The sequence below is a fragment of the Rana temporaria genome, chromosome 8 (assembly GCF_905171775.1).
Source record: "Rana temporaria chromosome 8, aRanTem1.1, whole genome shotgun sequence".
Taxonomy (NCBI): domain Eukaryota; kingdom Metazoa; phylum Chordata; class Amphibia; order Anura; family Ranidae; genus Rana; species Rana temporaria.
Window position 1 is genome coordinate 17,410,976 of NC_053496.1, and position 61,119 is coordinate 17,472,094.

The window sequence follows — 61,119 nt, forward strand, 5'->3', positions numbered from 1 at the left end:
TGCGGATTTTACCGCAGCTAGAAGCACACAATGCTTTCCTATGACATCATTCACACACTACGGTTACCTGCAGTTTTGTGCGGATAGAAAAAATAGATCTCAATGCGTCCAGCTGCGAAATTCTGCAGCTATCGGCACATAACCCCAGTGCACTGTGTCAGCTGCGTTTAGTATGAATCTTGAGGGGGAACTCCACGCCAACTTTCAAATAAAAAAACGGCATGGGTTTCCCCTACAGGAGCATACAGGGTCAATTGCCCCCCCTTGCCCTATGGAGCGGATGCCCATGCTGGCAGGCCCTCGCCGTCCTTCTGTACAGTGCAGGAATACTGGTCCTGCATTGTATGGCAGGGGTCTCCAAACTGGCCCTCCAGTTGTTCCAAAACTACATTTTCCCGTCATGTCTGTAAATGTCAGAGTTTTATAATGCCTCATGGGACATGTGGCTCCGCAACAGCTGGAGGGCCGTAGTTTGGAGATCCCTGTTGTATGGGATAAAATCAGAGTGCAACCCCCTGCCGAAGTACCTTGGAGAAGAAACTTCTTGGGACAGGTCGCACAGTGTAAAGGAAGCCTTATAGAAAGAGGAATAAGATAAGTATTACATCTTATTCTTCTACCCCCAGACATGCCAAGCATTTAGAGTGGTTGTAAAGCCTTACAGGCCATTTTCATCCTGCAGGTAAGCCTAGATTACGGCTTACCTGCAGGTGTTTGAAATATCTCCTAAACCTACACGGTTTAGGAGATGTTTACAATTACCTCGTACGGCAATGTCTTCCGTGCATGCGCCAGTGTATTCGACGCATGCGCACTCTAGAAAGGGCATACTGTGCCGTTTCTAGATGGGGTCATGCTGTGACTGGTGGCGCCAGCCCACATGCGCAGGAGTGATGCCACGTGACGCCGGCCAGTCACAGAGCCTGAGTTCGCAGCACCGGAAGGAAGAGGGGTGAAGAATGGACGCTTCCAGCCAGCGAGGAAATCGGGGACATCGCAGGCTTCGGTTTTAGGTAAGTGACGCATAATAGCATAGTAGCCCGTTATACTTTACCTTTGCAGGGAAACAAAGAGGAAGTAAAAGCCATTTGGATTTACTTCCTCTTTAATCCTTGCAGTGCAAGAGCCCCCTGAGGACATGCTCGCCAATACCTGGGACCAGGCGAGGGACACAGTCATGTGAAAGTCAAACATTAACCCCTTCAACCTGACGTAACACACATATGCGGCCTCACAGAACTAGTTTTATTTTCATGGAGCTGCATACATGTGTTTCTCCCTTTGTGCTGGGAGCGTGCCGCACAGTGTATTCCCAGCACAGAGACCAGGGTCTCACCGAGAGCCCGGGCCCCAAACTAATGACCGGGACCTGGATTCTCCTGATTCCAGGTCATCTGATAGCTGTGTTAGCCTCTGATTGGTTACCACAGTGATGCGTAACTGCCATGCCCGCCCCTGTTTTTTTCTTTCTGTGAATGGAGAGTTGGATACATTGTATCTTTTGTCTTTCCATGCAGAAGAAAAAGTGTTGGTAAAAAAAAATGTAAATTAATAAAATAAAGGAAAAAAATACCTAGATCAAGGTTTTATCTAGGTCAGTGCCAGGGCTAATGTTTGGGTCAAAGGTCAGGGTCAGTATATTTTGAGCAGGATTTTATTTTTTTAAGTGTGTTTTTAGGTAGGACAAAAAAAAAGCAAAATGCCCAATATTGCTTCTGGGCCAGTGGCATCACTAGGGTTGGTGTCACCCCCCCCCCCGCCCCAATAAAAAATTTCAAATATTTTTTACCCTGCTGTTTGCTCTCTGTTCTCCTTTCTTCCCGTTTTCTCTCTCTCCCTATCCACCTTTCTTGTTCGTTCTATCCCTTCTTCTTTCTCTCCATTTTTCTTTGTCCCCTCCCCCCACCTCTCTTTCTCCAGAACCGGAAATTCACATCTCAGGAGCCTATAGGCCAGGGGCATACCTAGAGCATTTGGCACCCGGGGTGGATCCAATATCTGGCACCCCCCACGTTAAAATGTAAAAACACCCCACTGTGCCCCCTGCATACCTCTGCATCCTTCAATATCTTTTTGTTACTACTGTGTACCCCTCTCCACAACTGCACCTCTGGACCACTTTACATTGCACAGCACCCTGCATCACTGGACCCCTTTACATTACACAGCCCCCTGCATCACTGGACCCCTTTACATTACACAGCCCCCTGCATCTCTGGACCCTTTTACATTACACAGCACCCTGCATCACTGCACCCCTTTTACATTACACAGCCGCCTGCACCTCTGCACCCCTTCACATCACATAGCCCCCTGTATCTCTGGATCCTTTTACACTACACAGCCCTCTGCACCCCTTTACATTACACAGCACCCTGCATCACTGGACCCCTTTACATTACACAGCACCCTGCATCACTGGCCCCCTTTACATCTCATAGCCCCCTGCACCCTTTTACATTACACAGCACCCTGCATCACTGCACCCCTTTTACATTACACAGCCGTCTGCACACCTTTACATCACATAGCCCCCTGCACCTTTGGACCCTTTTACACTACACAGCCCTCTGCACCCCTTTACATTACACAGCACCCTGCATCACTGGCCCCCTTTACATCTCATAGCCCCCTGCACCCTTTTACATTACACAGCCCCCTGCACCACTGGACCCCTTTACATTACACAGCACCCTGCATCACTGCACCCCTTTTACATTACACAGCCACCTGCACCTCTGGACCCCTGCATGTTACACAGACCCCCTTCAGTGCAGACACCCCCCCCCCTTAGTGCAACCCCCCTCAGTGCAAACCCCCCCCCTCAGTGCAAACACCCCCTTAGTACAACCCCCCCTCAGTGCAAACACCCCCCCCTCCCCATTCAGTACCTCAGATCATCGCAGGCAGCGCCACGGCACATGGACAGAAGGTCCCCTCGGCCCCTCCCCCTCTGTACACACAAACAGAGAGGAGGGGGCTGTGCCTGTGTACCGACTTCCAAGCACCGCTAACAGCCCGTGGCTGTGAGAGGAGGGGATGGATGGTGCTGCGGTGTCACCCCGCAACCCCCCCTCCTCTTGTACCGCGGCGCTCGGTGCTCCGATTCCGCGGCGCTCATCACTGCAGTCGCAGGGGGGGAGCCGCCCCCCCCCCCCCCATCCCAGCTAAAAAATATTTTTTTTTTTTTTTTTTAATCGGGATGGTGTCACCCCTCTAGCGGGTGTCACCCGGTGCGGGCCGCACCCCCCTAGCAACGCCTCTGTTCTGGGCTGTACTATGGGTACAAACATAAAACAACATACATATATGTGGTATGGTTGCAATCGTCAGGAGCAGGAGATTTTATTTTGGGCTGTTCTTTGGTGGTAAGTTATGGTAGAAACTAAAAATATACAGCTACATTTAAAAATTTTTTTTTTTTTTTTTACTATTTTGGGACAGTTTTCCTTTTGATAATAAGAAAATATAGGCAATATCCATTACCATTTACCATCAAAGGAAAGCCCAATTTGTCCTGAAATACTGTGTTTCCCCGAAAATAAGACCTAGCGTTATTTTCAAGAAGGGCTGCAATATAAGCCCTACCCTGAAAATAAGCCCTAATTAAAATGCTTGTAAAATCCTATAACCCACTCTATTACAATAGTATATAATGTAGAATGTGTGTGTTTCTGTAATATAATTGCGGGGAAGAGAGCTCCGGTGGGTCACAGAAGCGCAGAGCGGCGCTGTAACGAGGTTGTTTGGCACAATTATATTACAGAAACACACACATTGTACATTTTATAATACTGTAATAGAGTGGATTATAGGATTTTACAAGCATTTTAACTCAGTTCACACTGGGGATTCCTGTCAGGCAGGGAGAGGAGAGGAGGAGAGAAGACGGCACATTACATAGTAAGACCTACCCTAAAAATGAGCCCTACTGTGTGTTTTGTTGCCAAAATGTATTTAAGACCTGGGATTATTTTCAGGGAAACACAGTAAACAAGATATAATCCGCCTGGATGCACAAAGTAGTTGTGATGATATGTACAGTTTTACTAAGACATGTCAAAGTTGCAAAATTGTGCTTCTGCTTTTAGATTTGTTTTACCCTTTAGGTGTGAAGGGGTTGAGGTAGTCCCCCAACTCAGAGAGGAGACACTAGTCTAGAGTAGTGTTGTATGTGGAGTTCTTCCAAAGATATTGGCCCAGATTCACAGAGTGTGGGCGCACATTACGCTGCCGTAGAGTAACCAATGTACGCTACGCCAACGCAGCGCAGAGAGGCAAGCAATGCATTCAGCAAGCCAGTGCTCCCAACGCTGCGCCAGCGTGGCGTAGGATTCGAAGGCGTACGCCGGCGTAGGTGGAAGTGGGCGTGACCCATTCAAATGAGGCGTGACCCCATGCAAATGATGGGCCGAGCGCCAGACAGATACGTATCACGAACTGCGCATGCCCTGTGACGTGGACGCATCCCCCTGCGCCTGCTCACAACCACGACGGAACAACTGCCTAAATTACGCCGGATCACTGCGTACGGCGTGAACGTAACCTACGCCCAGCCAGACACACGTCCAACGTAAAATACGCCGGCTTGTGTTCCCTGGTGCAGACCTTTGCATGTCTGATGCTGGGTTGCATCTCCTTTGTGGGGAATAACTTTACGCCGGACGTACAACTTACGCGCACCTCACGTAGCCTGCGTCGGGCGCACGCAGATTTGTGAATCGCCGTATTTCCCTCATTTGCATGTTTGAATGGCTAATCAATGGGAGCGGCACCATGCACCCAACCTAAATGTGCGCCCACCCTACGCCGGCGTAAGCAAGCTACATCGGCGGGGGGGAAGCCTGGTTTTAGGCGCATATCTGTTTGTGGGTCTGGCGCACATTTGCACTTACGTCAGCGTAACTTGTTATACGTCGGCATAAGTGCTTTGTGAATCTGGGCCATTGTCTCTTGTTCTACACACTTAAATAGGCTCATGTGTTGTATTAGCAGGGACATGTAGAGCCTATGCCCACTCCACCAGTTAGCGTACCTCTGTTGCCCCAATCCCAGTAACAGAATGGGGTCCCAATGAGCACATAACATGGACTTCATACGTGTTCATCTTAACTCTTGTCTCTCTGTAAGACAAAGAGAGGCTACAACACCGCTACAGGTGATACAATAGCTTGTCTCTAAGCCATAGACCTCAATAACGCCAATTCGCTCCTGGTTGCGATTTGTTTTTGCAGTTTGCTCATGATTACTCCCTTCTCTCCTTAGTGTGCAGCTTAAAGAGGAAGTAAATCCTCTTTAAAAAAAAAAAAAAAAAACACCCTGGAAGACAAAGGCATAATGAGCTAGTATGCATAGCATACTAGCTCATTATGAATTACTTACCTGAGATCGAAGCCCCCGCAGCAGTCCTCGTTCCCCTCCTCCATCGCCGCAATCTCTCCCGGAGTGACTTCCGGGTATCGCGGCCCCAGCGATGTGACTGGCCTGAACCGTGATGTACCCAGGAACCGTCAGTCACGGCACAATCGCCGTTGGAAATGACACGCTCAGTGCGCCTGCACCGTTGATATCTGTGCCTGTATTTTCGGCAAATATCTCCTAAACCTTTTAGGTTTGGGAGATATTTCTTGCACCTACAGGTAAGCTTTTATCTAGGCCAGTGGTCTCAAAGTACCGGCCCGCGGACCAGTTATAAATGGCCCCCAGGCAGGGTGGAAGTGAGGGGAGCAAAAAAAAAAAAAAAAAAAAAATTTTTTTTTTTTTTTTTTTGAGCTGGCCCCATCTGGTGGTGAGCCGTTGGTATTACAAGTTATTACCACCAGATGTGAGCTGGCGCCATCTGGTGGTGGCCGTTGGTATTACAAGTTAAGCATTACAAGTTAAACAGCAATTCTAATGTCATTTTACACTATTTTCACTGCCATATTCTTCCCTCTAATTAGAACCCCCAAACATTATATATATTTTTTATCCTAACACCCTAGAGAATAAAATAGCGATCGTTGCAATACTTTCTGTTTCGCCGTATTTGCACAGCGGTCTTACAAGCGCACTTTTTTGGGAAAAAAATACACTTTTTTAAATTAAAAAAATAAGACAACAGTAAAGTTATCCCCATTTTTTTTAACATTATGAAAGATAATGTTACGCCGAGTAAATTCATACCCAACATGTCACGCTTCAAAATTGTGTCCGCTTGTGGAATGCCGACAAACTTTTACCCTTTAAAATCTTCATAGGCGACGTTTAAAAAATTCTACAGGTTGCATGTTTTGAGTTACAGAGGAGGTCTAGGGCTAGAATTATTGCTCTCACTCTACCAATCTTTGCGATACCTCACATGTGTGGTTTGAACACCGTGTACATATGCGGGCGCTGCTCACGTATGTGTTCGCTTCTGCGCGCAAGCTCGTCGGGACAGGGTGCGTTTTCTAACTTTTTTAGCTGGCTCCGAGATTCCAAGCAAATTTGTCAAACCCTGACTTACACCAGTGCAGGTGGTAATAATGCGCTCGCTGACACCAGTTCTGGTGGTAATAATGCGCTCGCTGACACCAGTGCTGGGGGTTAATAATGTGTTCGCTGACACCAGTACTGTTGTTTTTGAAGTTTGAAAGTTTGCATGCGGCCCCCCATGGCATATGAAAACTTGTCTTGTGGCCCTCAGGTAATTTGAGTTTGAGACCCCTGATCTAGGCCTACATGTAGGTTAAAGTGGTTGTAATGGGGTTACAACCACTTTAACCCTGTGTTGTTCTAAAATTGCAAAACCCCTAGTGTGTTATCGTAGACTCAGACCCCTTAACCACTGCCCTACAGGGTACTTTCACTCCCTTCCTGCCCAGACCAGCTTTCAGCGCTGTCACAATTGGTGTCTGTACCCCAAAAAAATGTTTATATTGTTTTTATTGTTTTTTGAGACAGATAGAGCTTTATTTTGGTTGTTCTTGATCACAACAGTTTTTTTTGTTCTTTGCTATACAAACGAAAAAAGATCAAAAGTTTTGAAAAAAAAAAAAGTTTTTCTTTGTTTTTGTTTTAACATTTTGTAAATAAGTAATTTTTCTCCTTCGCTGATGAGCGACACTGATGTGCGCTAATGAGGCGGCACTGATGAGAAATCACTGATAGGCTAAGGTGACCAGATTTTTTAAATTAAATCCGGGGACATATTTTTTCTTTACTAGTAATGGCAACAATCAGCGACTCTCTGCCCGTCACCGCCCGCCACACAGCCTCTCAAGTCTTACTCTTCGGGTCCCCGGCTACTACTGGATGGGGAGCGGAGGAAGATCACTCTGCCAGGGAAGGCAAGGAGATAGGCAGGTGGCTGGCCAGGATTTGAGCCAAGGTAGAAGAACATGCGAGCGGAGCTGAATGGGCATGCGCCCGAAACTGAAGAAATATTCCCCCCCGCTCCAACCGGCACATGATCATCAGAAAAGGGCACAGATAATGGGGAAAATACAACCCCCCTATGCTAGTAGGCACGGCGGAGCGGGGGGGTGTAATTCATTTTTTTTTTAATTCTGCACTGATTGTCTTTGAAATTGCCCCTGCCCCCTATTTAATCCAATCTGGGGACAAAACCAGAGAGAGACTTGGTCCGGGGACAGTGTCCTCAATCAGGGGACTGTCCCCTGAAACTGGGGATGTCTGGTCACCCTATGATAGGCGGCACTGATGGGAAAGCACTGATAGGCGGCACTGATGAGGAGGCACTAATGTGCAGCACTGATACATGGCACTGATAGGCACTAACAGGTGGCTCTGATGGGCACTGATAGGCAGTGCTTTTGGGCACTAATAGATGGCACTTTTGGGCACTAATGAGGAGGCACTGACAGGCATCACTGATGGGCACTGGCAGGCATCACTGATTGGCAGTATTGATGGGCACTGATGAGGGCTGCACTGATGATCAGGGAACTGATTGTCAGTGAAGATGTTCCCATTGAAGAATGCTGCTTACTGGCTCTCCTCTCCTCGCGCTGTCAGCATGAGAGGAGGAATGGCGATAACCGGCATTTCCTGTTTAACCTGTGATCAGATGTGATTGGGCACAGTTGATCACATGATGGGCTCATCATAGGCTCTTTACCATGATCAGTGATGCTCCACGAGGGACACTACGAAACCACAGATCGCCACGCACCCCCACGGCAAGAATGGAAGGACGTTATAGGACGTCCTCAGAGAATGAGAGTGCTTCCCGCCCATCCATCATTTCACTATACGGTGGGCAGGAAGCAGTTAAGAAGTGCCAGGACCCCACATGCACCCCTTGACTAACTTTAGACCAGGCTTTGTGCTTACTGAAGGTAAAGCATGGCAAACAATACATCCTTAATACAACCTTTCGCTAACTAACTTCAGTAGCGTCTGCCCCAGAGTACCCGCATAGGTAAAGTCCATGACTGACACGTCTCGACTGGAGACGTCCAAAGCTCAGGTGTATCCTGAGAGTCCGGTGCTCCACAGATGAACTACAAGTCTCGGCAAGGTTCCTGTTCTTTAGCCCCCTATTTCTGCGTTCGCGCCCCCTTGGGACCCAAAGTGCTCCACTTTCTATATCACAGGACAGAAGGCCGGACCCCGTGCCACAGGCGGTCTGCTTTCAGATAAAAGTGGTCTCTGCAGTGAATTCGCCACAAGATCACTTTTATCAGCGGCGGGAAAGGTGCCCCCCTCCCGCCGCGCTCTGGTCATCTCCACCGCTTAATGGAGCCATTGGTAGCAGCGGAGACAATTCGATCCTTTCACCTCACTGGCCTGGGGCCCCCACTCGCCTCCATAACATTGGATGACGGAAGTGACATCAAATGTCACTTACGCCCAATGGGTCGTAAAGTGGTTGTAAACCCGCGATATATATATATTTTTTTTCACCTGAAAGGAAAAGCCATAATGAGCTAGTATGCACCGCATATTAGCTCATTATGAAATACTTACCTCAGAACGAGGAGAAGAGAACTTACCTGGTCCACGCAGAGCAAGATGTCATCTTGACTCGGCGTGTCTTCCGGGTATCGCCGCTCCAGCGCTGTGATTGGCTGGAGCGGCGATAACGTCACTCCCGAGACTTCAATTCGGCAAGGTCCAGCGGCTGCCGGTCCTTAAGCCGAGGATCCCTGCTGCGCATGCGCCGCTGCAATCAGCGGCGCATTGCGGGGGAAATATCTCCTAAACCGTACAGGTTTAGGAGATATTCTTTATACCTACAGGTAAGCCTTATTATAGGCTTACCTGTAGGTAAAAGTCATAAAGTGGGGTTTACAACCACTTTAAAGGGGATTTTTTTTTTTTTAAAGACATTTGTTTGTTTATTTTTTATTGCATTTTAGTGTAAATATTAGATCTGAGGTCTTTTTGACCCCAGATCTCACATTAAAGCGGTCCTGTCATGCTTTTTTTTCTATTGTTTACCTTCCTTGTTAGGCTTCATTTCCACTGGCGTTTTTACAGCCACTGTTGTTAGGCTTTTTTACAGCTTAAAAACGCCTGTCCATGTTTATTTTGTAAAAAAAAAAAAAAATTTTGTGAGCTGCAGCTTTAAAAATGCTGCGGTCGCGTTTTTGAGCGTTTTTGCGCGTTTTTGAGCGTTTTTTAATGTCTGGCGTTTTTACAGCTCTACTCTGGAGCTTCAGAACGCCCTGGTCCTGCGTTTTTTTTACAGCTCAAAAACGCCTATGCCATTTGCAGCTCAAAAACGTCTATGTGGGCATGATGCCATAGAATAACATGGACAGGCGTTTTTAAGCTGTAAAAAACGCTCAGAAAAGTGGCTGTAAAAATGCCAGTGGAAATGAAGCCTAATAGGAATAAAAGTGACCCATTTTTTTTAAATAAAGGACAACAATGTAAAAATAAAATATAAAAAGTAAAATACATAAGATTTTTTTTTTTAAAGCGCCCTGTCCCGCCAGGCTCGCGCGCAGAAGTGAACGCATATGTAAGACTTGCCCGCATATGTAAACGGTGTTCAAACCACACATGTGAGGTATCACCACAATCGTTCGAGCGAGAGAAATAATTCTAGCACTAGGCCTCCTGTGTGACTCAAAACTGGTAACCTATAGACATTTTTAAACATCCCCTACGGAGATTTTTAAGTGCCAAAGTTTGTTGCCATTTCACGAGCGGGCGTAATTTTAAAGCGTGGCATGTTGGGTATCAACTTACTCGGCTAACATTATCTTTCACAATCTATATAAAAAAATTGGGCTGACTTTACTGTAGAGAAAAATAAAGAAAAATAAATAAGGGTCTGATTTCACCAGAGTAGCAGGAGTAGTAGGTGCTGGATGCTGATCCCTTCTGGAGCAGTGGGACTGGAGACCACTGGAGCAGAGGAAGAGGGTCAGCGACCCTAGCTGGTGATGCAGGTACTGCGGCAGCAAGCTGGTGAAATAAGCTGGTTAGAGGGCAACAGGTAATAGCGGAGTCAGACAAGCCGGGTCACAACGGTTAATCAGGTAGCAGATACGGAAGACTGGAACGTAGTCACAGGTACAAGCAGGAGGGTCTGGCAACGGTTTAGCAATCAGAGGAGCAGGGTCAATAGTAAGCCAAGGATCAGAGGTCAGAGAGATTCGGATGGTCAGACAAGCCGGGTCGGTAAGGATAACGGGTATTCAGGTACAGGATACTACACAGAAGCTGCAGATCAGACAGCAATGTGTAGGTGGAGCCAGCAGGTTTTCAAAGGGGATTTGGCGCCAACCTGAATTAACGTGCACGCGCGCGCTCCCGTCGTGCACGCGCGCGTGCCGTTGGCACATGAGCGCGCGCATTAGACGCGCAACTGAGCGCAATTACAGGCAGACGCTGCTGTCTCTGCTGAGTGATGGTATGCGTGCGCATGCGCGCACGACGGGACCGAGGGGTAAGTCCCTGACATACAGTATATGTTTAATTCAAGTAAAAAGCAGTACATACATTGATGTCATGAACATAAGCCAATTCATATAGAAAACAGAAAATAGGTAAAATGATATTGCAAGTATCTGTCAAGTGTTACCGACGCGTTTCGCAAGGCTTAGCTCGCTCTTCAGGGGTAGATGCTTGTGGTGTACCTAAAATGAAAGGATATAGTATATGGTACGATATAAAGGGCACAGGGTAAGGGGGGTCCTTGATATGGAAAACCCCATACTCACCAATAGACATAGCCAAGACACCACGAGCATCTACCCCTGAAGAGTGAGCTAAGCCTCCCGAAACGCGTCGGCTACACTTGATGCTTGTGTGTTTTAATTAAGACAGATACTTGCAATATCATTTTACCTATTGTCTGTATTCTATATGAATTGGCTTATGTTCATGACATCAATGTATGTACTGCTTTTTACTTGAATTAAACATATACTGTAATTATTCCTGATATTTTATTGGCTCCATAGTGCTCACCTCACTCAAAGTCCCAAGGGCCAACTTTTATTTTTTGACGCTGACTGTACTGTAGTCTTATTTTTTAATTTAAATTTTTTTTATTTTTTCCCAAAATAATGCGCTTGTAAGATCGCTGCGGTGGCATATACGGTGTGACATAAAGTATTGCAACAACCGCCATTTTATTCCCTAGGGTGTCTGAATTCTCTTTTTTTTTATGTTCGGGGCTTCTAAGTAATTTTCTATCAAAGATAGATTTTAACTTGTAAACAACAAATTTGAAAAATAGGCTCGGTCCTTTAGCGGTTAAGAGAAATTTCCAAATCATGGCCTGTTGGGGGTACTTGAGGACAGGGTTGAGGGGCACTACAAAGCTCTGCTCCATGTGTATTGGCTGTATTTATATCTGTAATAAAAGTGCTGTGTGGGTCTGAATGTGGCATTTATAAAATGCCTATGTATAAGCCCTACATATATATATATATATATATATATATATATATATATATATATATATATATATATATACATATATACATATATATATATATATATATATATATACACACACACACTTTACTACAAAATGTATTTATTTATTAGGCTGATCTTTATTATTCACATATGTTAAAAAAAAAAAAAAAAAAACTGAATTGAAAGGATCTCCCTTTCTGTAGGCTGGCCAGTACCAGCTCCATGCTGGAGGGCTGACTTTAAACTACAACTCCCAGGAGGCTTAGCGCCAGAGTGCGCGTGACGTCATGACAGGGCGGCGGCGGCGGCGGCGCGCTGCGTTGTGGGAGGGAGCGGCTCCACCATCATGGCGGCTTCCATTTCGGGTTATACGTTCAGTTCCTTGTGTTACCACAGCGCCAACAGTAACTCGGATCACGTAAGTGCGGGGAGCCGGGTGGACGGGGCCCGGGGTGCGCGGTTTAGGGGGGGCTGCCAGCGGTGGGAGGGGGAAGAGGCCGGGGTGACTGCTGGGCTGTGACAGGGAGCAGGGGGTCAGGGTGTGGCTTGTCATCCTCCACTATGACACCTCTGTGAGCCGGGGAGACCAGCACTGCTGGAGGGGGGCACAGAGCTTGAGAGGGGAGGACTGTCGCTTCTCATTGGGGGGCAGGGAGCTGGGGGTGGGGCCATCCTGGGGGGCAGGAGGGAGACCTGTCAGTTATGTAGGAAGACAGTTGGGAGATCTGGTGGTCAGTTCCGTAGGAGGACACGGGAAGACAGTTGGGAGATCTGGGGGTCAGTTCCGTAGGAGGACACGGGAAGACAGTTGGGAGATCTGGGGTCAGGTCCGTAGGAGGACACGGGAAGACAGTTGGGAGATCTGGGGGTCAGTTCCGTAGGAGGACACGGGAAGACAGTTGGGAGATCTGGGGTCAGGTCAGTAGGAGGACACGGGAAGACAGTTGGGGGATCTGGGGGTCAGGTCCGTAGGAGGACAGGGGAAGACAGTTGGGAGATCTGGGGCTCAGTTCCGTAGGAGGACACGGGAAGACAGTTGGGAGATCTGGGGCTCAGTTCCGTAGGAGGACACGGGAAGACAGTTGGGAGATCCCCGAGTCAGTTCCGTAGGAGGACACGGGAAGACAGTTGGGAGATCTGGGGCTCAGTTCCGTTCCGTAGAAGGACACGGGAAGACAGTTGGGAGATCTGGGGCTCAGTTCCGTAGGAGGACACTGGAAGACAGTTGGGAGATCTGGGGCTCAGTTCCGTAGGAGGACACGGGAAGACAGTTGGGAGATCTGGGGGTCAGGTCCGTAGGAGGACACGGGAAGACAGTTGGGAGATCTGGGGTCAGGTCCGTAGGAGGACACGGGAAGACAGTTGGGAGATCTGGGGTCAGTTCCGTAGGAGGACACGGGAAGACAGTTGGGAGATCTGGGGTCAGTTCCGTAGGAGGACACGGGAAGACAGTTGGGAGATCCGGGGTCAGTTCCGTAGGAGGACACGGGAAGACAGTTGGGAGATCCGGGGTCAGTTCCGTAGGAGGACACGGGAAGACAGTTGGGAGATCTGGGACTCAGTTCCGTAGGAAGACACGGGAAGACAGTTGGGAGATCTGGGGCTCAGTTCCGTAGGAGGACACTGGAAGACAGTTGGGAGATCTGGGGCTCAGTTCCGTAGGAGGACACGGGAAGACAGTTGGGAGATCTGGGGGTCAGGTCCGTAGGAGGACACGGGAAGACAGTTGGGAGATCTGGGGTCAGGTCCGTAGGAGGACACGGGAAGACAGTTGGGAGATCTGGGGTCAGTTCCGTAGGAGGACACGGGAAGACAGTTGGGAGATCTGGGGTCAGTTCCGTAGGAGGACACGGGAAGACAGTTGGGAGATCCGGGGTCAGTTCCGTAGGAGGACACGGGAAGACAGTTGGGAGATCTGGAGGTCAGTTCCGTAGGAGGACACGGGAAGACAGTTGGGAGATCCCGGGTCAGTTCCGTAGGAGGACACGGGAAGACAGTTGGGAGATCTGGGGTCAGTTCCGTAGAAGGACACGGGAAGACAGTTGGGAGATCTGGGGCTCAGTTCCGTAGGAGGACACGGGAAGACAGTTGGGAGATCTGGGGTCAGTTCCGTAGGATGACACGGGAAGACAGTTGGGAGATCTGGGGGTCAGGTCCGTAGGAGGACACGGGAAGACAGTTGGGAGATCTGGGGTCAGTTCCGTAGGAGGACACGGGAAGACAGTTGGGAGATCTGGGGGTCAGTTCCGTTGGAGGACACGGGAAGACAGTTGGGAGATCTGGGGGTCAGTTCCGTAGGAGGACACGGGAAGACAGTTGGGAGATCTGGGGCTCAGTTCCGTAGGAGGACACGGGAAGACAGTTGGGAGATCTGGGGGTCAGTTCCGTAGAAGGACGCGGGAAGACAGTTGGGAGATCTGGGGTTCAGTTCCGTAGGAGGACACGGGAAGACAGTTGGGAGATCTGGGGTCAGTTCCGTAGGAGGACACGGGAAGACAGTTGGGAGATCTGGGGTCAGTTCCGTAGGAGGACACGGGAAGACAGTTGGGAGATCTGGGGTCAGTTCCGTAGGAGGACGCGGGAAGACAGTTGGGAGGTCTGGGGGTCAGTTCCGTAGGAGGACGCGGGAAGACAGTTGGGGGATCCCGGGTCAGTTCCGTAGGAGGACACGGGAAGACAGTTGGGAGATCTGGGGTCAGTTCCGTAGGAGGACACGGGAAGACAGTTGGGGGATCTGGGGGTCAGTTCCGTAGGAGGACACGGGAAGACAGTTGGAAGATCTGGGGGTCAGTTCCGTAGGAGGACACGGGAAGACAGTTGGGAGATCTGGGGGTCAGTTCCGTAGGAGGACACGGGAAGACAGTTGGGAGATCTGGGGCTCAGTTCCATAGGAGGACACGGGAAGACAGTTGGGAGATCCCGGGTCAGTTCCGTAGGAGGACACGGGAAGACAGTTGGGAGATCTGGGGTCAGGTCCGTAGGAGGACACGGGAAGACAGTTGGGAGATCTGGGGTCAGGTCCGTAGGAGGACACGGGAAGACAGTTGGGAGATCTGGGGGTCAGTACCGTAGGAGGACACGGGAAGACAGTTGGGAGATCTGGGGGTCAGTTCCGTAGGAGGACACGGGAAGACAGTTGGGAGATCTGGGGGTCAGTTCCGTAGGAGGACACGGGAAGACAGTTGGGGAGATCTGGGGTCAGTTCCGTAGGAGGACACGGGAAGACAGTTGGGGAGATCTGGGGTCAGTTCCGTAGGAGGACACGGGAAGACAGTTGGGAGATCTGGGGGTCAGTTCCGTAGGAGGACACGGGAAGACAGTTGGGAGATCTGGGGCTCAGTACCGTAGGAGGACACGGGAAGACAGTTGGGAGATCCTGGGTCATTTCTGTAGGAGGACACTGGAAGACAGTTGGGAGATCTGGGGTCAGTTCCGTAGGAGGACACGGGAAGACAGTTGGGAGATCTGGGGGTCAGTTCCGTAGGAGGACACGGGAAGACAGTTGGGAGATCTGGGGGTCAGTTCCGTAGGAGGACACGGGAAGACAGTTGGGAGATCTGGGGGTCACTTCCGTAGGAGGACACGGGAAGACAGTTGGGAGATCTGGGGCTCAGTTCCGTAGGAGGACACGGGAAGACAGTTGGGAGATCTGGGGGTCAGTTCCGTAGGAGGACACGGGAAGACAGTTGCGACATCCTGGGTCATTTCTGTAGGAGGACACGGGAAGACAGTTGGGAGATCTGGGGTCAGTTCCGTAGGAGGACACGGGAAGACAGTTGGGAGATCTGGGGGTCAGTTCCGTAGAAGGACACGGGAAGACAGTTGGGAGATCTGGGGGTCATTTCTGTAGGAGGACACGGGAAGACAGTTGGGAGATCTGGGGTCAGTTCCGTAGGAGGACACAGGAAGACAGTTGGGAGATCTGGGGCTCAGTTTCGTAGGAGGACACGGGAAGACAGTTGGGAGATCTGGGGCTCAGTTCCGTAGGAGGACACGGGAAGACAGTTGGGAGATCTGGGGCTCAGTTCCGTAGGAGGACACGGGAAGACAGTTGGGAGATCTGGGGCTCAGTTCCGTAGGAGGACACGGGAAGACAGTTGGGAGATCTGGGGCTCAGTTCCGTAGAAGGACACGGGAAGACAGTTGGGAGATCTGGGGTCAGTTCCGTAGGAGGACACGGGAAGACAGTTGGGAGATCTGGTGCTCAGTTCCGTAGGAGGACACGGGAAGACAGTTGGGAGATCTGGGGCTCAGTTCCGTAGGAGGACACGGGAAGACAGTTGGGAGATCTGGGGGTCAGTTCCGTTGGAGGACACGGGAAGACAGTTGGGAGATCTGGGGTCAGGTCCGTAGGAGGACACGGGAAGACAGTTGGGAGATCCCCGAGTCAGTTCCGTAGGAGGACACGGGAAGACAGTTGGGAGATCTGGGGTCAGTTCTGTAGGAGGACACGGGAAGACAGTTGGGAGATCTGGGGGTCAGTTCTGTAGGAGGACACGAGAAGACAGTTGGGAGATCTGGGGCTCAGTTCCGTAGGAGGACTCAGGAAGACAGTTGGGAGATCTGGGGCTCAGTTCCGTAGGAGGACTCGGGAAGACAGTAGGGAGATCTGGGGGTCAGTTCCGTAGGAGGACACGGGAAGACAGTTGGGAGATCTGGGGCTCAGTTCCGTAGGAGGACACGGGAAGACAGTTGGGAGATTTGGGGCTCAGTTTCGTAGGAGAACACGGGAAGACAGTTGGGAGATCTGGGGCTCAGTTCTGTAGGAGGACACGGGAAGACAGTTGGGAGATCTGGGGCTCAGTTCCGTAGGAGGACACGGGAAGACAGTTGGGAGATCTGGGGCTCAGTTCCGTAGGAGGACGCGGGAAGACAGTTGGGAGATCTGGGGGTCAGTTCTGTAGGAGCACACGGGAAGAGAGTTGGGAGATCTGGGGCTCAGTTCTGTAGGAGGACACGGGAAGACAGTTGGGAGATCTGGGGTCAGTACCGTAGAAGGACACGGGAAGACAGTTGGGAGATCTGGGGTCAGTACCGTAGAAGGACACGGGAAGACAGTTGGGAGATCTGGGGTCAGTTCCGTAGGAGGACACGGGAAGACAGTTGGGAGATCTGGGGCTCAGTTCCATAGGAGGACACAGGAAGACAGTTGGGAGATCCTGGGGTCAGTTCTGTAGGTGGGCACGGGGCGATTGTAGGTGGTTCTGTAGGAGGGCACGGGGCGATTGTAGGTGGTTCTGTAGGAGGGCACGGGGCGATTGTAGGTGGTTCTGTAGGAGGGCACGGGGCGATTGTAGGTGGTTCTGTAGGAGGGCACGGGGCGATTGTAGGTGGTTCTGTAGGAGGACACACGGGGCGATTGTAGGTGGTTCTGTAGGAGGCCACACGGGGCGATTGTAGGTGGTTCTGTAGGTGGGCACGGGGCGATTGTAGGTGGTTCTGTAGGAGGGCACAGGGCGATTGTAGGTGGTTCTGTAGGAGGGCACACGGGCGATTGTAGGAGGGCACACGGGGCGATTGTAGGTGGTTCTGGTGTCTGCCCCCATATCTCCATATTCTTATCACGCACGTTCTTGGAAAAGCTCTTACGGGATTGGGTGCTGCAGCAACAACCAGCTGGTAACTGGTTCAGAAGTTACAAGGAAAATGTTTGCCAGCACACCATGGATCAACAAGGAAGCGTCCAAGCGAATTGTTTGATCACATCAATAGAGTAGTGCAGCGTTTCGGAGTCACGGAGGACCCCTTTGTCAGGCATGTGCTGCAGTGACAGACAGGACTTGTAGTTTATTCACAGATTCCTGTGAATGAATGACACGGCTGTGGAGCCCCTCACAGCTGTACCGTTTTTAAAACGTGACAGCGGGTGCAGGGAGAAGATTCCCTGCCTGCTATCACATGTTAGATTCAGGAGGAGAGGTCGGCTTCGGCATAATAACACGTTGCACCCTTAATACAGGTGTAACCTGTTACAAAAGGTGAACTCGCCCTTTGAGTACATCTGGTATCTGTTCTGTATGAGATCACAAGGTGACAATTGGTAGATCTAGTGTCTGTCGGTTCTTTTGGTTGTACTGGGGTGACGGAAGGATGATCTGCTGTCACTTCTGTAGGGGAAACAACAGTTTAGGGTATATGGGGTGACAGTAGATATCTCATAATAAGGAAAGGGATGGTCGGCATTTAGGATGACATCCAAAAAATGGCTTTCCTTTATTGACCAATCCTATACAATGCTGTTAAAACAGCCAATGTATTTGGGACGTTGGTCCTTAGTCCTATTGTACGAAACATGTAGGCTCTTTTTACAGAATGTGTGAGAACGAGAGAGCCACCTTAGTTGATTTGATGGCTGACTGTCCATAAACTGGGGGGGGGGGATTTATTAAAACTGATACCACCAGAATGTGGTGCAGCTGTGCATAGTAACCAGTCAGATTCCAGGTTTTAGGCCAGGGTCACACAGACTTTGATCCGACTACACCAGACCCTTTAGATCTGGTATTAATCTTGAAGGGGAAACCCAACGCCATCATAAAAAAAAAAAATGGCCCCCCCAAAATCCATACCGGACCCTAATCCGAGCATGTAGTGCCCCTCCCCACTCCTGGACCTTACCAGGCCATATCCCCTCAAGATGGGAGGTGAATGCTTTGGGGGCAGGAGGGCCCACCCCAAAGCACTTTGTCCCCATGTTGATGGATACAAAGGCCTCTTCCCGACAACCCTAGGCAGGGGGCCTATCGGGATTAAATTTGATAGATTTGAAAGCCCCCTTTAATAAGGAGGCCCCTTCCCTATGCGAATGAATATGGGGTACATTGTACCTCTACCCATTCACCAAAAAGTGTCATGAATAAAAACGGTACACAGGTTTTTGACAAAGTCCTTTATTATAAAATGAAGAAGCTCCACCGAGACTTCTCCCCCTGGGGACGTCTTCTCCCTCCTCCTGCTGATGTCTTCTTCCTCCGCTTCTTCTCCCTCCTCCTGCTGATGTCTTCTTCCTCCGCTTCTTCTCCCTCCTCCTGCTGATGTCTTCTTCCTCCGCTTCTTCTCCCTCCTCCTGCTGATGTCTTCTTCCTCCGCTTCTTCTTCTCCCTCCTCCTGCTGATGTCTTCTTCCTCCGCTTCTTCTTCTCCCTCCTCCTGCTGATGTCTTCTTCCTCCGCTTCTTCTTCTCCCTCCTCCTGCTGATGTCTTCTTCCTCCGCTTCTTCTTCTCCCTCCTCCTGCTGATGTCTTCTTCCTCCGCTTCTTCTCCCTCCTCCTGCTGATGTCTTCTTCCTCCGCTTCTTCTTCTCCCTCCTCCTGCTGATGTCTTCTTCCTCCGCTTCTTCTTCTCCCTCCTCCTGCTGATGTCTTCTTCCTCCGCTTCTTCTTCTCCCTCCTCCTGCTGATGTCTTCTTCCTCCGCTTCTTCTTCTCCCTCCTCCTGCTGATGTCTTCTTCCTCCGCTTCTTCTTCTCCCTCCTCCTGCTGATGTCTTCTTCCTCCGCTTCTTCTTCTCCCTCCTCCTGCTGATGTCTTCTTCCTCCGCTTCTTCTTCTCCCTCCTCCTGCTGATGTCTTCTTCCTCCGCTTCTTCTTCTCCCTCCTCCTGCTGATGTCTTCTTCCTCCGCTTCTTCTTCTCCCTCCTCCTGCTGATGTCTTCTTCCTCCGCTTCTTCTTCTCCCTCCTCCTGCTGATGTCTTCTTCCTCCGCTTCTTCTTCTCCCTCCTCCTGCTGATGTCTTCTTCCTCCGCTTCTTCTTCTCCCTCCTCCTGCTGATGTCTTCTTCCTCCGCTTCTTCTTCTCCCTCCTCCTGCTGATGTCTTCTTCCTCCGCTTCTTCTTCTCCCTCCTCCTGCTGATGTCTTCTTCCTCCGCTTCTTCTTCTCCCTCCTCCTGCTGATGTCTTCTTCCTCCGCTTCTTCTTCTCCCTCCTCCTGCTGATGTCTTCTTCCTCCGCTTCTTCTTCTCCCTCCTCCTGCTGATGTCTTCTTCCTCCGCTTCTTCTTCTCCCTCCTCCTGCTGATGTCTTCTTCCTCCGCTTCTTCTTCTCCCTCCTCCTGCTGATGTCTTCTTCCTCCGCTTCTTCTTCTCCCTCCTCCTGCTGATGGCTTCTTCCTCCGCTTCTTCTTCTCCCTCCTCCTGCTGATGGCTTCTTCCTCCGCTTCTTCTTCTCCCTCCTCCTGCTGATGTCTTCTTCCTCCGCTTCTTCTTCTCCCTCCTCCTGCTGATGTCTTCTTCCTCCGCTTCTTCTTCTCCCTCCTCCTGCTGATGTCTTCTTCCTCCGCTTCTTCTCCCTCCTCCTGCTGATGGCTTCTTCCTCCGCTTCTTCTCCCTCCTCCTGCTGATGGCTTCTTCCTCCGCTTCTTCTTCTCCCTCCTCCTGCTGATGGGTTCTTCCTCCGCTTCTTCTTCTCCCTCCTCCTGCTGATGGCTTCTTCCTCCGCTTCTTCTTCTCCCTCCTCCTGCTGATGGCTTCTTCCTCCGCTTCTTCTTCTCCCTCCTCCTGCTGATGGCTTCTTCCTCCGCTTCTTCTTCTCCCTCCTCCTGCTGATGGCTTCTTCCTCCGCTTCTTCTTCTCCCTCCTCCTGCTGATGGCTTCTTCCTCCGCTTCTTCTTCTCCCTCCTCCTGCTGATGGCTTCTTCCTCCGCTTCTTCTTCTCCCTCCTCCTGCTGATGGCTTCTTCCTCCGCTTCTTCTTCTCCCTCCTCCTGCTGATGGCTTCTTCCTCCGCTTCTTCTTCTCCCTCCTCCTGCTGATGGCTTCTTCCTCCGCTTCTTCTTCTCCCTCCTCCTGCTGATGGCTTCTTCCTCCGCTTCTTCTTCTCCCTCCTCCTGCTGATGGCTTCTTCCTCCGCTTCTTCTTCTCCCTCCTCCTGCTGATGGCTTCTTCCTCCGCTTCTTCTTCTCCCTCCTCCTGCTGATGGCTTCTTCCTCCGCTTCTTCTTCTCCCTCCTCCTGCTGATGGCTTCTTCCTCCGCTTCTTCTTCTCCCTCCTCCTGCTGATGGCTTCTTCCTCCGCTTCTTCTTCTCCCTCCTCCTGCTGATGGCTTCTTCCTCCGCTTCTTCTTCTCCCTCCTCCTGCTGATGGCTTCTTCCTCCGCTTCTTCTTCTCCCTCCTCCTGCTGATGGCTTCTTCCTCCGCTTCTTCTTCTCCCTCCTCCTTCTGATGGCTTCTTCCTCCGCTTCTTCTTCTCCCTCCTCCTGCTGATGGCTTCTTCCTCCGCTTCTTCTTCTCCCTCCTCCTGCTGATGGCTTCTTCCTCCGCTTCTTCTTCTCCCTCCTCCTGCTGATGGCTTCTTCCTCCGCTTCTTCTTCTCCCTCCTCCTGCTGATGGCTTCTTCCTCCGCTTCTTCTTCTCCCTCCTCCTGCTGATGGCTTCTTCCTCCGCTTCTTCTTCTCCCTCCTCCTGCTGATGGCTTCTTCCTCTGCTTCTTCTCCCTCCTCCTGCTGATGTCTTCTTCCTCTGCTTCTTCTTCCTCCTCCTGCTGATGTCTTCTTCCTCTGCTTCTTCTCCCTCCTCCTGCTGATGTCTTCTTCCTCTGCTTCTTCTTCCTCCTCCTGCTGATGTCTTCTTCCTCCCGCTTCTTCTCCCTCCTCCTGCTGATGTCTTCTTCCTCCCGCTTCTTCTCCCTCCTCCTGCTGATGTCTTCTTCCTCCCGCTTCTTCTCCCTCCTCCTGCTGATGTCTTCTTCCTCCCGCTTCTTCTCCCTCCTCCTGCTGATGTCTTCTTCCTCCCGCTTCTTCTCCCTCCTCCTGCTGATGTCTTCTTCCTCCCGCTTCTTCTCCCTCCTCCTGCTGATGTCTTCTTCCTCCCGCTTCTTCTCCCTCCTCCTGCTGATGTCTTCTTCCTCCCGCTTCTTCTCCCTCCTCCTGCTGATGTCTTCTTCCTCCCGCTTCTTCTCCCTCCTCCTGCTGATGTCTTCTTCCTCCCGCTTCTTCTCCCTCCTCCTGCTGATGTCTTCTTCCTCCCGCTTCTTCTCCCTCCTCCTGCTGATGTCTTCTTCCTCCCGCTTCTTCTCCCTCCTCCTGCTGATGTCTTCTTCCTCCCGCTTCTTCTCCCTCCTCCTGCTGATGTCTTCTTCCTCCCGCTTCTTCTCCCTCCTCCTGCTGATGTCTTCTTCCTCCCGCTTCTTCTCCCTCCTCCTGCTGATGTCTTCTTCCTCCCGCTTCTTCTCCCTCCTCCTGCTGATGTCTTCTTCCTCCCGCTTCTTCTTCTCCCTCCTCCTGCCGATGTCTTCTTGCTCCGCTTCTTCTTCTCCCTCCTCCTGCCGATGTCTTCTTGCTCCGCTTCTTCTGCTGGTTCTTCTCCTAACTCTGGCTCCCACTGTTTCTTATATAGACATGGGGTGTGGCCATCCGTAGACCCCGTCCCGTCATGCCCCTGGTGGAGACATCATAAGGGGGCGGGGTCTCCGGGTGAGGTCACCGGATGGCTACACACGTATCTATATGAGAAATGACACAACTAGTGTCAGGAGAAGAACCGGAGGAAGAAGCCATCAGCAGCGGAGGGAGGAGACATGCTGGAGCTACGACGGAGGACATTCTTGATTTTAAATAAAGGACTTTGTCAAAAACCTGTGTACTGTTTTTTTTTTGACGCTTTTTTTGGTGAATGGATAGAGGTACAATGTACCCCATACTCGTTCACATAGGGAGGGGCCAGGTTCTGGGGGCTCTCTTATTAAAAGGGGCTTCCAGATTCCAATAAGCTCCCTGCCCACAGACCCCCATAACCACTGCCCAGGGTTTGCCGGGATCCGGGGGCTCTCTTGTTAAAAGGATCTTCCAGATTCCAATAAGCCCTCTGCCCACAGACCCCTATAACCACTGCCCAGGGTTGCCGGGAAGAGGCCCTTGTGCCCGGTATAGTAGGATCAAGTCAGATCCTGTCCATTGAAGTCGCAAAGTCGGATCGTATGCCGCACCGCCCTGTGCTTTCTTTTGGGTCAGTTATTTTTTTAGTCCTCAGTGTAGACCTGTATATGTCGTACTTTTCATCTGCCAGAAGTATTCTTTTCATACTTCCTCAAAATTATTGGGTTTGGTATTATGAAATTTTGTATAAAGTTGAAGTGAAAGAAGCAAAATAACTGGCTGTTGTGGCTGAATCTGTATGGTTTGTGGGGAGTGTATCCTTAACTGCTTGACTTCCGGAAGATTCCCCCCCCCCCCTTTATGACCAGGCCATTTTTTGCGATACAGCACTGAGTTACTTTAAGTGATAATTGCAACAATGTACCCAAATAAAATTGATGTGTTTTTTTTTCTTTTGGTGGTATTTGATCCCCTCTGCGGTTTTTATTTTATGCGCTATAAATTAAAAAGAGAGCGCCAATTTTGAAAAAAATATTCAATAAAATATTACTTTCTGCTGTAAAACTTATCCAATGAAAAATCTATTTAGGCCAATGTGTATTCTATTGACATATTGGCCTAAACTGATGAAGAAATCTTTATTTATTTTTTTGCAATTATTTATTATAGCAAAAAGTAGAAAATATTCTAAAAAGCATTTTAGCTTGCACTCTCTCTCGCTCTCTCTCATGCTCTCGCTCTCTCTCATGCTCTCGCTCTCTCTCATGCTCTCATGCTCTCGCTCTCTCTCATGCTCTCGCTCTCTCTCATGCTCTCGCTCTCTCTCTCATGCTCTCGCTCTCTCTCTCTCATGCTCTCGCTCTCTCTCTCTCATGCTCTCGCTCTCTCTCTCATGCTCTCGCTCTCTCTCTCATGCTCTCGCTCTCTCTCTCATGCTCTCGCTCTCTCTCATGCTCTCGCTCTCTCTCAAGCTCTCGCTCTCTCTCATGCTCTCGCTCTCTCTCATGCTCTCGCTCTCTCTCATGCTCTCGCTCTCTCTCATGCTCTCGCTCTCTCTCATGCTCTCGCTCTCTCTCATGCTCTCGCTCTCTCTCATGCTCTCGCTCTCTCTCATGCTCTCGCTCTCTCTCAAGCTCTCGCTCTCTCTCAAGCTCTCGCTCTCTCTCAAGCTCTCGCTCTCTCTCAAGCTCTCTCTCATGCTCTCGCTCTCTCTCATGCTCTCGCTCTCTCTCATGCTCTCGCTCTCTCTCATGCTCTCGCTCTCTCTCATGCTCTCGCTCTCTCTCATGCTCTCGCTCTCTCTCATGCTCTCGCTCTCTCTCATGCTCTCGCTCTCTCTCATGCTCTCGCTCTCTCTCATGCTCTCGCTCTCTCTCATGCTCTCGCTCTCTCTCATGCTCTCGCTCTCTCTCATGCTCTCGCTCTCTCTCATGCTCTCGCTCTCTCTCATGCTCTCGCTCTCTCTCATGCTCTCGCTCTCTCTCATGCTCTCGCTCTCTCTCATGCTCTCGCTCTCTCTCATGCTCTCGCTCTCTCTCATGCTCTCGCTCTCTCTCATGCTCTCGCTCTCTCTCATGCTCTCGCTCTCGCTCTCTCTCATGCTCTCGCTCTCTCTCATGCTCTCTCTCTCGCTCTCTCGCTCTCTCTCACGCTCTCTCTCTCGCTCTCTCTCTCGCTCTCTCTCACGCTCTCTCTCTCGCTCTCACGCTCTCTCTCTCTCGCTCTCACGCTCTCTCTCTCTCGCTCTCACGCTCTCTCTCTCGCTCTCACGCTCTCTCTCTCGCTCTCACGCTCTCTCTCTCGCTCTCACGCTCTCTCTCTCGCTCTCACGCTCTCTCTCTCGCTCTCACGCTCTCTCTCTCGCTCTCACGCTCTCTCTCTCGCTCTCACGCTCTCTCTCTCGCTCTCTCTCGCTCTCTCTCGCGCTCTCTCTCTCTCTCTCTCTCTCTCTGCCTCTCTCTCGCGCGCTCTCTCTCTCTCTCTCTCTCTCTGCCTCTCTCTCGCGCGCTCTCTCTCGCGCTCTCTCTCTCTGCCTCTCTCTCGCGCTCTCTCTCTCGCAAATGTTGTTTGGGTACAACATCGCACGACTGCGCAATTGTCAGTTAAAGCGACGCAGTGCCGTATCGCAAAAAAATGGTCTGGCCAGGAAGGGGGCAAATCCTTCCGGTTGCTAAGTATGTTTTCTTAACCACGTTAAGACCGGGCCTATTTTTCAAACTTGTTGTTTACAAGTTAAAATGTTTTATTTATTTTTTTGCTAGAAAATTACTTAGAATCCCCAAACATATTTTATATAATATATATATATATATATATATATATATATATAACACCCTAGAGAATAAAATGGCAGTCGTTGCAATACTTTCTGGGCTTATTCACATACAGCAGTATTGTCCAAATAGCTAGAGTTTCCTTTTTTTAATTCATACTGGAAAATAACACATTGGGGATTATTTACTAAAGGTAAATCCACTTTGCACTACAAGTGCACTTGAAATTGCACTGAAAGTGCACTTGGAAGTGCAGTCGCTGTAGATCTGAGGGGGACATGCAAGGAAAATAAAAAAAACAGCATTTTAGCTTGCACATGATTGGATAATAAAATCAGCAGAGCTTCCCCTCATTTCAGATCTTCCCCTTAGATTTACAGCGACTGCAATTTCAAGTGCACTTTGGACTTACAGGGCCAGATTCACAGAAGAAGTACGCCGGAGTATCTGCTGATACGCCGGCGTACTTTCAAATTTGCCGCGTCGTATCTTTAATTTGAATCCTCAAACCAAGATACGACGGCTTCTGGCTTCGACCCGACAGGCGTACGGCTTCGGATCGTAGGTGTAATACTTCGGCGCCCACTGGGTGGAGTTCGCGTCATTTTCCGCGTCGGGTATGCTAATTAGCGGTTTACGGCGATCCACGAAGGTACGCGCGGTCGTCGCATTCTCTTGCGTCGTCGCTAGTCGGCTTTTCCCGGCGTATAGTTACGGCTGCGATTTCTTGGCTTATATTTAGACTTGCCATGTTAAAGTATGGCCGTCATTCCCGCGTTGAGTTTAATTTTTTTTTTTTTTGCGTAAGTCGTCCGTGAATAGGAAAGGACGTAACGCACGTCGCCGTTCAAAAAATGACGTCGGTGCGATGTCATTTCGCGCAAAGCACGGCAGGAAATCTTAAAACGGAGCATGCGCAGTACGTTCGGCACGGGAACGCGCCTAATTTAAATGATACACTCCCCATTTGAATTAGGCGGGCTTGCGCTGGACGGATTTACGCTACGCCGCCGCAAGTTTACAGGCAAGTGCTTTGTGAATCAAGCACTTGCCCGTAAAACTTGCGGCGGTGTAACGTAAATGCAATACGTTACGCCGCCAGAATTCTACCTGAATCTGGCCCGTAGTTTGGTCTTGTAGTGCAAAGTGGATTTGCCTTTAGTAAATGACCCCCAATGACTCTTTGCCAGTGGCAACCGTCATCTGTATTATATAGTACCATCATATATTATACAAGATTCTGGTTTATTACAGAAGGAGTGGATGTTTTGCTCCAATTAGAATATAAATTGGAAAGTAAACGTATATAGCGGATGAGTTACTAACGGCAACGTCCATGCTTTGTATTGATTCCATTGTAAAGCAGCATCTGTATGTACTGTCATTTGTGTCCTGAGCGATTATAATGTTTTTCTTTTAATGCTCCTCTGTACTTCTTTTTCAGGAAGGTTTTCTGTTGGGAGAAGTGAGGCAAGAAGAGTCCTTCTCTATAAGTGATTCTCAGATAAGTAACACAGAACTACTGCAAGTTATAGGTGAATCTAAATCTATATATTATCTTTACTATACAGTCATGGCACCCAGTGGCAGCTAGTGCTTAATTTTCATTGGGGGGGGGGGGGGGGACAACCTGGCCAGCCAAACAACCACTTTTTTTGCAGCCAATGCGCCCCGCATGTATATTAGGGGCCATATGCACGGATTAGGGAGGCGGCTCCCCTGCATGTATATTAGGGGCCAGATGCACGGAATAGGGGGCGGCGCCCCTGCATGTATATTAGGGGCCAGATGCACGGATTAGGGGGCGGCGCCCCTGCATGTATATTAGGGGCCAGATGCACGGATTAGGGGGGTGGTGCCCCTGCATGTATATTGGGGGCCAGATGCACGGATTAGGGGGGCGGCTCCCCTGCATGTATATTAGGGGCCAGATGCACGGATTGGGGGGGGGCTCCCCTGCATGTATATTAGGGGCCAGATGCACGGAATAGGGGGCGGCGCCCCTGCATGTATATTGGGGGCCAGATGCACGGATTAGGGGGGTGGCGCCCCTGCATGTATATTGGGGGCCAGATGCACGGATTAGGGGGTGGTGCCCCTGCATGTATATTAGGGGCCAGATGCACGGATTAGGGGGGTGGCGCCCTGCATGTATATTAGGGGCCAGATGCACGGATTAGGGGGGCGGCGCCCTGCATGTATATTAGGGGCCAGATGCACGGATTAGGGGGGCGGCGCCCCTGCATGTATATTAGGGGCCGGATTCACGGATTAGGGGGTTGGCGCCCCTGCATGTATATTAGGGACCAGATGCACAGATTAGGGGGCTCCCCTGCATGTATATTAGGGGCCAGATGCACGGATTAGGGGGGCGGCGCCCCTGCATGTATATTAGGGGCCAAATGCACGGATTAGGGGGGCGGCTCCCCTGCATGTATATTAGGGGCCAGATGCACGAATTAGGGGGGCGGTGCCCCTGCATGTATATTTGGAGCCAGATTCACAGATTAGGGGGGCGGCGCCCTGCATGTATATTAGGGGCCAAATGCACGGATTAGGGGGGCGGCTCCCCTGCATGTATATTAGTGGCCAAATGCACGGATTAGGGGGGCGGCTCCCCTGCATGTATATTAGGGGCCAGATGCACGAATTAGGGGGGCGGTGCCCCTGCATGTATATTTGGAGCCAGATTCACAGATTAGGGGGGCGGCGCCCCTGCATGTATATTAGGGGCCAGATGCACGGATTAGGGGTGCGGCGCCCCTGCATGTATATTAGGGGCCAGATGCACGGATTAGGGGGGCGGCGCCCCTGCATGTATATTAGGGGCCAGATGCACGGATTAGGGGGGCGGCTTCCCTGCATGTATATTAGGGGCCAGATGCACGGATTAGGGGGGCGGCGCCCCTGCATGTATATTAGGGGCCAGATGCACGGATTAGGGGGGCGGCGCCCTGGCGCCCTGCATGAGCGACTGCCACTGTTGGCACCACTGCGTTTCTGTCTGATAATGCACCACTTCGCCCATAAAATTGTTGCAATTACAAATGTTTTAGGCATTCTGATGTTTGTTTTTCCTTGTTTGTATTGGTAGGACACAAAAAAGTGGAGAAACAAAAATCCAAATCTGACACATTCCACACAACTCGTAAATGGACTGTACAAAATTATTGGCACCTTCCCAATATTGTAAGAAATAATTGCGTTCCAAGTTTTCTGATGATCCTGTAATTTTGTAATTATAGCACTGATCGCTGTATTGGTGTCACTCGTCCCCAAAAAGTGTCAGAATGTCAGCTGCAGTATCGCAGTCCCGCTATAAGTTGCTGATCGCCGCCATTATTAGTCAAAAAAAAATCATAGCTTGCAGACGCTATAACTTTTGCGCAAACCATTCAATATACGCAGATTTTTTTTTTAATTGTCCTGTATTTTTTTGGTTTATAGAGCAAAAAATAAAGGCAGAGGTGATCAAATGCCACCAAAAGAAAGCTCTATTTGTGGGGGGAAAAAAAGGACATACCGTAGATACTTGAGTATAAGCCGATCTTTTTAGCACAATTGGTTGTGCTGAAAATGCCCTCCTCGGCTTATACTCGAGTCGCCTTTTTGCGCCTGATCTCCCAGACTTTGGGGACTTGGTGCCGGCCGTAGGTCCCTTGGACCTTGGCACACATATAGCCCCATTTATCCTCTATAAGTGTGCCAAATTTGTTGTCTGGGGGACCTACGGCTGGGGAGCACCAATTTATTTATTTCAAAGCTGGGCACCCCTTATATAGACTCCTATGATAAACGTCAGTCTAGTCATGGGCATGGTGAGGCATGGACACAGTGAGGCATGCACATGGACACCCTAGGCTTATACTCGAGTCAATACGTTTTCCCATTATTTTTTTTTGTGGTAAAATTAGGTGCCTCGGCTTATATTCGGGTCGCTTATACTCGAGTATATACGGTAACTTTTATTTGGGTACAGCGTTGCACGACCGCACAATTGTCAGTAAAACGCAGTGCTGTATCGCGAAACATGGAAGGGTATTGAAGGGAGGGGGTAAATCTTCCAGAGGTCAATTGGTTAAAGAAAAGAATACAGTCACACATGGTGGAGGTTCACTGATGCTTTGGGGTTGCTTTGCTACTTCAGGCCCTGGATGTCTTGACCGTGTGCAAGATATTCTGAAGAATACTAAAGAATTCTGGGGTGCACTGTAGGGCCCAGTGTCTGAAAGTTGGGTCTCCGTCAGAGGTCATGGGTCTTAAAATGGGGCAATAACCACAAGCGCGCTTTAAAAAGCACCCAGAAATGATTTAAAGGGGTTGTAAAGACAAAAATATTTTCCTCTTAAATTAAATTAAAGTCTGACAGTAGCTGATAAAGTAAAAAGTAATGTTTTGCATTATAACTAGTTTGATACCTGTTGAAATCGAGCTGTTTTATTCACCTCCGTCACTCCTGAATCGTTATTCTCACTGACTTCCTGGTTTGCGGTGCACATTCATTCTTGCTACATCACGGCCTAATGGGAACTACAGTTCCCATTAGGCTTAGCCTCCATGCCTGTGAGGGATAAGAGAGCATCTTCACGCAGGGCTGTAGTCATAGGGAGGGGGTGAGCACATTCTGCTTTCCACCATGCAAAACGGCTCAGATGCTGGTGGAAAGCAAGAAGAGGAGAGACAGGAAATGGCATTTTCAAACCTGGATTACTGTATTTTGGAGGTCAAAAGGAAAAACGAGGTAAGTGATATTTAAATGCTCTAGCTTACAGCAATCAATTGATCTAATAAAAAACAAACCTTTAGTGTTCCTTTAAGGCAAAGATCTGGAGATTACTGAACTGGACAACGAGTTCAGATCTAAATCCCATAGAGGACCTGTGGAGAGATCTCAAAACGGCAGTTGGGGGAAAAGGAGCCCTTCCAATCTAGGAGACCTGGAAAGAAAAGTGGTCCAATATTTCCATAGAGAGGTGTAAAACTCATTGATGGTTACAGCAAGCGATTGATTTGCTACCAAATATTAAATTGAGGGTGCCAATAATTTTGTCCAGTCCATTCTTGGAGTTTTTTGCATGGAATGTGTCAGATTTGGCTTTTTGTTCACTTTTTTTATTTTTTTTGGTGTCGCACCAATACAACCAAAAAAAATAAACATGAGAATTCCTAAACATTTGTAACGGCAACAATTTTCTGGGTGAAGTGGTGCAATATCTGACAGAGGTGCAGGGGGTGCCAATATTTTTGCCCATTAATGTCTATTTATCTTTGCTGTTGTGTCTATTTTATATAACTGTATTTCATTTTTAATTTTTTTTTTTTATCTTTTAGAGATCCATAGACATGAGCCATGTACAAAATTATTCAGGTTGGTGTTTCAATAAAGGAAAACTTGCTGCCAAGGGTACTTCGGGGGGGGGGTCGAACCTGAAGTCAGTGAAATTGTGGTTACCTGTCCTGGCAATCACATAATATAAACGGGTCATTTAATTTGCTAATAATAGTACCGTATTTATCTGCCTATAGCGCGCACCGGCGTATAGCGCGCACCCCTAATCTAGAGGGGAAATTCCTGGAAAAAAATGAATTACTTACAGTTTTGGTGTCTTGCCCGGCATCCATCGGCGGCCTTTTTCGGTCCGGCGGCCGTGCGCGGGGTCCGTCTGCGGCGTCCGTCCAGGTGTCCGTTTGCGGAGTCCGTCCAGTCCTCCATCCGCACGTTACCCGGGGTTGCGGCGGTGTTTGTTTTTGAATTAGGCGCCGAGCCGAGAGGAGCCAGATTTCCTGTTTGTTCGGCTTCTCTCGCGTGGCTGCGGGCGTAGCCGAGTGCGCAGTACGCTCGGCTCTAGGCTGCGGCGCTCGGCGCCTAATTAAATAAAAAAAACACTGCTGCAACAGTATAGGCGTATATCGCGCACCCACGATTTTCCCCTGATTTTAAGGGGAAAAAAGTGCGCGGTATACGCCGATAAATGCGGTAGTTGCGACAACTCAGTTGCTCAGAGTTACATTAGGCTCAGACTGAGCAATGGATGTGGCACTTCCCATCTGGACATGAAATGCTGCATGCAGTTTGTATTATACAAGGGTCCCAACAGTTATTCTATAGAGGTGATCGGCAAACCATCGACCACGGGGAACCGACAGGTGGATCATGACCATGGCCCCGCCTCCCCCCAGTCTCCGCCGCTCTCTCTTTCACTGGAGAGGGGGAGGCAGCTTAGTGCTGAATGGGGGGGCAGGAGCTGCTCAGTGATTGGTTGCTACCAACTAATCGCCACCCTATGAAATGTTGGCTCCAGCAGTTTCTGCTCCTGCTTTCCCCCCCCCAGCACTATGTCGTCTCCTGATCTCTGCTGTACACACGCTGGTAGGTAGGAAGTGCTACCTACACAAGCCTGTGTGTATATGCAGGGATTTTTGACACCCTAGGAGAAATCTCATTTTGCCGCTCCACCCCCTTTGCCCTGCCCATGTATATCCAACCTTTTTAATGTGCCCGTCAAATGCGGCCCCTCAATAAATGTTTGCTTACTTCCATTAATTCGGGAGTCGGAACACAGTCCTCCGCCTCCTGCTGTTGAGACTAAGTTACTTGCTGCAGAAAGTAGAGAGTAGGAACACCACTTTGCCTAGTGGTAGCATCAGCCCTGTGTATGTGGTGACGGGGGAATGGAGGAAACTATGGAGGGGGAGGGAGACACTGATGGAGGGGGGAATAGAGGAAACTTCAGTTTGGCAGGGCATTGAGGATACTGCTTTGGGAGATGGGGGGTGGGAGGCAGAGGATATTATGATGGGAAAGGGGGGGGGGGAGACTGTTTTGGGGGGTACAGGACACTACAGTGGGGAAGGGGGCAGTGGACACTGTTTTTGTTTGGGTACAGGGCTACAGTGGGGGGGCGATGTGCAGGGGGGCTGATGATACTGTTTTGGGGGTTATAGGACACTACAGTGGGGGGGGGTGATGTGAAAGGGGGGGGCAGAGGACCCTGCTTTGGGGGGGCACGCACTACTGTGGGGCAGAGAGCACTGTTATGGGTGGCAGAGTTTACTAAATTGGGGAGGTTGGGAAGATGTGGAGGGGGGGTTACAGGACTATAGTGTGGAGGGGCTGATGTGCAGGATGGCAGATGACACTGTTTTGGGGGTACATGACACCACAGTAGTGGGGGGGGGGTGATGTGAAGGGGAGTAGAGGACATTACTTTGGGGGGGGGAGGGTGGCAGAGAGCACTGCTATGGGAGGCAGAGAGCACTGCTATGGGAGGCAGAGGACACTACATTGGGGGGTGTTGGGGTGATGTGAAGGGGCAGAGGACACTGCGTTGGGGGAGGGGGGTACAGAACGCTATGTGTTTTTATTGGACCCCCCTTCTTTTTTTTTTATAGGGGTGTACCAACCCTGCCCCCCCCCAAAGGGTATCTTTTTGCTTATCTCCATGTTGTCCAGGTAGATCTAAACCTCTGAAAGGTTGTCTTCCCCTGTTCTATAGTATACGTTGTAATTATTATTATTTTTTTTTTATCAAATTTGTGATCATGTTTTATGTTTTCGGATAACGCTTCATCTGAGTGTGATTATAATTTTTTTGTTTTTAATTCCGGCAGTTTCTATGATTACGCTGGCACTGTCAACGAGGAAAGACTCGATCAGATTCTCAAAGACAGACGGAAAGTATGATCATTGTTCCAGTATGACGTTATTGAAATTATGTTTCTGATTATATCTCTGTAATTTAAAGGGGTTGTAAAGGAAAACAATTTTTTTCCCTAAATAGCTTCCTTTACCTTAGTGCAGTCCTCCTTCACTTACCTCATCCTTCCATTTTTGCTTTTAAATGTCCTTATTTCTTCTGAGAAATCCTCACTTCCTGTTTTTCTGACTGCAACTCCACACAGTAATGCAAGGCTTTCTCCCTGGTGTGAAGAAAGCCTCTTGAGGGGGGAGGGGGCGAGCAGACAAGTCAGGACACACTCTACTTTGCAGATAGAGAAAGCAGCTTTGTGTTAGTGGGCGTCCTGACCCTCCTGCTCGCCCCCTCCCCCTCAAGAGGCTTTCTCCACACCAGGGAGAAAGCCTTGCATTACTGTGTGGAGTTACAGACAGAAGAACAGGAAGGATCCTATGAAAATTCTGCACTTTGAATGGATTATGTAGGAAGATCTTTTTCATATCTGTGTATCACGTGAGGCCAGTCACTTCACTGGGTATATGGAAGGGTTTACATCCACTTTCATTTGATTGCGGCCTCAGTCTGTCATAACTGTGACTTGATTCTTTACCACCTTTCATGTTGTCCACTGAAAATACACCTTGATATATTGTGACACATTGTAAAGGGTCATTTGTCTTCATCTTGTGTTTTTGTGTAGAACGTGATTGGCTGGTACAAGTTTAGGAGAAACACTCAGCAGCAGATGTCCTACAGAGAACAGATTTTGCACAAACAGCTGACTCGCATCCTCGGAGTACCTGACCTCGTCTTCCTTCTCATTGGCTTTATCTCAACTGCCAACACTTCCACTCATGCCTTGGAATATGTGCTCTTCAGACCTAATCGCAGGTAGGCTCACTGAACTGTGAATTCAGAACCAAACCCATTGATATAATGCAGGGGTCTCCAAACTTTTCAACATGAGGGCCACATTGTAGATTTTACAAGTATTCGGGGGCCGCAAAAAAAAAATCGGTTATGAAAAATAAAATATCAGTGGTGTCTCCATCAGTGGTGTCCCCATGTCTCCATCAGTGGTGTCCCCATCAGCAGTGTCTCCATGAGCGGTGTCCCCATCATTGCTGATGGGGACATCATGGTGTGGACACCGGTGTCCCCATCAGCGGTGTCCCCATCAGCGGTGTCCCCATCAACAGCATCCCCATCAGCGGTGTCCCCATCAACAGCATCCCCATCGGAAGTGTTCCCATGTCCCCATCAGCAGTGTCCCCATCAGCAGTGACCCCATGTCTTCATCAGCGGTGTCCCCATCAGCAGCGTCCCCATCAGCAGTGACCCCATGTCTTCATCAGCGGTGTCCCCATCAGCAGTGACCCCATCAGCAGTGACCCGGTGTCCCCATCAGCAGTGACCCCATCAGCAGTGACCCCATGTCTTCATCAGCAGTGTCCCCATCAGCAGTGACCCCATGTCTTCATCAGCGGTGTCCCCATCAGCAGCGTCCCCATCAGCAGTGACCCCATGTCTTCATCAGCGGTGTCCCCATCAGCAGCGTCCCCATCAGCAGTGACCCCATGTCTTCATCAGCAGCGTCCCCATCAGCAGCGTCCCCATCAGCAGTGACCCCATGTCCCCATCAGCAGTGACCCCATGTCCCCATCAGCAGTGACCCCATGTCCCCATCAGCGGTGTCCCCATCAGCAGTGACCCCATGTCTTCATCAGCGGTGTCCCCATCAGCAGTGACCCCATGTCCCCATCAGCAGTGTCCCCATCAGCAGTGACCCCATGTCTTCATCAGCGGTGTCCCCATCAGCAGCGTCCCCATCAGCAGTGACCCCATGTCTTCATCAGCGGTGTCCCCATCAGCAGCGTCCCCATCAGCAGTGACCCCATGTCCCCATCAGCAGTTTCCCCATCAGCAGTGACCCCATGTCTTCATCAGCGGTGTCCCCATCAGCAGCGTCCCCATCAGCAGTGACCCCATGTCTTCATCAGCAGCGTCCCCATCCGCAGTGACCCCATGTCTTCATCAGCAGCGTCCCCATCCGCAGTGACCCCATGTCCCCATCAACAGCAACCCTATCAGCGGTGTCCCCATCAGCGTTGATGTGGACACTGCTGATGGGGACACCAATGATGGAGACACCGCTGATGGGGACACCGGTGTCCCCATCAGGTGTCCCCAGCAATGTTCCCATCAGCACAGCAATGTCCTCAGAAATATCCCCATCAGCACAGCAATGTAGCAATCTCCCCTGTAGTGTGCTTATCAGTGTTGTGCAACACAATAACATGATCAGCCTCTGACCTCCATACTAGCTGACTTCAGGTCTTCTGCAGCTCCCTTCTCCGAGGCGCGGCACCTCCCCTCTTCCTGCCCGCTGTTTGAAGTTACAAGCCTTCTGCAAGTGACGTCACAGGCACAGCACCTCCCCTCTTCCCGCCCGCTGTTTGTTAACGATCCTTCTACGAGTGTAGCAGTGGGCAGGAAGAGGGGAGGTGCCGCGCCTGTGACGTCACTCGTGGAAAGGCTCGTAACTTCAAACAGCGGGCTGGAAGAGGGGAGGTGCCGCGCCTCAGGTTCTCTTGTTAAAAAAAAAAAGACGACGTGGCGGCTTTGCTTACACTGCGGGCCGGTTAAAACACACAAGCGGGCCGGATGTGGCCCGCGGGCCGTGGGTTTGGAGACCCCTGATATATTGGTTTCCCAGAACCGTGATATTCAAGGCATGTCATGAATGATAACTGTCACTGCTGCTTTTGTTAGACCCTTTTCACACTGAGCCGGCCATAGCGTCGGCGGTAAAACGCTGCTATTTTTACCACCGACGCTATGGGCGGATTTGCGCCGCATTTCGTTCACTAGCGGCCAAGAAAAGGTTAAAACCTGCCGCAATGCGCTGCTACAGCAGCGCATTGCCAGCGGTATAGCCGGGCTGTCCCATTGATTTTAGTGGGCAGCAGCGGTAAACACACCGCTCCAAAGATGTGGCTAGCAGGACTTTTTTTTTACCGTCCTGTTAGTACAACACTCCAGTGTGAAAGCCCTCGCGCTTTCACACTGGAATGAATGGTGCAGCTGTTTAAGGGCGTTTTGCAGGCGATTTTTTTTTTATTTTTTTATCGATAACAGTTTTATTTCGAGATTTTCAATACATGTGTACAAGCAAGACAGTCCTCGTGAGCAGCAATCAGTGGAGTGACCGTTAACACATTTGACAATATCCATAGCTCTGTCTGACCAACTATGTGTCCTCTCACGAGGGAGCGACTAGTTCGTACTGAGCATAAGCTACATAAACCAGTTGAGTGCATGGAACGAAATAAACATTTCTGTGCAGCAGTGTACTATTAAACGATCACGAGTCACTAGTGGGCTCGCGAGAAGAGAAAAGGATAAGGGAAAGAGAGAAAAATAAAAAAGGGGGGGGGGGGAGAGAAGAAAGGCAAGGAAGAAGGGGGAATGGAATGGGATGGGAAGTCATCAGTGTGGTTCGGCTACTCGCTCAGGATGCCTCCTCCCGACGATGCCACAGCTCCCAGACCTTGTCGTGGGCCTCCAGTCTGTCCTGCATTCTGGCTGTCATCTTCTCAATTAGTTCCACATCCTTTATCCTGGCATATAGGGCCTCAAGGGTGGGGGGGGGGAGGGGAGCTGCGCTTCCAGTGTAAGGCCACCAGACAGCGTGCCGCTGTGAGGATATGCCGGGTCAATTTCTTGTAGGGTGCTAGGATTTTCAGTGAAGGCAAGCCTAATAGGTAAAATTCAGGGGGATTGACCTGTCTAGAAGCCGGCCCAGTAACTGCTGGACCGAGTTCCAAAAAGGGACGATCAGTGGGCAGTTCCAGTAGACATGGAGAAGAGTTCCCTTGTCCCGCTGACAACGCCAGCAGCGGCCAGAGGTAGTCGGGTATATGGCGTGGAAAACGTCAGGTGTCATGTACCAGAAGTAAAGGATTTTATATGCGTTCTCCTTATATAATGTGCAGATCGAACTTTTTGCAGCAGAAAATACCTGTTTTTCGTTAAAAATCCAAATTAATTAAGGTCGAATCTGTCATTGAAGGCTTATGGTGTCTGTCGAATGTTCTAAGAAGATTCAACGGAATCTTAAAAAAAAAAAAAAAAAAAAAGATTCGACGCAGCAACGAAACTGTACGATGCCGCAATCTTACATTTCCAGTCGAATGTTCCTCCTAAAAGCTATAGAAGAATTCTAATGTTGTATGACTAATACTAATTATATTTTATTAATTATTATTACTAGTCAACCAACATTAGAATTCTTCTATAGCCTATGGGCGGAGCATTGCACCATAAATGTCCGCTTGCTGCTCGAATCTTTTCTCTCTGTCGAATCTTTTCTCTCTGTCGAATCTTTTCTCTCTGTCGAATCTTTTCTCTCTGTCGAATCTTTTCTCTCTATGTCGAATCATATTGGACTAATAGAGTTAAGGTTAGGCACATTCGACCGCAACGAAAATAAAGCATTTTGTTTATGTCGGATCTTTTGTTTTTCGTTTTCTGTGCTTGCGAAAATACCTGAAATTCGGACGAAAACGAATGCACATGTCTACTAGACCCTAGTATCTGTACGTATTTGAGACAAAAGATGCTGTGCATTTGCAGTGCTTTAATGTGCAGGGAAGTGACCATCGATGAATACCACAAAGCAAATTTTAAACCGGAGGTCCCACGAAAAAAAATATTAAAAGCCAGCAGCTACAAATACTGCAGCTAGTGACTTTTAATATTGGGACTCTTGCCTTTCCAGGGTGCCCGCGATGTCGGCAGCTAAAGCTGAGCAATCGCTCGACTCCCGGCGGTCCCCACCGCCATCCTCGGTGAGGGAATCGGGAAATGAAGTGTTGCAAGTTCACTTCCCGGTTCCCTACTGCAGTATTCGACAAATTCCGGGCGCCAGGTCGCCGTTGCGCCTAGAATTATCGTCCTGGCGCCCATGGCAGCAGAGCTGGGGTATCCTGTGAGCGTCGCCGCGCATCCTTCCCATACCCGTAATCGCGATGTGCCGCGGTTTTGCGGCCTATGCATCGAGGCGGCTGGAGTGGGGCGAGCTGCCTGCCGGCCGGGCGGAGTGCATAAATGTCATGGAGCCGCCATCGGCTGTGCTGGGTCGGGGATGATACAAGCAGAGAGCACAGGCTGCGGGCGCGCTGCCTCTCGCCCCTGGGATTGGGGAATTTCTCTGAGGGGGCGGTGCCACCAAGTCCTTGCCACGGGGAGTCCCAGGAAAGGAGCTGGCCGGAGGCTGCACATGATCTCACAGAGCGCGAACAGCAAGGTTAAAGGTAAAGAGAAGCTAAAAAGACAATTTTAAAACCATAATTTATAGGATTTTTGCACTTATGGTTCACACTAGCAACACTGAGTTTGGGCACAGGCATATTGATATTGTTCACTTTGCAGCCACTGTGCCCATCAATTGTCACCACTGTGCCATGCCAAACGCAGCCACTGTGCCATCAATTGTCGCCGCTGTGCCATGCCATCGAAAGCAGCCGCTGTGCCATGCCATCGAAAGCAGCCGCTGTGCCATGCCATCGAAAGCAGCCACTGTGCCATGCCATCGAAAGCAGCCACTGTGCCATGCCGCCACTGTGCCATGCCATCGAAAGCAGCCACTGTGCCATGCCATCGAAAGCAGCCATTGTGCCATCAATTGTCACCACTGTGCCATCCCATCAAATGCAGTCACTGTGCCATGCCATTAAACGCAGCCATTGTGCCATCAATTGTCACCACTGTGCCATCCCATCAAACGCAGTCACTGTGCCATGCCATTAACCCAGCCACTGTACCATCAATTGTCACCACTGTGACATGCCAAACGCAGCCACTGTGCCATCAATTGTCACCACTGTGCCATCAATTTTGTCGTTAAAAAAAAAAAACTAAAAAAAAACCTGGCTCCTAACTTTTTTAGCTGGCTCCTAGATTCCAAGTAAATTTGTCAAGCCCTGCTCTACTGCGTATGCGTGAGTCGCGCTGCGCGTCTTCACTGGTCCCAGCTGTGTTCTGGGAGCTGTGCGTCTCCCAGAACACAGCAGGGGTACAGAGTAGCCACCGGAAGTGGCGTAGGTCACCGAGGGGATCTATGCCAGAAAGTGGGAGCAAATACCTGTCTTAGACGGGTATCTGCTCCCCCCTGAAAGGTGCCAAATGTGACACCGGAGGGGGGGAGGGTTTCCAAAAAGTGGAAGTTCCATTTTTAGGTGGAACTGCACTTTAAGAATTTCATGAGAAATTAGAAATGCACAGCAAAGCAAAAGTACACTTCCGGGTGTTGTGTTTACAAAGCTAATCATAAAAGATCTGTTGTGTAAGGTCACAACGCCTACATTATTGCTAGATCCATTTCCTGCCCTCTGTGGTCCAGAAAAGTTTCTAGAAGTGCTTTATCATGGCCCATTATAGAGCACTTTGAAGCAGACGGGCAAGTCCAACCTTCATTACTTTAGTTATGGCTTATGTTGCGTCTCAGATTTCCTTTTATGTGTGCTTCTGATAGATTGCCAAGGCTTGCATGGCAGCTTCCCAACCTTAAATGAACACAGAGAAGGAAAATCACTCAGAGAATAGAGTCGTCTATATGGAAAGCCTCGACAGTGAGATGTTTAAATAAATGATTTATTAATGCTCATCGTTCTCGAATCCAGCCTCGCTCTATGGTTTTTAAAAGGTGATTTGTCTTCTTTTATTATCCAGGTATAACCAGAGAGTGTCTCTTACAATTCCAAACCTGGGCACCACCAGTCAGCAGGAATATAAAGTGACGTCAGTGCCAAACACATCTCAGAACTACGCCAAAGTGATCAAAGAGCACGGGTCAGTATCCTCGTTATGTGGATCAGCAGCTGCTTATGATATGAGGGGTGATATTGCAACGCACATTTTTAAAATGCAATTGGTCTTGGTGTTATGCTGCTCCTTAATAGTCTGAGTCACTGACCAACCATGTGCTTAATTGTTTTGTCAGAGCTTACAATTTTATTTTTTTCCTAAATAGCTTCCTTTACCTTAGTGCAGTCCTCCTTCACTTACCTCATCCTTCCATTTTGCTTTTAAATGTCCTTATTTCTTCTGAGAAATCCTCACTTCCTGTTCTTCTGTCTGTAACTCCACACAGTAATGCGAGGGTTTCTCCCTGGTGTGGAGTGTCATGCTCACCCCCTCCCTTGGAGTACAGGAGAGTCAGGACGCCCACCAACACACAGCTCCTTTCTCTATCTGCAACGTAGAGAGCGTCCTGACTCTCCTGTAGTCCAAGGGAGGGGGCGAGCACGACGCTCCATATAGCCCCACCTACAGCCGGCCGGTACCGGTCTTTAAAGTCCGGGAGATCAGGTGCAAAAAGGTGACTCGAGTAGAAGCCGAGGGGGGGCATTTTCAGTACCAAAAATATGTGCTGAAAAACTCGGCTTATACTAAGTATATACGGTAATAGACGTTGGCTGACAGAGGATCACGTGACCAGGCCAGAGTGGGCTGTAAATCAGTATATACAGTACATCTTTCTTACACACGTTAGTCAGCATAGGTCAGGCATGTCCAAAGTCCGGCCCAGGGGCCAATTGTGGCCCCCTTTTCAGTTTAATGTGGCCCCCCTGGTAATTTGGATATATACTGTATTTATCGGCGCTGCCTCAGAGGGAACAGGGAGGGGGGAACAAGTGCTGTCAAATTAAATACAGAAGAATCTCCTGTTTACTCTGCGGCTTCCCTCATAGGAAGTCTCGTCTCCTTGGCTGCCATTGGACGACTCCTCTGTCTATCATAGGAGGCGGGACATTGGAGGCTGCTGTGTAAACAGGAGATTCTCCTGTATGTAATCTGTTGGCGCTTGTCCGCCCCCCCCCCCCCCCCCCCCCCCCCCCCCCCCCCCCCCCCCCCTCCGAGGCTGCAGATGGGCAATGGAGAGGCTGCATTCATGGCAATGGCGAGACTGCAGATGGACAATGATGGGCAATGACCCTTATTTTGCTTCACAGTTCTTTATTTACATTTGTTTTTCCTGAAACTTCCTTCCTAACGTGAAGGTGCGTGTTATACACCGATTAAATACGGTATATCCAAATAATACGCCCAAGCTCATCTCTTCACCACACACAGCCACAAGGCAGGAGAATTCTTGTTGGGCAGTGTATTAGTACTCGGACGAACACACTTAGACCAAATTTTAATGGTTCAAAGAATGTCAGGCAAAATGGTCGGCCCTTACACATGTTCACTTCACCAAATCTGGCCCTCTTTGATAAAAGTTTGGACACCCCTGGCATAGGTGTTAGAAGGGGGGAGGTAACATGTTTATGACTAGTTTAGCCTGGAGTTCTACTTTAAAGTATAACTAAAGGCAAAACTTTTTTGTTTTAAATAGTGGAGAGGGATTAGAACCCCCCTGTCAGTTTTTATTGCGGTCTGTGTCTCAGTGTATACCATGATCATTGAAAGTAAAAGAAAATCCCCAAATTTTGGGTTGGTCCTAGAAGAGTAATAGAGGGGAAATCTTCCAATGGGGACACTAGTTCTGTGGCCAGGAGGGCCCCAAGGGATTCCCTTTGCCGGGATTTTATCCCATTTCCTGTATGACAATGGGACAGGAAGTGAAGGGAAATCTCCCCAATGGGACACAGATGGCAAAAATGAACCTTATAGGGATTAGATCCCTCACTTACTCTATCCACAAATGGGAAAAAAAACAAATGTGCCTATAGTTTTTAGGCTATTTTAGCACTGCTATATAGAAATAAAAATGCTAATTTCATATGTGTGAATACATTTTCAAATAAACTTTTTCATTTTATTTGTTTTAGTACCAATTTTTTTGATAAAGATGGTGTGATGAAGGACATTCGATTAATTTATCAGGTTTATAACGCTTTGCAGGAAAAAGTGCAGGTAAGCGTCTCTCTCTGTGATGTTTGTGTTCAGAGATGTATATATGTGCCACTCATTGCCTCCCATGTCTTGTCCCCCCCCCCCCCCCCCCCCCCAGGCTGTGTGCGAGGAGGTGGAGAAAAGTGAGAGGATTGTTGAATCCCATCAACTAGAAGTAAACGAGCTGCAAGCACAAATTGCCAAGAGGAAAGCAGAAAAGCAGCGTAAAGAAAGTAAGTCTGGGAACCAAGTTGGAGGAACAATGCTGCCCATCAAGCAGAGATGGTGTGGCGTCATTGGACATTCGGCATCCTGTAGAGGGGCCACCATCATAGAGACCTTGGAAATAATGTGGGACATGTTAGACAATACATGGCTATACAGTAAAACCTTGGATTGCGAGTAACGCGGTTTACAAGCGTTTTGCAATACGACCTATATTTTTTTAAATCTTGACTCGATTTGCGAGTGTTGTCTCACAAGACGAGCAGGATTTAAGCCTCTGGGGTGTGCAGTACCGCATGTGGCCAGAGGCACTGCGCTGCTTTAACTGGTAATTCCGCGGTCATGCAATGTTGTACCGAAACAAAATTTGCGTCCTTTTTCTTCCCACAAATAGAGCTTTCTTTTGGTGGTATTTGATCACCTCTGCGTTTTTTATTTTTTGTGCTATAAACAAAAATATAGCGACAATTTTGAAAAAAATTCAGTATTTTTTACTTTTTTCTATAATAAATATCCCCCCAAAATATATAAAAAAACGTTTTTTTTTCCTCAGTTTAGGCCGATACGTATTCTTCTACATATTTTTGGTAAAAAAATCGCAATAAGCATTTATCGGTTGGTCTGCGCAAAATTTATAGCGTTTACAAAATAGGGTATATTTTTTTTTTTTGCATTTTTATTAATCATAATTTGTTTACTACTAATGGCGACGATCATCCGATTTTTTTTTTTTTTTTTTCATGACTGCGACATTATGGCGGACAATTCGGACAATTTTGACACATTTTTGGGACCATTGTCATTTTCACAGCAAAAAATGCATTTAAATTGCATTGTTTATTGTAGGGGGGTGTGGCTGTAGGTCTAACGTCATCGATTGTGTCTCCCTATAAAAGGGATGACACGATCGATGCAGCCGCCACAGTGAAGCACGGGGAAGCCGTGTTTACATACGGTCTCCCCGTTCTTCAGCTCCGGGGAGCGATCGCGAGGGGGCGGCTAGAAACGAATAGCCGCCCCCTCATTTCGGATCGCTCCCAGACTGCCGCATGTACCGGGGGGGGGGGGGTCCCAATCGGACCTCCGACCCGCGGAAAGGCAGGGACGTACATGTACGCCCATATGCCTGTACGTGCCATTCTGTGGACGTATATATACATGCGGCGGTCGTTAAGTGGTTAAAACTCTTATGCCTCGTACACATGACCAGTTTTCCTGTCGGGAGAACTACCATGACAGCCTTTGGCCGGGGAAAACTGACTGTGTGTATGCTCCATTGCAGTTTTCTTTTTTTTTCCTGCCGGGATTCCCGGCGGTTTTTAAGCCGACAGTTTTTCTTTGGGGAAAGCCTGTGGTGGAGCATACACATGGCCGGGTTTCCCAACCAAAGCTCTCATGGCAGTTTTCCTGCCAGGAAGCCCGACCCTGTGTAGGGGGGAAAAAGCTACCAAGCAGGTTCTCAGTTTTCCCGGCTGACTTTTTACCGCCGAGGAAACCGATCTGTGATATGTGAGCAGCGCCCGCATATGAAAACCATGTTCAAACCACACATGAGGTATCGCCGCGGTTGGTAGAGCGAGAGCAATAATTCTAGCTCTAGACCTCCTCTAAATGAAAACATGCAACCTGTAGAATTTCTTTTAAATGTCGCCTATGGAGATTTTTAAGGGTAAAAGTTTGACGCCATTCCACGAGCGGGCGCAATTTTGAAGCGTGACATGTTGGGTATTAATTTACTCAGCGTAACATTATCTTTCAGAACATATAAAAAAAATGCCTAACTTTACTTATTTTTTAATTCCAAGGTGTATTTCTCTTCCGTTCATGGACGGACACAGCAGCATCTTGACCTTAGGGTATTATCCTCCTCCTAGGAGATTGACTAGGCAGAAAAACAGCATGTTAAGTGTTAAACACATCACACAGTACAGTACCTCCCAGGGGGCGGTTCCCCCGGGTACATCCCCCTCTCTCTGCATCTACAGCCTCAGTTTTTTTCTGCCTAGCAAAGGAGAATGACATGGCTCCTATGGGCCCATGTGCCCTGGGGATTTTTTTGCATTTTTCTTGCTTTTCTTTTTTGTTTTCTGCAGTTTTGGATCCTGAGATCTACAATCAGCTGCCGACTGGGTGACAGGCTGGATCCTTGTAGTCCCCCCAGTTCGGCCATCGAGCGTGTGCTGGCCTTTTAGCTACACGCTGGGCCGTCCACGAAATGCCCCGTTGCTCCATGGGTGGCCGGTGAGCTATACGCTCCAGGGCACACATATGACCGGGCTCTATGTCCGTGTCACAGTGTGCTGGGCCGACAGCCATGCCGTAACCGCGTGGACGTTGGTTCTGTCTGGGATGCCTCCAGCCGGTTGTCGCAGGACGGGTAAGTAGCAGTCCCCTTTGCTTTGGCAGGGTGGTGTGACTGGGCAATCCTGGGGAGGTTGATTGAGGGTCTGTCCTGCTTTCCTCTCTCCCCCCTCCTTCCCTACGTTCTGGGTCGGCTGTGAGGTGGGGGCTCCGTCCTGGGGCTGGGGGCTGTGTCTGCTCTCCGGGGGGGGGGGTGCTGTCGTTTGCTGTGTGTGCGGGGGGGGGCCTGCTGCTGCTGTGTGCTGTTTTTTTTGGTGTATCACTGCGGCCGCCATTTTGGTGGCGCTGGGCGCTTTTATTGGAGTTCGGCGGCCATTTTCTTGTAGCCCGCATGGTCTGCGGTGTGTCGGCGGCCATTTTGGATAGGTGTTTTGCCTCTAGTGGCTAGAATAATGGCGCGAACGGCTCCAGCACACTTCCTGAGGGACGGGGCAGCACTCTAGGAGGCAGACAGCGGCGGTACAGGCCTGGTCGGGTGGTGAGTCCTCTGGGGGGTCCCCTGTTCTCTGCTGCAGCCGGGAGGGTGGCCTGTGGATCTTGCCTTGTATTCCAAGGGTGGCAAAAGGGTGGGTCAGCATGGCGTCCGAACCGGATGCTTCTCCCCCAGACATGCTGGAGTTAACCCTTAGTGCCCCTGTACCTGCGGTCTCTGTGGGTGCTATGATGGCAATCCTAGAGACTTTCGTTGTCGGGTAGAAGCGGCGCGTGGCCAAAGGGGGGCTAAAAAGCGCCCCCTCCCCCCACCTTCTTCTGGGGATGCCTCTGACACGGAATCGGGCCCCGCCTCTGCTCCCGGTCCCTGGTTCCGAGGTGTCAGAGGATGCAGGCCCAGTCCACACGGACAGTGAGGATGACTCTGCATCAGGGTCGGCGCATGATGGGGTGCTGGTGGGAGCTCTTATCACTGCGGTGCGGGATACTCAAAAAATTGAGGATTCGGCGGAGACATCAGAGATGTCGGTCCCTTTTGGGTTCTGTAAGCCGGCCCGCACTGCAAAATAGTTTCTTTGTGTTCCTAATCTGGAAACGTTTTTGTACAAGGAATGGGATCGGCTGCAAAAGTTTTTTTTTTTTCTGTTCCAAGATGTTTTGCCGCCCGTTATCCTTTTGAGGAGGATTTCATGAAGAAATGGACATCTCCTCCGTCAGTGGACCCCCTTGTGTCCAGACTGAACAAGGCGACCACGTTGCCTGTGGAAGGGGCTCCCGCTTTCAAGGACCCCCTAGATTGTTCATGGTGGTGGGGTCGGCGGTGAGACCGGTCTTGGCCGGGGCTCTAGTGTCTCATACACTTACTGAACGGGCAAAGTTGTTGCTTCAGGAGTTGGAGGAGCATCAGGCTCCTCCGGACTGTGTGGCGCTGGCCAACCAGTTGGGGGTAGGGCCTTAAATTTGTCTGTGAGTCAGCCCTGGATACGCTTCCCTTGCTCTCCAGAGCCTCGGCCTATGCGGTGGTGTTGCGCCGCCTTATCTGGCTGAAGTGTTAATCCGCGGACCAGTCTTCTAAGAAGGCCTTGGTGGACTTGCCCTTTAAGGATGAAAGGCTTTTTGGGGCTTCTCTAGATGACATTATAAAATATGTCATGGGAGGTAAGAGCACTCTGCTCCCACAATCCGGTAAGGGTAAGGAGTCTCGCCGTAGGCTGGGGCCCTCCTTTTCCGCACCCAAGCGTTTTTTTTAGTCCACCCGGTGCTGCAGGTAAACGTTCCCAGGCCGCTAAGGCGCCCGCTGAAGGGCAGAAGCGCCCGTGTTCCGCAAGCCCAAAAAGCCTGTGGAAAAGCCTGCTTCCGCGTGAAAATCAGCCCGCGCCCGTCTCTCGGGTGGGGGGCCGACTTTGCGAGTTCGCGGCTCGGTGGATGTCACTTCTTTCCGACCGGTGGGTTTGGGAAGTAGTTTCCTCGGGGTACAAGATATAGTTTCTCTCTTGTCCACCAAACAAATTTTTTCCTTCCAACCTTCAGCTTCCTCCGGGTCATCGGGAGGCCCTGTTTGGGGCTGTTCATGATCTGCTGGTGAGGGGGGTGATCGTACCGGTTCCTTTACTGGAACGGTTTCAGGGGTTTTACTCCAATCTGTTTGTGGTCCCCAAGAAGGAAGGGGTCCATCAAATCCTGGATTTCAAGGCCCTCAACTGTTTTGTCAGGGTGCAGAAATTTAGGATGGAGTCAGTTCGCTCTGTGGTAGCGGCGCTCCATCCGGTGGATTTCCTGGCGTCCTAGGATTTCAAGGACGCGTACTTGCATATCCCCATATGCGCAAAGCACCAGAGATTTCTGCGCTTTGCGGTCGGGGAGGACCACTTTCAATTCGTGTCCCTCCCTTTCGGCCTGGCTTAGGCGCCAAGGGTTTCTTTCCCAGAAGGTGTTTTTTTCTGGTGGCAATTGCATCGGTCAGACGGGTTTATGAATTGGCGGCCTTGTCTTGTAAGGCTCCCTTTTTGGTCATCTACAGGGATATGGTGGTGCTGCGTCCGCAGCCGTCATTCCTTCCTAAGGTTGTTTCGGCCTTTCACATTAATGAGGACATTGTTCTCCCATCCTTGTGTCCTCGGCCGGCGAACCCAAGAGAGACTGCGCTGCATTCCTTGGACGTGGTTCGAGCCCTACAGGTGTACCTGTCTGCTACGGCTCCGTTCCGGAGGTCTGATTCACTGTTCGTGTCAGTGACTGGTCCTAAGAAGGGTCTTGCAGTCTCGCCGGCCACCATTTTCTAGGTGGATCAGGTCGTGCTTCAGGCCTATGCTCTAAAGGGGCGGACGCCCCCCTTCCCGGTTACGGCGCATTCAACCAGGGCAATTGGTGCCTCTTGGGATTTCCGCCATCAGGCGTCTGTTTTACAGGTGTATAAGGCAGCGACTCGGTCGACGGTCCACACCTTCTCAAAGTTTTACAAGGTGGATGTGGGTGCATCTTCGGACGCCTCCTTTGGCTGCAAGGTTTTGCAGGCGGCTGTTTAAGGTTGCAGTTCCTCCGTTGAGGAGCTCTGGTTTGTTTGGGGAGAAGTTGGTTTGCTGTGTTTTCCCACCCCTCGATTTTTTGACACTGCTTGGTTACGTCCCTAAGGTCAAGATGCTGCTGTGTCCGTCCATGAACGGAAGCGAAAATAGGATTTTTGTACTCGCCGTAAAATCCATTTCTCTGAGTTCGTGGACGGACACAGCACCCACCCCTCCTTGTTTGTACTGCTTGTTTACGAACTGGAGCTGCATGAGGCAGAGAGTGGGATGTACCCGGGGGACCCGCCCCTGGGAGGTGCTGTACTGTGTGAAGTGTTTAACGCTTAACATGCTGTTTTTCTGCCTAGTCAATCTCCTAGAAGGAGGATAATACCCTAAGGTCAAGATGCTGCTGTGTCCGTCCACGAACTCAGAGAAATGGATTTTACGGTGAGTACAAAAATCCTATTTTTTTCCCCAAAAAAGTGCACTTGTAAGACCGCTGTGACAAAAAGTATTACAATGACCGCCATTTTATTCTCTAGGGTGTTGGGGGGGAAAAAATGTAGAATGTTTGGAGGTTTTAAGTAATTTTATAGCAAAAAAAAATGTTTTTAACTAGTAAACACGTGCAGCAGCCTCCCCAGCAACCCCTAAAACTTACCTGAGCCCCATCTCTCTCTCTCCAGCGATATGCACGAGTGTCTTAGCCGTCTGGGACTCTCCTCCTGATTTGGCTGAGACCACAGCAGCGACGCCATTGGCTCCTATGGCTGTTAAGCAAAGTCAGTTAGCCAATCACAAGACTGGGTGGGTCCGGGTCATAGCTCCATGTCTGAGTGGACACAGGGAGCTGTGACTCGGCTCCAGTGCCCCCATATCACGCCGCTTGCCGTGGGGGCACTCAAAAAGGAGGGAGGGGCTAGGAGCAGTAAAGAGGGACCCGAGAAGAGGAGGATCTGGGCTTTTCTGTGCAAGACTAACTGCACAGAGCAGGTCTGTATAATATGTTTGTTATTTTTTTTAAAAAAGAGAAAAACTAGACTTTGCAATCACTTTAATTTGAATTTTTTTCTTATTTTTTTAGACCTGCTTCAGTCCATGTTAATCCAGACAGAAGTGCCTGCAGAGAACATGGTAACGTTTCCTTCTGGGGACAGCGAAGGTGCCACATCAAGACCACAAGACCTCCTTCCACCACCTTATTCAGAAGACCGCGTCAATGCGGACGACGGTGTGGATAGCCCCCCCGACATGCCAAGGCCGCAGGCCGTGGGCGCAGCATGCCGCCTCCTTCAGGATATAAAAGACGGCGTTACAGGTGCCTCTAAGACGTCCGTGAATGAAGACACAGACAACTCGCAGAGCGATCATAAAAAGTTGCGGCACCGTTCAGATTCCCCCGACAGCGAGATGGCAGAGGAGCAGACATACCACGGCAGCACGCAGCCGGACGGGGAGCTGGCACAGCAGTGACTGTCCCCCCCGCTTTGTGCCCTCAGACCAATAAATAGGGATTCTGGCGATGTAACGTGGAATGTAAGCAATGTGAAGCTGTCAGCTATTTGGGAGTTTCCCAGCCACTTATGTGTGAGCTTTTAACTCCCATCAGCTTCCTGTACTCACTGATTTTCTGCAACATCAGTTCTGTTGAGCTGAAAGTACACTGAGCTGCCTGTCCTATATCTCATGTATATTTCGAGCCAGTACCTTGCGGAGACATTATGTAGATTAAAGGGATGACTTGGTAAATAAGGGAGGCGGGACAAGCAATTCACAGCCTATTTTTCTTTTCTTTTTTTTTTTTCTCTCATTAATGATTACAATTAACCCATCTGCTGCCAAAAGCATTCACACAGCAGCCCTGGGGGGGGGGGGGGGGGGGGACTATTACGCATTATGAGGGAGCGCAAAAAAAAAAACACGAACATTATGACGTTGGGGGTTTTCTGCTCTGGTTCCTTGGCCATCAATTGCTTAATCCTCCTAATGCCCCATTCTGTATTCACCGACCCATGCTTCTTTTAAATTATACGATCGTTTTACTAAATTGCACATTAGCCCTTTACCCTTGGAAATTCGTGTTTTTTTTTTTTCCCTTCCGCTTTTATATTCATTGGTTGATTAATTGTTATAGGTAAAGGTTTCACGTGAAATTCAACCCAACTCTTCCTTGATCGCGTACAACTGTCCTACCAACCTCAACTTATAGCTACTGCCCGAGTAGTAGCAACCAAAGCGTCCACGGTCTGCATATGACATGTGGTAATGCTAACCGTATATATGTGTGTGTGTATATATATATATATATATATATATATATATATATATATATATATATATATATATATAATGTGTATTAGAGCTGCACGATTAATCGGTTTTTCCCCCGTTACGATCTTGACAAAGTATTTCCCGATCTTTCCATGCAGAGAATTCTCTCTGCTCTGCTATAACCACAGCTGTAAAATCCGGCCAGTCTGCCCAAGTATCGCAACATTCTTTATCAGTGGAACCTAAAGTGGAGGTTCACCCGGAAATGTCAATTTTTAACATTAGATTGAGGCTCATTTTGTCTAGGGGAATCGGGTAGTTTTTTTTAAATCAAAGCCGTACTTATCGTTTTAGAGATACATCTTCTCCGCCGCTTCCGGGTATGGGCTGCGGGACTGGGCGTTCCTTCTTGATTGACAGGCTTCCGACGATCGCATCTATCGCGTCACGATTTTCCGAAAGTCGGTGCGCAGGCGCCGTATAGAGCCGCACCGACGTTCGGCTTCTTTCGGCTACTCGTGACGCGATGTATGCGACCGCCGGACGCCTGTCAATCAAAATAGGAACGCCCAGTCCCGCAGCCCATACCCGGAAGCGGTGGAGAAAATCGCGCTCTAAAACGGTAAGTACAGCTTCGATTTAAAAAAAAACTACCCGATTCCCCTAGACAAAATGAGCATCAATCTAAGGTTAAAAATTTATTTTTAGGGTGAACTCCCGCTTTAATTGTTATCGGTAAAGGTTTCACGGATTTACAAATTCACGTGAAATTCAACTCAACTCTTCCTTGATTGCGTACAACTGTCCTACCAACCTCAACTTATAGCTACTGCCCGAGTAGTAGCAACCAAAGCGTCCACGGTCTGCATATGACATGTGGTAATGCTAACAATATATATATATATATATATATATATATATATATATATATATATATATATATATATATATATATATATTAGAGCTGCACGATTAATCGTCGTCACAATTTTTATTTTTTTTCCCCCGTTACGATCTTGACAAAGTATTTCCCGATCTTTCTATGCAGAGAATTCTCTCCGCTCTGCTATAGCCACAGCTGTAAAATCCGGCCAGTCTGCCAAGTATCGCAACATTCTTTATCAGTGGAACTTAAAGTGGAGGTTCACCCTAAAACCATTATCTAACATTGCATCCATTATACTACATTTACAGTATGCAGGTCTTTTATTTTTATTTTTTTATTTTTTTTTTCGTCCTATCCCTGGGTTAGGCCTCTTTCACACGGAGCGGACCGTTTTTGTGTCCGCTCCGTGTGTGTCCGTCGGCTCAGCGGGGATCCCTGCTGAGCTGTCGGCGGACAGGGCGGTCCCAGTGCAGAGACCGCCCTGTCTCTCCTCCGCTCTCCCCTATGGGGAATCGGAATCGGATGCAGACGGACCGTCTGTCCGTCTGCATCCGATCCGTTCCGCCGGACGGAAACCCGGATCCCGACGGACACTCCATCCGCTAACGGACACGATCCCATAGGGATACATTACAAGTCCGTTAACGGACTTCTAATAAGCGGACGAACGGAGCGGACGTGTGAAAGGACCCTTAGATGATTGACGTCTGGTTCCCATGTCGCACAAGGAGCGTCACCAGTTTTCCGTAAATAGCCGAGCTGCGAGTCAGCGCTATACGGCGCCTGCGCAGTCAGCTCTACACGGCGGGCGCAGGCGCCGTATAGCGACGACTCGCAGCTTGGCTATTTACGGAAAACTGGTGACGCGCCTTGTGCGACATGGGAACTTTTTTGCTAGACGTCAATCATCTAACCCAGGGATAGGAACGCCCAGTCCCGCGGTAATCAGAACCCGGAAGCTGGGGAGAAAATCACAATATAACAGTATGTACGGCAAAAAAAAAAAAAGACCTGCATACTGTAAATGTCGTTAGTATACTGGATGCAATGTTAGATTATTGTTTTAGGGTGAACCTCCACTTTAAAGGGTTTGTAAATAAAACATATTTTTTTTTTTTTTTAACATGTTATTATATGTTATACTTGCCTCCACTGTGCAGCTCGTTTTGCACAGAGTGGCCCCCGATCCTGGTCTTCTGGGGTCCCTCAGCGGCGGTCTCTGGTCCTCCCCGCAAGAACTCCACACATTCATGCAAGCTCCCTCGCATTGTGTGAAGTCCTCGGCAAGCCGCGTCATTGTATGGGATCGACTGCAGCGCCAGCCAATGGCTGCGCTGCTTTCAATCCATCCACTCTAGCCAATCGATCGCCAGGCTGAACGGCGAAGAGGATGTCGGGCCGAGCGCGGGACTTTTGAGGGGGTCAGGTAAGTATAACGGGGGGCCGGTATTGTCAGACGTTTTTTCACCTTAATACATAGAATGCATTAAGGTGAAAAAACTTTTACCTTTACAGCCCCTTTAAGTCTAAACATTGTAACAATTTGTCCTTTAGGACCCTTTCACGCGGGGGCGGTAAAGCAATGCTATTTTTAGCGCGGCGCTTTACCTTCAATTTTGAGGCGCTATTCTGAGGCTAGCGGGGCACTTTTACCCCCCCCCCCCCCCCCGCTAGCGGTCCAGAGAGGGTTAAAACCCCCACAAAGAGATTTGCCAGCGGTATAGCCGCGGTGCCCATTGATTCCAATGGGCAGGAGCGGTATACACACCGCTCCAAAGATGCTGCTTACGACTTTTTTTACCGTCCTGCTAGAGCACCGCTCCAGTGTGAAAGCCCAAGATGAAGCTGACCAGTAATGGTACAATTGCAATGCATTAACATTTTTAGCGTTATAGCGCCTGCAAAGTGTCCCAGTATGAAAGGGGTATTGCATCAAAGGAATAGACTTCTGTATGTAAATTGGGAAAGTTTAACCACTTAAACACCAAACCTTTTTCTGTCATTTGTTGGTTTCAGGTTTAAAATAATTTATATATATATATTTTTTTTGCTAGAAAATGACTTGGAACCCCCAAATATTATATATATTTTTTTTAAGTGGAGACCCTAGAGCAGGGGTCTCCAAACTGCGACCCGGGGGCCGGATGCGGCCCTTTGCTAGCCTTCATCCGGCCCTTGAGCCACTATTGCTCCCAATGACATAGGGCACTATTCCTCCCACTGACACCAACAATGGGGCACTATTTCTTCCACCAATACCAATAACGGGGCACTACTCCCCCGCTTAATGACCACCAAAACTGAGAAACTGAGGCCATGTTTATTCTCACTGATGCTAGGCCCAGGGCATTTTCTACCCTCACTGGCCAGAGTCCGGCCCCCCTAAAGCCTAAAGGACAGTAAACTTGCCCTTTGTTTGAAAAGTTCGGAGACCTCTGCCCTAGAGAATGAAATGGTGGTTGCTGCAATATTTTTTACCGCATTGTATTTGCGCAGCGGTCTTTCAAATGCTATTTCTTTGGAAAAAATGAATATAAAAAAAATAAAAATAACCAGTAAAGTTAGCCCAAATTATTTTTGTATATTATGAAAGATTTTACACCGCGAGAATTGTGATCTTTTAAGCAAAAAAAAATTGTGATTCTCATTATGACCAGAATCGTGCAGCTCTAAAATAAATTAAATAAAAAAAAAAAATATATATATATATATATATATATATATATATATATATATATATATATATATATATATATATATATATATATATATATATATATATATATATATATATATATAAAAAATGTGGGTGGGGGGTTCCGCTTTAAAACCGATCCTGCACAAGCTTTCATGACACTCCACATGCCACCCCATAGTTCTGTTTTTATTGGTGTGAATACAACAATGGATCTGTCATTAAGCTGCCCGCCATATCACTTCGTTATCCAGTTTCTCAATTACAGGAAACGTTGCGATCCGTTGATCAGTTTCTACCTTCGATAATGTGACAGTGAGTACAGCGGGTTCAAATGTTTAATAAATTAGTTGCACTTTTTAAATTAACTAAATATTATCATTATCCCTGTCAATCCAAGAAGAAGGAAAACCCGTTTTGGAGCAACACAAATCTAAAGAAGATCACAGGGGGGGGGGGGGGGGGTCCACTGCTTGTTGGCCGGACTATGTTCTTTTTTGTCGTTGGCGCATCAAAGCCGGACGTAACGGAAAAACGTTTGAGTTTACTGCCGATTAAATTTGCCTGGACAATGGTATCTAAATGCCTGTCTTATCCATGGACTGGTGCAAATGTTTTTCAGCCTTAAGACTGGTACAAATCAAACATAATAAATGTGCTTTAGTTTATTGAACTTGGTCCCAGATTATGTGCCTGATCAATATTTTCTTCTGAAATTGGTTTATTAATTGTATAAATCCACCAAAAGGAGACCCAAATGTTGCCAACATCCCCGTATGAGAAATGATATATGAAGAGTACCCCCCATTACAGGTACTTGGGACTTTAAGGGCAACTGATCAAAGACAGATTATGAGAAATTAGAAATGTTAATGTAAAAAATAAGGTGCATACATCAATTGCATAAAAACAAATGCAGAATTAGATCATGTAGATATTGTTCCTTATATGTTGAGCTGACGTGTTTCAAGACCAATAAAGTCCTTTCATCAGGGGAAGTCCATGCAAAGTATTACTACCATAAAACATTCTAAAATAAAAACCGTTTTATATTAATAAAATTTCAAATTTCTCATCTGTCTTTGATCAGTTTACCTCAAAGTCCCAAGTACCTGTAATTGGGGGGGGGGGGGGGTACTCTTCATATAGAAATTGGTTTATTGGGGACAATTTTCATGAAATTGTGAGATGAGGAAAAGGGGGAGGTGTTGCCTATGTAGGCTGTGTGCTGTCCTTATAGAACATGACAATGACAGCCTGTGTGTCTTTGCTAAGAGCAATACAGTTGGGTCTATAATATAATATAATAATTTGGACACAGGCAAAATTTTCATACTTTCGGCTCTGTAGGCCACCAGAATAAAATTAAAATGAAATAATCCAGCTGAATTTGAAGTGCAGACTTTCAGGTTTTTATTTTAAGGGTTGAACATAAATATCAAGTACAAATTTTAGGAGCTGCAACCATTTTTATACACAGTCCCCCCCCCCCCCCCCCCCCCATTTTCAGGGCCTCAAATGTAATTGGACTAATGCATAGAATCATAAACAAAATGTTAATTTTTAATATTTTGTTGAGAATCCTTAACTGGCAATGACTGCCGGAAGCCTGGAACCCATGGAGATTACCAAAGACTGGGTTTCCTCCTTTCTGATGTTTTGCCAGCCTCTAACTGCAGCTATCTTCAGTTAGTCTTGGTTTGTGGGTCTTTCTGCCTTTTAGTTTTGCGTTCAGCAAGTAAAATGCATGCAGGGTTGAGATCAGGTGATTGACTCGGTCATTGCAGAATATTCCACTTCTTTTCCTTCAAAAGCTCTTGGGTTGCTTTTGCAGGGTGTTTTGGACCATTGTCCATCTGTACTGTGAAGCGCCGTCCAATCGACTTTGCTGAATCTGGGCTGACTGTATATTTGTAAATACTGCAGAATTCATCCAGCTGTTCTGTCACCTCAATAAACACCAATGACCCAGTGCCACTGGAAGCCATGCATGCCCGTGTCCAAATCTATATGGACCTAACTGTATATGCTTCTTTTCCTGCTCTTGGCCCATCGGACCCTATGATATTCAAACTGATCATCTCAATTACACGTCTTCAAGGTTATTTGAAGCGGATATATTTCATTATTGGCTGAGTATATGCATGCCATTCAGTGGTTGCCTAGCTAATGTTGCAGGATGTTAAAAAGAAAAACCCCAAAGGGTAACATCCCACTGTGAGGTCACTGATCACTTTTATTCACTGAATATTTACATTGTATTTGTGCCTTAAATATAATTACAGATTTTGTTTTCAGATTTGCACACTGTCAAATACTTGACCTCCATTAAAAAAGAACACACAAAAAGCAACTTTTTGACATGGTTTGCAACTGGTAAGTATGCATGTGCTGTTCAAAGAGCACCCGTCTAGAATGCTCTAGGTCAGGGGTGGCCTGGGGGGCTCTCTGATGTGGCCCGCGACCTCCTTCTCTGGAATGGAGGGTTGGCAAGCCCAGATCGCAGGTTGTCAACCAGCCATTCCACAGCATCAGTGTTGTGAAGGAAGCTGGTGGTAGAGGAAGAAAGCGGCTGCAGAGCAGAGCCCCATAAGCCGATGCTTCCTGTACAGCGCCGGCTTTTGCCACAGGTGGAGTCTATGGCAAAGTTCAGCTAACCCGCAGGATAGACACAGGTGCACTACACTGCACCCACGGTGTGGGTATACCGCAGCACATCAGTGTGAAAGCAGTCTTAGGCCCTTTTCACAAGATCGACCCGACCAAATGGGACCCTTAATTCACCTCTATAAAGCGACAGATGTCTGTTTATGCCCACCTACCTCCAATCCGAAAAACAGAAGAGAATTCATCCCCTTTTATCTGGGCGGATAGGAGGGCCTATAGAGTAGCTGTGACCTGTCTTCCGCCCGCTCCGCTCATAGTGGCCCTCGAATGGTTACCAAGTTGCTTAAGTGGCCCTCGCTCTTCAAAAGGTTGGGCACCCCTGCTCTAGGTTCTGCTTAGCAGTTTTTTTTTTTTATGTTTTATATTTCTGATGTACAAATTTAGTACACGAGAAAGGATTCCAAAAGCATTATGGGTTAGCTAAAGGAGCAACAAAGCAGTCGGTGTATTTTTATAGGATCCTTTTGATTTTAAATTCCTTCTGTATTGTCTGATAAGGGATATCTATTTTATGATGAATACAGCTCCACCTGCTGGCAAGATAGAAGACTGCATAATGCTCTCCATATTTACCAGAATAAAGGAAATCTTTGTGTGTGTGTGTGTGTGTGTGTGTATATATATATATATATATATATATATATATATATATATATATATATATATATATATATAATGTATAAAATATAAATAAATATATACAAACAATCTTTTCAAATCGTTGAGTTGTTGAAATGTTTGGGTGCTTTTTTAGATTTAGCATGGTATACATTATATTACCAAAAGTATTGGAACGCCTGCCTTTAGATGCACATGAACTTTAATGGCATCCCAGTCTTAGTCCGTAGGGTTCAATATTAAGTTGGCCCGCCCTTTGCAGCTACAACAGCTTCAACTCTTCTGGCAAGACTGTCCACAAGGTTTAGGAGTGTGTCTATGGGAATGTTTGATCATTTTTCCAGATGTGCATTTGTGAGGTCAGGCATTGATAATGGACGAGAAGGCCTGGCTTGCAGTCTCCGCTCTAATTCATCCCAAGAGTGTTCTATTGAGTTGAGGTCAGGACTCTTTGCAGGCCAGTCAAGGTCCTCCACCCCAAACTCGCTGATCCATGTCTTTATGGACCTTGCTTTGTGCACTGGTGCGCAGTCATGTTGGAACAGGAGGAGTCCATTCCCAAACTGTTCCCAAAAAAGTTGGGAGCATGAAAATATCCAAAATGTCTTGGTATGCTGACACCTAAAGGGTTCCCTTCACTGGAACTAAGGGGCCAGCCCCAACCCCTGCAAAGCAACCCTACACCATAATTCCCCCTCCACCAAATGATATGGACCAGTGCACAAAGCAAGGTCCATAAAGAGTGAGTTTGGGGTGGAGGAACATAAATGGCCTTCACAGAGACGTGACCTCAACCCGATAGAACACCTTTGGGATGAATTAGAGCGGAGGCTGTAAGCCAGGCCTTCTTGTCCGTGCCTGACCTCACAAATGCACTTCTGGAAGATTGGTTAAACATTCCCGTAGACACACTCCTAAACCTTGTGGGCGGCCTTCCCAGAAGAGTTGAAGCTATTATAGCTGCAAAGGGTGGGCCAACTCAATATTGACCCCTACGGACCAAGACTGGGATGCCATAAAAGCTCATGTGCGTGTAAAGGCAGGCGTCCCAATACTTTTGGTAATAGTGGGCCATATTCTCAGAAGAGTTACGACGGAGTATCTCAGGAAACTCAGTCGTATCTCTGTTTTTTGACCCGCGTATCTATGCGAGTGATTCCTAGAATCATTTTCGCATAGATACACTGTAGATCCGACAGGTGTAAGTCACTTCGATCTGTTGGCGTTTACGTTCAGGTCTCATTTGTTTATGCAAAGGAGCCTGATACGCCGATTCCCGAACGAAGTCGTCGCTTACGTCGTTTGCGTAAGCTCAAGGTTACCCCTGCTATATGAGGGGTAACCTTACGCCAGTCCGCCTTTATTCCATGTTAAGTATGGCGTCGGGTCCGCGTCGTCTTTTCCCGTCGGGTACGTCGTTTTCCTAAGTCGTTCTTGAATACGACTTTACGTCAATGACGCACACATCGGCGTCATTGACGTTTTCCGTCGAGAACTGGAGCATGCGCACTGGGCTATTTTAAGCCCGGCGCAGTTCGAACGGCACGGGGGCGCGCCTAATTTAAATACAAGCCGCCCCCTTGGAATTACGCAGGGATACGCCGGGCCAATTACACTACGCCGCCGCAAACTACGGAGCAAGTGTTTGGGGAATACAGCACTTGCTCCTGTAAGTTGGGGCGGCGTAGTGTAAATAGCTTACGCGACGCCGCCGCAGGAACTACAAGAATCTGGCCCATAGTGTATAATGTATACCATACTATATCTGAAAAGCACCCAAACATTTCAACAACTCAATGATTTGAAAAAATTGTTCTCTTGATTATAGATAGAATCACTGATTTGCCACTATATACTGTGTAAAAAGGAGTCGCCTTCATCTAGAACAGCTTTTCAAACCCCTTGCAGATTCAACCCCTCGAGGAAGGAAGCCCTCTCCTCACTAGATCTTGAACACCACCCTCTTCCTTCATTCCCTCCTATTGGTCTCACTCGGAGATGGAACTAAATCCGTGGTTCTCAACCTTCTGGTGCTATGACCCCTTGATAAAATTTCCCAAGTTGTGGGGACCCCTAACGGTAAAAAAAAAATCGTAGCGTGGGGTTGTCAGCACCCAAGGCAAGACAAGTAATTTGCACCTCTAACCCACGGACATTTAGCGCTCCCCGAGTCCCTTCCACTCGTACAGTATTAACCACTTGCTTACTGGGCACATAAACCCCCTTCGTGCCCAGGCGAAATTTCAGCTTCCGGCACTGCGTCGCTTTAACTGACATTTGCGCGGTCGTGCGACGTGGCTCCCAAACAAAATTGACGTCCTTTTTTCCCCACAAATAGAGCTTTATTTTGGTGGTATTTGATCACCTCTGCGGTTTTTATTTTTTGCGCTATAAACAAAAAAAGAGCGACAATTTAAAAAATATATATATTTTTTTTACTTGTTGCTATAATAAATATCCCAATTTTTTTTCTCAGTTAAGGCCAATACGTATTTTTGTAAAAAAAATCGCAATAAGCGACTGGTTTGCGAAAAAGTTATAGCGCCTACAAAATAGGGGACAGAATTATGATTTTTTAATATATATATATATTTTTTTTTTACTAGTAATGGCGGCGATCTGCGATTTTTTATTGGGACTGCGATATTGCGACGGACGTATCGGACACTTTTGACACAAATTTGGGACCATTCACATTTTTACAGCGATCAGTGCTATAAAAATGCATTAATTACTGTATAAATGTGACTGGTAGGGAAGGGGTTAACACTAGGGGGTGAGGAAGGGGTTAAATGTATTCCCTGGGTGTGTTCTAACTGTGTGGGGGGAGGGGGGTGACTGGGGGAGGTGACCGATGCTGTGTTCCTATGTACAAGGGACACAGATCGGTCTCCTCTCCTCTGACAGCACGTTTAGCTCTGTGTTTACACACAGAGCTCCACGTCTCTGCTGTGTTCCCGACGATCGCGTGTACCCGACGGACATCGCGGCCGCCAGGTACACGCATCGGCTCCCCAGCGATGTGCCGGGACAGTGTTTACCCGCTGCGCGCCCCCCAGAGGCGCGCGCGGGTAATGCACTTCAAATGACGTCCAAAGACGTCCACTTGGCACTTGAGAGCCGCGCTGTTGACGTCTTTTGTCAATAGCGCGGGTCTCATGTGGTTAAAACCCCTTATGGTACATTTTAGGATGTACTTCTCTTTGATCTTCTATCTTTCCATTGTATATCTATCCTAATTTTCTCCCCCCCCCCCCCCCCCCCCCCCCCCCATCCCTCTCTAACTGTCCTTTTTGCTCTTTCTCTCCCGTTTTCTTTGTTCCTTTTCCTCTCCCTTCCATGTATTCTCTTTTTTTTTATTTTTTTCCCTTCTCTTACGCCTTGGTGGGGAGTTGGATGACTGACAATGCTGTGGGGGGTTCTGATCAGCCAACTTAGGTGCTCTCGATCAAGGTCATCTGTTGATCTGAGAACAGTGGTGGGGACTTTTAATGGCAACTCTAATCACAGGTAGTGTTACTCACTGTGTCTCGTAGCAGTGACACCTATGCCGAAATCAGGAGACGTTGTCTCCTCCAGCCCCTCCCACTTCACATTCCTCACCAGTCAGCTGACCTCTAGTCTCTGCCCCCCAGCCATGCAGTGAACTGAATGGGAGGCTGAGTGGGTGGCCGCGGGCTCCAGGGACAGCCCTGCTGGGTGGCTGCAAAAAGGCTGGGAGAGCGGTACGGGCTTCAGGAACAGCCCAGGATTCGGCGACCCCTGGAAAATCATCATTTGACCCCCAGGTTGAGAACAACTGAACTAAATGAAACCTTCATCAGCATAAGATGACATATGGCTCAAACTCCCTAAAAGCTCCAGGCTTTACAGTACTACTCGAAAAAAAAAATCTTTGATGCCGAGAGTTCGACTCGAATACGAAGCTCATCCCTAATGTTTAAGTAAACTACAGAGTGGATGAGCATCATGGGAAATGTAGTTCCAAAACATCTGGGGTGCCAAGGTTCACCATCACTGCTCTAGAACAAGTATTTACAACCCCTATGCACTCGTCATTAACTATAATTGATAGCTCACTAGACTGGTAATTACAAAGCATGGTCCATCCATCTGCTTGGCATCGCTGAAAACCTGCTGCTGGCTGAGGACATCAGCATGCCTACGGGTTTTACCCTTCACCCATAGGGGTACAGCGCTCAGGGGTGGTCTGCGGCGCATGCGTTGGGGCTGATCATGTTTTGTGTGTACATTGGTTGATCAATTTTTGCACTCCTAGTTGTGCTGCTAATGGCAGTTAAACTTGTTAATAATTACATAACAAATGAGCTAAACTTGCCATCACCATTACAACTATGAGTACAAAAATGGTAAACAAACAAAGACTACAATGCGCCATTGTTCACAAGTTTGGTATGAGGAAAGATCCTGATCTAGAACTGTCACACTTACCAAAGTAAATGATTGTTAAGGATCTTTTTCTTTTTTTATTTCATTGTACGTTGTTTAATATTAACAGCTATAAAGCACTATATCCTGGTCAGTTAGTCTTTGGTTAGAACCCGTGTCCGGTCCTCGTGACCTTTGATAGATAGTAAGACAACTGTACACAATCTGAAGTCCTATGTGGCAAGGTACTGGTACCGCTTCTGGGATCCTACCTTTACCTGTCTATTTAGCACGGGTCGTTTTACAAGTGGTTCTTTCATGCTGGTGGCTGGGAAGTGGTAAAAACGTAGCTGAGCTGCAGTTTTACCACCACCTGGAATTCTAACATTACACCCTGACAATGCTTTACACATGCCGCAGTGTGATGCTTTGCTCTCGGGCAGTTTTAACTCGGGGGAGTGTAGAGTTTGTCAAACTCACCCATGGAGATCAATGGGGCCACACCGCAACCACATCTGATTGGCGGAGGAGCCCTGAGATGCAGAGA

General features: G+C 48.6%; 1 protein-coding gene across 1 annotated transcript; it reads left to right on the plus strand.

Annotated features, from left to right (window-relative positions):
• Positions 1-12,165: 12,165 nt before the first annotated feature.
• Positions 12,166-48,850, plus strand: ABRAXAS2 (abraxas 2, BRISC complex subunit). Its single transcript, XM_040361352.1, has 9 exons — positions 12,166-12,283; positions 26,389-26,479; positions 30,276-30,312; positions 32,556-32,622; positions 33,321-33,511; positions 39,353-39,472; positions 41,458-41,542; positions 41,640-41,754; positions 48,131-48,850. Exons 1-9 carry the CDS (start codon positions 12,212-12,214, stop codon positions 48,517-48,519), a joined length of 1,167 nt encoding a protein of 388 aa, XP_040217286.1. The 5' UTR covers positions 12,166-12,211; the 3' UTR covers positions 48,520-48,850.
• The last annotated feature ends 12,269 nt before the right edge of the window (positions 48,851-61,119 follow it).

What these genes read in the sequence shown, in the direction of transcription:
- ABRAXAS2 (XM_040361352.1), top strand. Translation starts at nt 12,212, where the DNA reads ATGGCGGCTTCCATTTCGGGTTATACGTTCAGTTCCTTGTGTTACCAC. An exon ending in AGAACTACTGCAAGTTATAG is followed by an intron (nt 26,480 to 30,275) that starts GTGAATCTAAAT and finishes TTTATCTTTTAG; the next exon opens with AGATCCATAGACATGAGCCA. An exon ending in CTTTGCAGGAAAAAGTGCAG is followed by an intron (nt 41,543 to 41,639) that starts GTAAGCGTCTCT and finishes CCCCCCCCCCAG; the next exon opens with GCTGTGTGCGAGGAGGTGGA.